The sequence below is a fragment of the Schistocerca serialis genome, chromosome 6, assembly GCF_023864345.2.
Source record: "Schistocerca serialis cubense isolate TAMUIC-IGC-003099 chromosome 6, iqSchSeri2.2, whole genome shotgun sequence".
NCBI lineage: Eukaryota > Metazoa > Arthropoda > Insecta > Orthoptera > Acrididae > Schistocerca > Schistocerca serialis.
In genome coordinates this window covers 124,576,111-124,648,199 of record NC_064643.1, presented here as the reverse complement: position 1 = coordinate 124,648,199, position 72,089 = coordinate 124,576,111, and positions in this window count along the sequence as shown.

The following is a 72,089-nucleotide window of genomic DNA, read 5'->3' as shown; positions in this document are numbered from 1 at the left end:
CGATGTACTTGAGGACAATATTATGGAAATGGAAGTGGATGTAGATGAAGATGAAGTGGGAGATACGATACTGCGAGAAGAGTTTGACAGAGCACTGAAAGACCTGAGTCGAAACAAGGCCCCGGGAGTAGACAACATTCCATTAGAACTACTGACGGCCTTGGGAGAGCCAGTCCTGACAAAACTCTACCATCAGGTGAGCAAGATGTACGAGACAGGCGAAATACCCTCAGACTTCAAGAAGAATACAATAATTCCAATCCCAAAGAAAGCAGGTCTTGACAGATGTGAAAATTACCGAACTATCAGTTTAATAAGTCACAGCTGCAAAATACTAATGCGAATTCTTTACAGACGAATGGAAAAATTGGTAGAAGCCGACCTCGGGGGAGATCAGTTTGGATTCCGTAGAAATGTTGGAACACGTGAGGCAATACTGACGTTACGACTTATCTTAGAAGAAAGATTAAGGAAAGGCAAACCTACGTTTCTAGCATTTGTAGACTTAGAGAAAGCTTTTGACAATGTTGACAAGACTACTCTCTTTCAAATTCTAAAGGTGGCAGGGGTAAAATACAGGGAGCGAAAGGCTATTTACAATTTGTACAGAAACGAGATGGCAGTCATAAGAGTCGAGGGGTATGAGAGGGAAGGGAGTGAGACAGGGTTGTAGCCTCTCCCCGATGTTATTCAATCTGTATATTGAGCAAACAGTAAAGGTAACTAAAAGAAAAATTCGGAGTAGGTATTAAAATCCAGGGAGAAGAAATAAAAACTTTGAGGTTCGCCGATGACATTGTAATTCTGTCAGAGACAGCAAAGGACTTGGAAGAGCAGTTGAACGGAATGGACAGTGTCTTGAAAGGAGTGTATAAGATGAACATCAACAAAAGCAAAACGAGGATAATGGAATGTAGTCGAATTACGTCGGGTGATGATGAGGGAATTAGATTAGGAAATGAGACACTTAAAGTAGTAAATGAGTTTTGCGATTTTGGGAGCAAAATAACTGATGATGATCGAAGTAGAGAGGATATAAAATGTAGACTGGCAATTGCAAGGAAAGCTTTTCTGAAGAAGAGAAATTTGTTCTCATCGAGTATAAATTTAAATGTCAGGAAGTCGTTCCTGAAAGTATTTGTATGGAGTGTAGCCATGTGTGGAAGTGAAACATGGACAATAAATAGTTTGGACAAGAAGAGAGTAGAAGCTTTAGAAATGCGGTGCTACAGAAGAATGTTGAAGATTAGGTGGGTAGATCACGTAACTAATGAGGAGGTATTGAATAGGATTGGGGAGAAGAGAAGTTTGTGGCACAACTTGACTAGAAGAAGGGATCGGTTGGTAGGACATGTCCTGAGGCATCAAGGGATCACAAATTTAGCATTGGAGGGCAGCGTGAAAGGTACAAATCGTAGAGGGAGACCAAGAGATGAATACACTAAGCAGATTCAGAAGGATGTAGGTTGCAGTAGGTACTGGCAGATGAAGGAGCTTGTACAGGATAGATTAACATGGAGAGCTGCATCAAACCAGTCTCAGGACTGAAGACCACAACAACAACATTAAATAAAATCATAATAACTTCTGAACGGTTTGCGTTAGGACGTTCAAACTGCACGGTTGACCGCGGGGAATTATGGGAATTAGTATGTGTATGCCCACGTCCTTTGTTGTTTTCGGTTGTTTGCACGTGAAAATGTCACGGTACAGCGTGCCTGAACGTATAGCGCTTGTGAAGTGCTACTATGCGAGCAGTAACAGCCCAACCGCGGCTCAAATGAAATTTGCGACCAAGTTCAAGGTGAAGGCAACTGGTCAAATACTCTGATTCACTAGTTTAATAAGAGAATGGATATTGTTCGTGATTACAGTGTTGGCAATGTCGGTCGTCCAAAAAGGGTGAAACACCCGGAAACATCGAGAAGACACGCGCTGTATTTCAAACTAGTCCCAGGAAATCGAAAAGACGAACTGCATAACAGGTTTGAATAAACAGGGGGCACTGCGAAAAAATGGTTGTTGAAGACCTGCATCTCTTCCCACACAAAATTCAAACTTATCAGCCAGTAGGCACCAGGTCCATGGGGTGGTTGTGTTTCGCCGACACTATTGTCCGCAGACAAGACTCTGATGTGAATATGCTGTAGTTTAGCAACGAAGCCCACTTTCAATTGGATGGGCTAGTCAGTAAGCAGAAGTGGAGGATTTGAGGGACTGAAAATCCCAATTTCACGATCGGGAGGTTCCTTCACCCTCAACGGTTGACTGAGTGGTGTATAATGTCCAGTCACAGTCACGGAATAATCTGTGCGATATTCCTTGATGGCACGCTGGCTTCCGAACGGTACGTGAACGTTTCAGAAGACGATTTCATCCTCATTATCCAAAGTGGCCTGATTTCGACAAGATGTGGTTCATGCAAGAGGGAGCTCCGCCCCATCGGAGCAGGAGAGTGTTTGATGTCCTGGGGAGCACCACAGGGACAGCATTCTGGCTCTGTGATCCGCAGAGGCCACTGGCATGGGCCTCGATTGGCCGCCATATTCTCCGGTACCCGTGGTCTAGGGGTAGCGTCTTTGATTCATAGTGAAAACGTCTTCGGTCCCGCGTTCGATCCCCGCCATTGCCTAAATTTTGATAAATAATCAGCATTGGCAGCCGAAGACTTCCGGCATAAGAAGTCAGCCTCATTCTGCCAACGGCCTTGTCAAAGAGGGCGGAGGAGCGGATAGAGGTTCAGGGCACTCTCTTGTCCTAGGGGTGGGAAATTGCCCCTAAAGGCGGAAGAATCAGCAATGATCAACGACATGAGGATGCAGAAGGCAATGGAAACCACTGCATTAAAGACACGTAACGTGTATCCACAGGACATGTGGCCTGTATTTGAAGAAGTGTCATGTTGATCTCTCCATTGGCAAAAGATTCCGGAATAGTCCCCCATTTGGATCTCCGGGAGGGGACTGCCAAGGGGGAGGTTACCATGAGAAAAAGATTGAATAATCAACGAAAGGATAACGTTCTACGAGTCGGGGCTTGGAATGTCAGAAGCTTGAACGTGGTAGGGAAACTAGAAAATCTGAAAAGGGAAAAGCAAAGGCTCAATCTAGATATAGTAGGGGTCAGTGAAGTGAAGTGGAAGGAAGACAAGTATTTCTGGTCTGATGAGTATCGGGTAATATCAACAGCAGCAGAAAATGGTATAACAGGTGTAGGATGCGTTATGAATAGGAAGGTAGGGCAGAGGGTGTGTTACTGTGAACAGTTCAGTGACCGGGTTGTTCTAATCAGAATCGACAGCAGACCAACACTGACAACGATAGTTCAGGTATACATGCCGACGTCGCAAGCTGAAGATGAACAGATAAAGAAAGTGTATAAGGATATTGAACGGGTAATGCAGTATGTAAAGGGGGACGAAAATCTAATAGTCATGGGAGACTGGAATGCAGTTGTAGGGGAAGGAGTAGAGGAAAAGGTTACAGGAGAATATGGGCTTGGGACAAGGAATGAAAGAGGAGAAAGACTAATTGAGTTCTGTAACAAGTTTCAGCTAGTAATAGCGAATACCCTGTTCAAGAATCACAAGAGGAGGAGGTATACTTGGAAAAGGCCGGGAGATACGGGAAGGTTTGAATTAGATTACATCATGGTCAGACAGAGATTCCGAAATCAGATACTGGATTGTAAGGCGTACCCAGGAGCAGATATAGACTCAGTTCACAATATAGTAGTAATGAAGAGTAGGCTGAAGTTCAAGACATTAGTCAGGAAGAATCAATACGCAAAGAAGTGGGATACGGAAGTACTAAGGAATAACGAGACACGTTTGAAGTTCTCTAACGCTATAGATACAGCAATAAGGAATAGCGCAGTAGGCAGTACAGTTGAAGAGGAATAGACATCTCTAAAAAGGGCCATCACAGAAGTTGGGAAGGAAAACATAGGTACAAAGAAGGTAGCTGCGAAGAAACCATGGGTAACAGAAGAAATACTTCAGTTGATTGATGAAGGGAGGAAGTTGAACATGTTCCGGGAAAATCAGGAATACAGAAATACAAGTCGCTGAGGAATGAAATAAATAGGAAGTGCAGGGAAGCTAAGACGAAATGGATGCAGGAAAAATGTGAAGACATCGAAAAAGATATGATTGTCGGAAGGACAGACTCAGCATAGAGGAAAGTCAAAACAACCTTTGGTGACATTAAGAGTGCAACGGGAATTCCACTGTTAAATGCAGAGGACAGAGCAGATAGGTGGAAAGAATACATTGAAAGCCTCTATGAGGGTGAAGATTTGTCTGATGTGATAGAAGAAGAAACAGGAGTCGATTTACAAGAGATAGGGGATCCAGTATTAGAATCGGAATTTAAAAGAGCTTTGGAGGACTTACGGTCAAATAAGGCGGAAGGGATAGATAACATTCCATCAGAATTTCTAAAATCATTGGGGGAAGTGGCAACAAGACGACTATTCACGTTGGTGTGTAGAATATATGAGTCTGGCGATATACCATCTGACTTTCGGAAAAGCATCATCCACACAATTCCGAAGACGGCAAGAGCTGTCAAGTGAGAGAATTATCGCACAATCAGCTTAACAGCTCATGCATCGAAGCTGCTCGCAAGAATAATATACAGAAGAATGGAAAAGAAAATTGAGAATGCGCTAGGTGACGATCAGTTTGGCTTTAGGAAAAGTAAAGGGACGAGAGAGGCAATTCTGACGTTACGGCTAATAATGGAAGCAAGGCTAAAGAAAAATCAAGACACTTTCATAGGATTTGTCGACCTGGAAAAAGCGTTCGACAATATAAAATGGTGCAAGCTGTTCGAGATTCTGAAAAAAGTAGGGGTAAGCTATAGGGAGAGACGGGTCATATACAATATGTACAACAACCAAGAGGGAATAATAAGAGTGGAAGATCAAGAACGAAGTGCTCGTATTAAGAAGGGTGTAAGACAAGGCTGTAGCCTTTCGCCCCTACTCTTCAATCTGTACATCGAGGAAGCAATGATGGAAATAAAAGATAGGTTCAGGAGTGGAATTAAAAGACAAGGTGAAAGGATATCAATGATACGATTCGCTGATGACATTGCTATCCTGAGTGAAAGTAAAGAAGAATTAAATGATCTGCTGAACGGACTGAACAGTCTAATGAGTACACAGTATGGTTTGAGAGTAAATCGAAGAAAGACGAAGGTAATGAGTAGTAGGAGAAATGAGAATAGCGAGAAACTTAACATCAGGATTGATGGTCACGAAGTCAATGAAGTTAAGGAATTCTGCTACCTAGGCAGTAAAATAACCAATGACGGACGGAGCAAAGAGGACATCAAAAGCAGACTCGCCATGGTAAAAAAGGAATTTCTGGCCAAGAGAAGTCTACTAATATCAAATACCGGCCTTAATTTGAGGAAGAAATTTCTGAGGATGTACGTCTGGAGTACAGCACTGTGTGGTAGTGAAACATAGACTGTGGGAAAACCGGAACAGAAGAGAATCGAAGCATTTGAGATGTGGTGCTATAGAGGAATGTTGAAAATTAGGTGGACTGATAAGGTAAGGAATGAAGAGGTTCTACGCAGAATCGGAGAGGAAAGGAATATGTGGAAAACACTGATAAGGAGAAGGGACAGGATGATAGGACATCTGCTAAGACATGGGGGAATGACTTCCATGGTACTAGAGGGAACTGTAGAGGGCAAAAACTGTAGAGGAAGACAGAGATTTGAATACGTCAAGCAAACAATTGAGGACGTAGGTTGTAAGTGCTACTCTGAGATGAAGAGGTTAGCACAGGAAAGCAATTTGTGGCGGGCCGCATCAAACCAGTCAGTAGACTGATGACAAAAAAAAAAAAAAAAAAAAAAAAAAAATCTCCGGGTCTCAACACATGGGACTCCTTTTGTGGGACTTTATTAAAGACAAGGTGTACAGAAATAACCCAAAAATCACTGCTGAGCTGAAAACAGCCATTCAGGAGGTCATCGATAGCATCAATGTCCCGACACTTCGGCGGGTCGTGAAGAATTTCGCCATTCGTCTGCGCATCATTGCCAATGATGGCAGGCATATCGAACATCTCATAACCTAAATTAGAATATCTGCAGTGACGTTTACATATTGAATAAAGGGTGTGCAGGCCTTAGTTTGTAACTAATTTATGTTTTTTCATGTTGTTGTTGTGGTCTTTAGTCCAGAAAGTGGTTTGATGCAGCTCTCCGTGCTACTCTATCCTGTGCAAGTTTCTTCCTCTCCCATTACCTACTGCAACCTACATCCTTCTGAATCTGCTTAGTGTATTCATCTCTTGGTCTCCCTCTACGATTTTTACTCTGGCTTCCAATACTACATTGGTGATCCCTTGATGCCTCAGAACATGCCCTAGCAACCGATCCCATCTTCTAGTCAAGGTGTGCCACAAATTTATCTTCTCCCCAATTCTATTCAGTACCTCATAATTAGTTATGTGATCTACCCATCTAATCTTCAGCATTCTTCTGTAACACCATATTTCGAAAGCTTCTGTTCTCTTCTTGTCCAAACTATTTATCGTCCACGTTTCACTTTCATACATGACCACACTCCATACAAATACTTTTAGAAACGACTTCCTGCCACTTAAATCTATACTCGATGTCAACAAATTTCTCTTCTTCAGAAACTCTTTCCTTGCCATTGCCAGTCTACATTTTATATACCCTCTACTTCGACCATCATGAGTTATTTTGCTCCCGAAATAGCAAAACTCATTTACTACTTTAAGCGTCTCATTTCCTAATCTAATTCCCTGAGCATCACCCGATTTAATTCGACTACATTCCATTATCCTCGTTTTGCTTTGTTGATGTTCATCTAATCTCCTCCTTTCAAGACACTGTCCATTCCGTTCAGCTGCTATTCCAGGTCCTTTGCTGTCTCTGACAGAATTACAATGTCATCGGCGAACCTCAAAGTTTTTATTTCTTCTCCATGGATTTTAATTCCTACTCCGAATTTTTCTTTCGTTTCCTTTACAGCTTGCTCAATATACAGATTAAATAACATCGGGGAGAGGCTACAACCCTGTCTCACTCCCTACCCAACCACTCCTTCCCTTTCGTGTCCCTCGACTCTCATAACTGATATCTGGTTTCTGTACAAATTGTAAATAGCCTTTCGCTCCCCGTATTTTACCCCTGCCACCTTCAGAATTTGAAAGAGAGTATGCCAGTCAACATTGTCAAAAGCTTTCTCTAAGTCTACAAATGCTAGAAACGTAGTTTGCGTTTCCTTAATCTATTTTCTAAGATAAGTCGTAAGGTCAGTATTGCCTCACGTGTTCCAACATTTCTACGGAATCCAAACTGATCTTCCCCGAGGTCGGCTTCTACCAGTTTTTCCATTCGTCTGTACAGAATCCGTGTTAGTATTTTGCAGCCCTGGCTTATTATAGTGATAGTTCGGTAATTTTCACACCTGCTTTCTTTGGGATTGGAAACATACAGTGAAGCTGCATACCCTCGGGAAAAATTACGGCTGCAGTTTCCCCTTGCTTTCAGCCATTCGCAGTACCAGCACAGCAAGGCGGTTTTGGTCAGTGTTACAAGGCCAGATCAGTCAATCATCCAGACTGTTGCTCCTGCAACTACTGGAAAAACTGCTTCCCCTCTTCAGGAGCCACAACAGATACCCCGCCGTTGTGGTTGCACCTACGGTACGGCTGTCTGTATCGTGGAGGCACGCAGGCCTCCACACCAACGGCAAGGTCCATGATTGATGGGGGAGGGTTTCTTCATATAGTTAATAATTGTCACACTATAGGTAATGGGATGGGACTCACTTAAACACTCTCTCCTCTCGTTTGTTCGCACAGTAGTCAAACACGCTTTGTAAAGCACGGCGATATTTGCCCTTACTTTTGGTTTGGGAGACGCGCTCGCGACCTTCACTAGGCAGGTAGCCCGCCAGCCCCGTCTCGGCCCGCCCTCTCCTGGACAGCCGCGTCCTGGGAGGTCCTGCCAGCAGCGCTTCGCATCCTCAAAATGTATGGCGCTCTGCCGAGTCAGTACTTAGGGCCCAGCTTCTGATCACAGGCTATTAGCAGACAGGCGTCTGGCTGTGTATCACCACTACTGTGGAGCCCACCAACGACTTCTGTAATCGCCAGAAACGTCTCGCCTCAGTAGCGAGGTACCTCCCCTCCAAACAGCAGCAAAATGTTTATATAAGTCGGAATGGGCTTACGAGACGTCGTTTGAAGCTATACTCGCACGATCCCTTTAACTGGGCGACACCTGCTTTTTCAACTACCTTGGCGCAAACGTGATAGTGTGTGGTCTCTAATGAACTTGTTGCAGACAAAAGTTTGTGCAATAATTTAGGGTTTTTCCATATGTAACAGTGAGAACTATAAAGAAAGGAAAAGAGTTGACTGGGTATGAATATCGAACATTGATAGTTTCGGTAGCTATTCTCAAAGACGATACAGTAGAAAGTGACTTAGTATTTTTTACTCTTTAGTCCAGAATATGCTGCTTTTATTTCTTTATTTTTCATTTAAATTTTTGTTGTCGATCCAATTTTCTGCCTGGTTTGATTTATTCCCTCACGAATTCCTCTGTTGTACCAACCTCTTCATCTTGTAGTAGCTTCTGCAACCTTTTACCTCAATTGTTTTTTGGATATACTTCAATTTCTGCCTTCCCCTACTGTTTTTAGCCTCTGCAGCTCTCTCAACTATCATAAAAGTTATTCCTTGATGTCTTAACAAATGTCCTCTCATCCTGTACCTGTCGACGTTTTCCACATGCTCCTTTCCTCTCCGATTCTGCGGTGAGGCTCCTCATTTCTTATCAGTCAACCTAAGTTTTGACATCCTTCTTTAACACTGTATTCAAAGGCTTCGATTGCATTCTGTTACTATACTCTCTTAAACATGATATTGTGCCTAACACACTGAACCGGCCGCTGTGGCCGAGTGGTTCTAGGCGCTTCAGTCCGGAACCGCGCTACCTCTACAGTCGCAGGTTCGAATCCTGCCTCGGGCATGGATGTGTGTGATGTCCTTAGGTTAGTTAGGTTTAAGTAGTTCTAAGTTCTAGGGGATGATGACCGCAGATGTTAAGTCACATAGTGCTTAGAGCCATTTGAACCATTTTATACACACTGAGGTGAAAAAAGGCATGGGATAGTGATATGCACGTATACAGATGGTGGTAGTATCGTGTACACGAGGTATGAAAGGGCAGTGCACAGGCAGAGCTGTCATTTGACTCAGTTGATTTATACGAAAAGGTTTCCGACGTGATTATGGTTCAAATGGCTCTGAGCACTATGGGACTTAACATCTTAGGTCATCAGTCCCCTAGAACTTAGAACTACTTAAACCTAACTAACCTAAGGACGTCACACACATCCACGCTCGAGGCAGGATTCGAACCTGCGACCGTAGCAGTCCCGCGGTTCCGGACTGCAGCGCCTAGAACCGCAAGACCACCGCGGCCGGCTGACGTGATTATAGCTGCTAGGCAGGAATTAACAGATTTTGAATGCGAAATGGTAGTTGGAGCTTGACGCATGGGACATTCCATTTCGGAAATCGTTAGGCAGATCAATATTCCGAGATCGACAGTGTCAAAAGTGTGTCAAGAATACAGTGTTTCACCACGGACAACGTAGTGGCCGACGACCTTCACTTAACAACCGAGAGGAGCGGCATTTCCATAGAATTATACACGCTGCGTAAAACAATCGCAGAAGTCCATGTGGGACGTACTACAAACGTATCCGTGAGTGCAGTGCAGGAAAATTTGGCGTTAATAAGCTGCGACAGCAGGCGTCCCTCGCGAGTGCCTTTGCTAACAGCATGACGTAGCCTCTAGCGCCTCTCCTGGGCTCCTTACCACGTCTGTTGAGTCCTGGACGATTGGAAAACCGTGGCTTGGTCAGATGAACCCCGGTTTCAGTTGGTAAGAGCTGATGGTAGGCTTCGAGTGTGGCGCAGATGCCAAGGGGCCGTGAACCCAGGTTATCAACAAGACGCTGTGGAGCTGGTGGTGGCTCCATAATGGTAAGGGCTGCGTTTACATGGAATGGACTGGGTCCTCTGGTCCAACAAAACCGATCATTGGCTAGAAATGGTTATGTTCGCTGCAACCAAGCAGCGATGGAACTTTTATGGGTGACAATGCTCCAAGTTACAGGGCCACAATTGTTTGCAACTGGTTTTAAGAACATTGTAGACAGTTCGAGTGAATGATTTGGTCATCGCCACGCGGAATGGCCGCGTGGTTTCAGGCGCCATGTCACGGATTGCGCGGCCACTCCTACCGGAGGTTCGAGTCCCCCACGGGCATGGGTGTATGTGTTGTTCTTAGCATAAGTTATTTTAAGTAGTGTGTGAGTATAGGGACCGATGACCTCAGCAGCTTCGTCCCTTAGGAATTCACTGACTTTTTTTTTGATTTGGTCATCCACACCGCTTGGCATGAATCCCATCCAACATTTATGGGACGTAACGAGAAGACAGAATTCTGCAACGGCCACACTTTCGCGTTTATAGACGGCTACAGAGGCAGCATGGTTCAATATTTCTGCAGGAGACTTGTTGATGGTTCAAATGGCTCTGAGCACTATGGGAATTAACATTTGAGGTCATCAGTCCCCTAGAACTTAGAACTACTTAAACCTAGCTAACCTAAGGACATCACACACATCCATGCCTGAGGCAGGATTCGAACCTGCGACCGTAGCAGTCGCGCGGTTCCGGACTGAAGCGCCTAGAACCGCTCGGCCGCCGTTGCCGGCTCTACTTGTTGAGCCCATGCCACGTCGAGAGGCATGCCCATGCCACGAAGGGAAAAACAGGTCCGACACGATATTAGGAAGTACCCCATGACTTTTATCACCTCAGTGCAAGCCTACCACACTTCACTCTGCAATTATGCTGAAGTTTCAAAGATTTCAGACGTATCACTGCGTCCTGACTAGTTGCCAGATGTCAGTCTTAACGGTGGCTGTTGAAACCATTTTACTGACTCAACAGTAGGAAGATCCCTTTTCTGGACAGAGACTGCACTTAGAATCCCGAGCACTGAAGAAAAGGGAAGTGTGTTCTGAACTGTTAATTCAGTAACTAATAACCAAAACAAAGTGTAAGAAATAAGTATCCAAGGAAAATTGCAACAGACGTATAAATAGCATTAAAGAATTCTAAAGAAAGTATTAAAAATGTACGGTCCTCGTATCGCTCCAGCAACGTTATATCGATATTGAAACTTTCATTTTAATGCTTTTGTGTAAGTACAGTTTCGAGAGACTGAAGAATACGCATTTAACAACATCTGCTATATCTTGTATCAACATATCGTTCAACTTCTGTTCATATTCGTACGAGGTTAATCCCAAAATTAGGGTCTCCTATTTTTTTATAAAAATATTAAGGTTTCTTATTTTTTTATAAGTACATATACCTGTTTATTTCTACAGTGGTTTACATCAGGTTACAGCTTGAACATTTAGCTATTTTTCGCAATAGTCACCATTTCTGTCGATGCGTTTTTGTAGACACTGTGGTAGTTTTTGTATGCCCATGTCATACCAGCTCGCCGCGATGCTGTTCAGAAAGTTATGATCCTCTTCTTTCACCACGTCGTCGGAGCTGAATCGCTTTCCAGCCAAATGTTCTTTTAACCTTGGGAACAGGTGATAGTCACTGGGAGCCAAGTCAGGACTATAAGGTGGTTGGGTGATTATGTTCCACTGAAACTGTTACAGGAGAGCAACGATATGCCGAGCGATGTGTGGGCGAGCGTTGTCATGGAGAATGTGTACGCCCTTGCTCAACATTCCTCTTCTCCGGTTCTGAATTGCCTGTTTGAGTTTTTTCAGAGTCTGACAGTACCTGTCAGCGTTAATTGTGGTCCCAGCGATTCAGCTCCGACAACGGGGTGAAAGAAGAGGTTCATAGCTTTCTGAACAGCATGGCGGCGAGCAGGTATGACATGGGCATACAGAAACTGCCACAGCGTCTACAAAAATGCATCGATAGAAATGGTGACTATGTCGAAAAATAGCTAAATGTTCAAGCTGTAAACTGATGTAAACCATTGTAGAAATAAACAGGTCTATGTGCCTATAAAAAATAGGAGATCTTACTTTTGTGATTACCCTCGTACTTTTGCACTGCCGTAATGCGTGGCACAGGTTACTGGCGACCGAAACACCGCAGCGGAAGACATACGGTAAAAACGAATAGAGTTAGATATACAGGGTGTTACAAAAAGGTACGGCCAAACTTTCAGGAAACATTCCTCACACACAAATAAAGAAAAGATGTTATGTGGACATGTGTCCGTAAACGCTTAACTTCCATGTAAGAGCTCATTTTAGTTTCGTCAGTATGTACTGTACTTCCTCGATTCACCGCCATGATTTCATACGGGATACTCTACCTGTGCTGCTAGAACATGTGCCTTTACAAGTACGACACAATATGTGGTTCATGCACAATGGAGCTCCTGCACATTTCAGTCGAAGTGTTCGTACGCTTCTCAACAACAGATTCGGTGACCGATGGATTGGTAGAGGCGGACCCATTCCATGGCCTCCACGCTCTCCTGACCTCAGCCCTCTTGACTTTCATTTATGGGGGCATTTGAAAGCTCATGCCTATGCAACCCCGGCACCAAATGTAGAGACTCTTCGTGCTCGTATTGTGGACGGCTGTGATACAATACGCCATTCTCCAGGGCTGCATCAGCGCATCAGGGATTCCATGCGACGGAGATTGGATGCATGTATCCTCGCTAACGGAGGACATTTTGAACATTTCCTGTAACAAAGTGTTTGAAGTCATGCTGTTACGTTCTGTTGCTGCGTGTTTCCATTCCATGATTAATCTGATTTGAAGAGAAGTAATAAAATGAGCTCTAACATGGAAAGTAAGCATTTCCGGACACATGTCCACATAACATATTTTCTTTCTTTGTGTTTGAGGAATGTTTCCTGAAAGTTTGGCCGTACCTTTTTGTAACACCCTGTATAAGGAAAGAGAGTACTATTTTTTTTAAATAGCGCTGCAGTGTACAATGTAGTTAGCACATCCTACAAAGGATTATGGCGTTTTTCCGACTTCAGATCAGATGGATAACGTATGGTATCTGTGCTACTATCTTGGTAGTTAAGGGGAGGGGGGGGGGGGGGGGGTAGGACGTCAAACGGGCCGACTTGGAGCAGGAGAGGCACCACAGGACATTTTATTTTCTACTGTCTACACTTTTACAAATAAATTCATAAACCTTTGTCAGCATGACCAGGAAAGATTCAGGATTCACACTCATAGCAATGAAAGTGCAAAAAAGCCGTCCGGAGTGGCCGTGCGGTTCTGGGCGCTACAGTCTGGAGCCGAGCGACCGCTACGGTCGCAGGTTCGAATCCTGCCTCGGGCATGGATGTGTGTGATGTCCTTAGGTTAGTTAGGTTTAATTAGTTCTAAGTTCTAGGCGTCTGATGACCTCAGAAGTTAAGTCGCATAGTGCTCAGAACCATTTGAACCATTTTGAAAGTGCAAAAACACAACAAAATAAATTTTTTTTAGATATGAAATTTCATCATTTTTTCACTTACTGTTGGCTGCATTCGTTGCTATAGGTACATTTTTCTTCACAAGTAAGAGACTCTTTGATTAATTTTGCACAGCATACAAACCATACTTACAGGAGTATGAAACTCTAGAATTTTCCAAATCTATTAAAAAATGTGGTAAAAATTGAGATAATTAACTACAAAATTTGATTTTTTTCTAAACATAAAGTTTAAAATGTAGGAGCTCATTAATTTTTTCGTAAATTAAATAGATTCTAGAGTTTCAGACACCTGTACGTATGGTTTGTATGCTGTGCAAAATTCATCGAACAGTCTCTCTTACTTATGAAGGAAAGTGTACCTATAGCAACAAATGCAGCCAATAGTAAGTGAAAAAATCATGAAATTTCACATGTAAAAAAAAATTATTTTGTTATGTTTTTGAACTTCCGCTGCTACGAGTGTGAACCCTGAATCTTTCCTGGTCATGCCGACAAAGTTTTATGAATTTACTTGTAAAAGTATAGACAGTGGAAATTAAAATGTCCTGTGGAACCTCTCCTGCTTCAACTCGGCCCATTTGACGTCTCACCCCCCTTAATATGTGTTTAGTAAAACATTAAACCCACTTAGAGGGGTTACCCGTATGAGCGTATGTTGTTCAACTACACACACACACACACACACACGCAAACGCACACAGGTAACGATAAAAAAAAAACACATTCTAAGAAATAGGTTGACGTATTGTACGTGGTTCCAGTATCAACACAGAAATCTCAAATCGAACATGACAGAGTGTGTCGTAGGAAGAGCCCAACTATAACTGCATTTACACTGCTGTTAAACCGTGGCTACATTGTGTTAAAGAATGAGATCTCTGTGACGAGATGGTCACTTATAAAGAATGGATAACAAGACTCTGACAGAAAAAAAATGTTCAGCTTCTTTGCCAAAAAACCCAAAATCCAAAATTTCCGGGTTTATACAAGTTAAAGAAAGATCTGTAAGAGTTGAAAATAAACAATGTCATATGAAACAGAGAAAGGCAAGGACACGAAAAGTCAGGCGTTTCAAGAAGAAAGAATCAACAACAGAGAGGAAGTATTGGGAAGCCAAAACAAAAGAAAAAATGTCATAAATCAGCTGTTTCCGTGGTCCTAAGTTGCCCAAATTCGAATTTTTTTATTTTTAAAAAAAGAAGTTGAGTTGGATGAGCTTTAAAATTTGAAGGCAATGACTGCACGAATGACAAAACAAATAAACAGAAGAGTAAAAGTGGCCTCAGCTGAGGAACACAGAAGTCACGAGAAGGAACGTCCCATTTGAAGGTGTGGCTTGTGTGACACTCAAATGCCACGTCTAGATGCTGCGTATGGTATGAGTGTAGACGCTGTACCCGAGAAATCGCTTTGCAGCCAGGAGTGTAAAGAACACGGCAGCGCGAAGCGAAATGACCGACTGTGTTTTGAACGTGGGATGATAATCGGTACAAGATGCATGGGTCATGTCGTATCGTAGATCGCAAAAGAATGCCAGTTTCCTAGGTCGACAGTGTCTAGGACGGAGCTTCAGTATCGCAGGGACAATGTTTCCACACTTTTAGAACTCCGCACAGGCCGACCGCAAGTGTCTTGAACAACTGATATCAGGGCCCTGATGTTTGGTTTGTGTGGCGCTCAGCTACGCAGTCGTCAGTGCCCGTATAAGTCCCAATTTTTTCACAGTCCAATTGAGCCATTGTCACGAATGATGATGATGTATGATGAGGACAACACAAATACCCAGTCCCCGGGCAGAGAAAACCCCCAACCAGACCGGGAATCGAACCCGGGACCCCGTGAGCCAGAGGCAGCAACGCTAGCCTCTAGACCACGATCTGCGAACACTGTGGGCCAAGATAGTCGCCGATTTTAGTGTGGGTCGTCAGGAACCGAATTCTACAAACCAGGTCATAGACTTTTACAACCGATGACAGGTTCGTATCACAGTGCCTTCCCCCAATTTTCAATCACTCAGAGTAGAAATGATTTTCAAAGCAAAACTTTCTATGTGCATGAAAAGGAATGTTAACAGTTGGTGTTTACTGCTATTTTCGATTTATTGCACTGATACAATAAACATCTATGTGAGAACACTCACAGTGATGGTGTATCTTGGGACGTAAAATGAGGGACAGGAAAATAAATGGATCTGGGAATAGACGGGAGTAGAAGTAATTGTGAGTAATGAAATGTAGGTGTGCAGGCTATGTGGCCAGGCGAATATGTGATGTGTGGGCTGAGGAAGTATTCTGCTGCCTTCTCTATGGTGAGAGAGGACGGAGAAAACGAACATTTCAGGTGTGTGGATGACGTTAGAAAACATGCAGAAGGAACATGGCAACTATAGCTGAAGATCTAATGGAAAAGTTTAGTGGAGGCCTTTATTCAACAAAGTATGTCAGATATCTGACGATGATAGTAATGGTGGCATTAGATCATCGATTGAGCAAGACGTCTGCATTAGGATACAGCTCTGAGGCGAGTTACTCGAGCTTCACTACATAAATGACATCGCCCTCCACTCTTCCAAGCGTGAATAGAAAAAAAAATCATCATTGTTTGTCATTTTTTGTCATTTTTTTTACGAAGTGTATCGCTGATTAATTCTCCCTTCCGCCTCATAGTGCTGATCAAAGGCTAACTACTAGGAGCATTGAATAAGTAAGGCAATAATTTTTTTTCTGAAAGCAGCTTGGTGCTATTCAGGATTTCAATACAGCCTATTCTTCCCCACTCTTTTGGCTAATAGCCGTATTTTGCAACATACTCTCCGTTCAGTGAGATGGTCTTACGCCACCTTGGTTGGGAGGGCCTATTTGCCCGCACGGTACCACTCTACTCGTCGGCGTCCGAGACGACGTCCTGTTGCATCGATAACCTCACTGATATGGCCCTTCGTTGCCCTTTATGGTGTTAAGCTGCGAGGGAACCAGTGGGCACACGCATTTGAGTAACCCAGCTGCTAGGGTAGTATGTCAGCACTATCAACAGAGACGTCCAGTTGAGCAGTGAGATGTCTGATTGTGATCCATCGATCGCCTCGAATGAGGCCAGCACGTTTCCGATCTGACGAGTTTGGGCGACATTCTTGAGCTAATGACGGACGCCTCCCCCAACGACTCACCCTGCATTTGTTCACTGCCAGGTCTCCGTAGACATCCTGCAAGCGGTATGAATATCTGTGATGCTGTGGCTTTCTCCCGAAAGAAATTCAGTGACAGCTCTCTGCTTGGAACTCACCTCCGTTAGAGACGCCATTTTGAAGGCTACATATAGCGCCGCCACCTACCGGCACTTCGTGGAACTAAAAGGATTGAAGCGGGAATATCCCACGAAATCCTACAAAAAATTCCACATTTTTTCAATCGGAACTGGTCGAGGAAAAAATGTGTTGCATTACATATTGAACGCCCCACGTAGGTGCAACAAAAGATAACGTTTTCTCGTCCTAAGCTACAGAACTCGTCTCAGTGCGATATACAAGCGAATAATCTGAACGGTAAGGCCGACCGACTGTTACCGTCTCGAGACCGTCCCAGACCAATACTGGCTTAACTCGACAGGTCTTCTTCTTCGTTCTCAAGCCCTAGGTAACGCATCGGGAAGACGACAGTGGTTCATTTCTGCCATTATAGCCGCCGTCAGTCAGCGTGTCGCAGGTGAGTCTAGTTTGCGCAGTTCCCTTGGGGCGCCGGTGTCTGTTGCGCGGAGGCGACGACCAGCAGGTGCAGCGGTGACTCGGCGAGTGCAGGTGGTCCGCAGCGCGCGAGGTGGGGCGCATCTCGGCCGCTGGATGCCCGCATCCCGAGCGAACGTTGGCGCGTGAATTCCGGTTACAATGCGCAGATGTGGCCAGTAATAGTCCGTCAGCTATCAGCTGCTCTCCTCTGCCGACGACCACGCGTGCAGATGGCCGACACCGCCTGGAGAACCTGATATTAATTTTTAGCCTCTCAATGTCGTCCTTGGACTGCTGCCAACAGGTCATTTTTTTCTTCTAATTTTCCGCTAACTTATCTATTGAGAGTACTTATTGGCGCCTTGGGGTAGTAAGTAGTGATTACTGCGCCAATGCGGCGTTTATAGATTCAAATCAACCATAACCAATGGAAAATGAGAAACGTACACGGAGAAGCATAAACCGAACTGTATTCTCACAATTATTATTCAACTGTCTATTTATTTTTAATTTTATTCTATGTATGATGTTCCGTGAGATCATCCGAGCCTTAGCTACTTCTTCACAGACAGAATGAATACACAGTTGACAGAATGCTGATTAGAAAATTTGTGAACAAAATAAAGAATTATTAAAACACGAAAATGATTGTGAAAGAGTGAGTAAAGTTTTCAGCTGCTATTAGAAATTCCTCTGCAGAATACCAGGAGTGTGCCACTAGGAGACGTTTCGACTTAGATTTCAAGATTTGAGGATTATCACACTATTTTTTTCAGTTCTTTTGGAAGGCACCTGAGAAATAAACATGCTGGACCGAAGACACCCTTCTGCACGAGGCTTAAGCAAGTTTAATCGGAGAGCAAATAGTTTCTCATTCTGATTTTCGATTGATGAGTGTTGCAGATTCTTCTGAGTGAGACCATTTTGTCAACTACAAATTTTTTTCTTTTTTGCAGGAGGAGAATGAAATGTTTTGTGAACATACTTGGAACATTTAGCTATATATAGAACCTACTCAATGTAGCTTCTATCAGCTGTGACGCATCTAGTCCAACGTTCTTTCCATGGTATAAATACACTTTGGTAAAATTCTAGGGACTGACTTTTACACCGTCGCTTGACACAGGAAATAAGGTCTTTCTCACTATCAAATGTTTTACCACGCAGGTGGCCCTTCAGACGACCAAAGAGTTAAAAATCAGACGGAGCCAAGTCCGGACTGTAGGGAGGATGAGGAACAATTTTCCAACCCATTTTCCTAATTCTCTCCTGCATCATAGGGTCTGTATGGGGTCTTGCATTGCCATGCTGTAGTCTGATGAGCTGACCCTGAAGCTGTAGTCTGTCGGTTTTGATGCCACGTCACAGCTTGTCCAATGACAAACAGTAACTGTCCCGGTTAACTGTAGAGACAGGTTCCAAAAAGTCTATAAAAATGACACCACACTGATACCAGAAAAAGGAGGCCATCACCTTTCGGTTTGCTGTTCGTGAAAGTCTTCATTTCTTCTTCTGAGGGAAACCCGGATGAAGCCACGCCATGGATTGGGTTTTGCTCTCAGGTTCGGACAAAGACAACCATGTTTCATCATGTGTAATGACGCCGTCAAACACTGATTCCACTCTTCAGCAAAGGTTTTCGTGAGACCCTTCCGCATATCCCTCCTCATCCTTTTCATTTCTTTTGTCAATAATCTAGGCGCCCAATGTGCAGAGATTTTGTGAGCGTGTGGGTGCTATTGTGTCATTCTGGTCAATGGATTAATCTGAGATTTGCCCTTTACCCTGTGGCTCCTGCAAGATGCAATTTCTACCCTCACACTACTACAGAAGTAGACAGACGCTCCTAACATTCTAAAGAGAAATGCCTGAAAAACTTTCAGCAATAAATATCTTCTAGTGTCGTCGCTGTAAGGAAATGACACAAAAATTCACAAAATTTCTTACGTAACTAGTGGGATACTTGGGTACTGGAGTAGTGTTAGTTAGTGTAAGAAAAACATGAAACTGACGAAAATTATTATTTTGCAAAAATTCTGAGAAATCATAATAGCACTTTTAGTTATGAACTGAACAAGTTGTTTCCGGGTTCTTTTCGGAATGTGAAGTTACCTCTTAAGGATAGGATTCGCTGATGAAATTTCTATACAAAGCTTGTTATTGACGTGGCAGAAGGGCTGAGAGCCGCGCCTCCTCAAGTTGAATAATTGTCCGTAAGAATGTTGCTACTCACGGTCGAGGCTGTCGCGTGTGAAATGCAGTGAAGTGTACTGTTGTGGAGGAAATATGGGGCTCACAAGAGCTGTAGCACACAATACCGTAAGCTGCGATGACTGCTGTCTGCGCCGCTCGCTGCTGACAAATAAGATAACTCTCGTTCTATCTGGATTGACCTTCGCCAATCAACCTCTCCCTACGCCTTGATGAAGTCAAAGACTTCTATTTGCCCCTAGTCTACAGGCGTGGTACAGTGGTCAGATAACCAGTCCACCGCAATGCCACTCAAAAATTCGCCCGCAGGCGTTTAACTATAACTCTGTCCGTTCACACCGCACAATAAGTGTGGCCGCCAGCACAGTGAACAACGCTTAATCGCAAGGACTCAATATAGAGTCGCACTTTGATTTGCTCTCGACAGAGGTGCTCTCCCAGTGAAGTACTGAGGAGAGACTTGTTCCTCGCTCTTTGAGTACACGTACAAGCACACACGCTCTCATTACGTGTTCTCACTCCAAGAGCGACAATGGAATGGTCCCTCTCCACGCCAGATGCGAAGGGGTATATCTTTCGGTCTCTTCCATTACTCCTTCAGCTCAAGGCATCAGGAATATCATATGCCAATCAGCATTGCTCTTCTAAAACGGGAGAATGACGTTTCGTTTAAGGCGACCAATCGGGAAATCTGTAGCATCCGCGTTTGGCGTTTGCTGTCTCCCTGTGAAAACCTCTGAAACTGCGTGCTATGTTAGTAAAGAATATGTAGGCTGGGCACTCCCACACAATGTAGCGGAACTTGCTTTTAAGTCGAACACGGGGTTGTTCTTCCTTTCACTCGGGCAAACGCTGTCCGCTCCACGGGCGGCCGAGGTTGACTCATCCTCTGAAGGGACCAGCCCATTGGCGTGCGGTCCGCCTCTCCTGAACTAAAATCTCTTGTGACCATTGTGTCTTTAATGTGTGTGTGTACACCAGCCTCGAGTATATCGGCCCCGGTGCGCACTTATTTGCATATCGTTTACATGAATTCATACAACACTGACTTTATCTCATCGAATTTGGGTTCGAATGAAGCGTCTTGATGTGCGGAATATGATTGTGAGGGCGGAATATGTAAGCAATGAAGGTCAGGAGACCATGATGTCTTGCAATTTTTCTGTACCCTAGTGTCTGTACCAGTGATACCACACTGCCCAATGACAAACGAATTATTTAAGCAAGCTGTCGTGTCATCACACATCCGTCATTTTGGATGATTTGATCAATGGTCTCCTTATTCACATCACTCGCTGCCATCGTTGGTCTACCGAATCATGGATTGGCCAATAGAGAGAAATCACCTTCTTTAACCATCTGAAACCACCGCTGGACTCTGCTGCAATCCACTGTGCCCTCATAAAAAACAGGGAGCAACTTCCTGTGAATCGATGTGGCACAGTCATCGCCGGTCTTGAAGAGGAACTCAATCGTTGTCTCAACCTGACATCTACTTCACGGTCCATTATGGCTCACCTGTAAATAAAAGAAAATACTTTTGTATACCAACTTATACCTAAATGTTCCAAGTATGTCAACAAAAAATTTCATTTTCCTCCTGCAAAAAATAAAAAAGAGACAACTGTGCAAAACTTTTTGAACGCCCTTTGCATATTGTTTAGACTTGGAGCTACAGTACACTGATACATGAGACGATCTTGGGGGTGTCAGACATCATACTGCGGAAAGTGTTCACATTACTACCGCCAACTATCGCAATGGGTTAAATGGTGCTGATGCCAACACGCACAAAATTAGACAGTGTCTTCTCGTGTCTCACACGTACTCAACGGGCGAGCGTCTAATGACTGTACTGTCCTGGGGTGGTGACGATCATCACAGCGCACCCCTCTGAGGTGCTATTAATGGACTGAATTGTGTTTTGTAAGCACCATGCACTGTTCAGTATTTGGTGAACAGCTACTGACCGCCTAAGCTCCTTGAGGCTATAGTTCTTCATGATGTGGTTGTCAGAATGGTGCGGGGGTCCATGCATGACGCAGCACGTTTCCACCGTCTGGTATCTCTACTGGACCACCATCATTGACATAAGGCGGACTTCACGTGTCCAACAATGAGTGGAGCAGTTTCCCGGGTAGACGTATTTATTCCTCCTTATTTCAGCGTTTTTATTTACTAAATAGGATATCTAGAACAACAGTTACAGATACAGGGTGTTTCAAAAATGACCGGTATATCTGAAACGGCAATAAAAACTAAACGAGCAGCGATAGAAATACACCGTTTGTTGCAATATGCTTGGGACAACAGTACATTTTCAGGCGGGCAAACTTTCGAAATTACAGTAGTTACAATTTTCAACAACAGATGGCGCTGCAAGTGATGTGAAAGATATAGAAGACAACGCAGTCTGTGGGTGCGCCATTCTGTACGTCGTCTTTCTGCTGTAAGCGTGTGCTGTTCACAACGTGCAAGTGTGCTGTAGACAACATGGTTTATTCCTTAGAACAGAGGATTTTTCTGGTGTTGGAATTCCACCGCCTAGAACACAGTGTTGTTGCAACAAGACGAAGTTTTCAACGGAGGTTTAATGTAACCAAAGGACCGAAAAGCAATACAATAAAGGATCTGTTTGAAAAATTTCAACGGACTGGGAACGTGACGGATGAACGTGCTGGAAAGGTAGGGCGACCGCGTACGGCAACCACAGAGGGCAACGCGCAGCTAGTGCAGCAGGTGATCCAACAGCGGCCTTGGGTTTCCGTTCGCCGTGTTGCAGCTGCGGTCCAAATGACGCCAACGTCCACGTATCGTCTCATGCGCCAGAGTTTACACCTCTATCCATACAAAATTCAAACGCGGCAACCCCTCAGCGCCGCTACCATTGCTGCACGAGAGACATTCGCTAACGATATAGTGCACAGGATTGATGATGGCGGTATGCATGTGGGCAGCATTTGGTTTACTGACGAAGCTTATTTTTACCTGGACGGCTTCGTCAATAAACAGAACTGGCGCATATGGGGAACCGAAAAGCCCCATGTTGCAGTCCCATCGTCCCTGCATCCTCAAAAAGTACTGGTCTGGGACGCCATTTCTTCCAAAGGAATCATTGGCCCATTTTTCAGATCCGAAACGATTACTGCATCACGCTATCTGGACATTCTTCGTGAATTTGTGGCGGTACAAACTGCCGTAGACGACACTGCGAACACCTCGTGGTTTATGCACGATGGTGCCCGGCCACATAGCACGGCCGACGTCTTTAATTTCCTGAATGAATATTTCGATGATCGTGTGATTGCTTTGGGCTATCCGAAACATACAGGAAGCGGCGTGGATTGGCCTCCCTATTCGCCAGACATGAACCCCTGTGACTTCTTTCTGTGGGGACACTTGAAAGACCAGGTGTACCGCCAGAATCCAGAAACAATTGAACAGCTGAAGCAGTACATCTCATCTGCATGTGAAGCCATTCCGCCAGACACGTTGTCAAAGGTTTCGGGTAATTTCATTCAGAGACTACGCCATATTATTGCTACGCATGGTGGATATGTGGAAAATATCGTACTATAGAGTTTCCCAGACCGTAGCGCCATCTGTTGTTGAAAATTGTAACTACAGTAATTTCGAAAGTTTGTCTGCCTGAAAATGTACTGTTGTCCCAAGCATACTGCAACAAACGGTGTATTTCTATCGCTGCTCGTTTAGTTTTTATTGCCGTTTCAAATATACCGGTCATTTTTGAAACACCCTGTAACTAGGATATGTAGAACCACATTTACAGATGGCTTGGTAGTCTATAGGGTTGTCCATTGATCGTGACCGGGTCAAATATCTCACAAAATAAGCGTCAAACGAAAAACTACAAAGAACGAAACTTGACTTGCTTGAAGGGGGAAACCAACTGGCGCTATGGTTGGCCAGCTAGATGGCGCTGTCATAGGTCAAACGTATATCAAGTGCGTTTTTTCAAATAGGAACTCCCATTTTTTATTACATGTTCGTGTACTACGTAAAGAAATATGAATGTTTTAGTTGGACAACTTTTTTAGCTTTGAGGTAGATGGCGCTGTAATAGTCACAAACATATGGCTCACAATTTTAGAAGAACAGTTGGTAACAGGTACGTTTTTTTAAATTAAAATACAGAACGTAGGTACGTTTGAACATTTTATTTCGGTTGTTCGAATGTGATACATGTACCTTTGTGAACTTATCATTTCTGAGAACGCATGCTGTTACAGCGTGATTACCTGTAACGGCAAGAAAAAAGGAATAAAAGTGCGATAGTGTTAATACTTTCATTCTTCTTTACCTCCTCTGCATTACGACAGATGACGTGTCACTGAACACATTTTTACTGTGGATGCAGTACAGGCCGGCCGGAGTGGCCGACCGTGTCTAGGCGCTACAGTCTGGAACCGCGCGACCGCTACGGTCGCAGGTTCGAATCCTGCCTCGGGCATGGATGTGTGTGACGTCCTTAGGTTAGTTAGGTTTAAGTAGTTCTAAGTTCTAGGGGACTGATGACCGCAGAAGTTGAGTCCCATAGTCCTCAGAGCCATTTGAACCAACCATGCAGTACACGTGAGGTGCCTAGTTGTTTCCACTGCCCTGAGTGGAATACATAAGTTCTTGTACACTTCACTAACCTGCTGCCTTCATGATGATGATGTCCCCAGCGCAGAAAACAGCACGCAGGTCGTGGATTCTTTTTCTTGAGGCTGAAATTAACTTCGCAAGGAACTGCTGCTACGAATAAACTATAACTCATTTGGGATGCCACTCGCGTTTTTATTGATATAGACACGAGAAACTATTCTTGATCACAACGTATTGAACATATCTCTCCACAGTAATTATATCTGGCTAAAATAACATGAAATACATCCTGCCACAAGACACCATGTATGTCTACTGGGGCCGGCCGTAGTGGCCGTGCGGTTCTAGGCGCTACAGTCTGGAGCCGAGCGACCGCTACGGTCGCAGGTTCGAATCCTACCTCGGGCATGGATGTGTGTGATGTCCTTAGGTTAGTTAGATTTAATTAGTTCTAAGTTCTAGGTGACTGATGACCTCAGAAGTTAAGTCGCATAGTGCTCAAAGCCATTTTCTGTCTACTGGAACCGTCAGAACTGGAGAATAAAATTACATGAATCAAATACTACTATTACAGACAACATGTCTGTACGAAGCGACATGTAAATAAAATTGCCTGAAACAAATACTGCTATAACAGACAACATGTATGTCTACTGGAACGGCCAGAACTGGAGAGCCGGACTGCCCGGCACACTTCGCGCGCCAAGTCAGCAAGGCGTGATCCGAACGCCACCGAAGTGCATCGGCGGTAATATCGTCAGTCTTTTGTTTTAGTAAAACTTTGATTTTAATAATTTTGAAACGACTGACTGATAGCTGGCTGTTGAGAGATGTTTATTTAAAAAAATGAAGTAATTTGGATGACCAGTTTAATTAATAATAGCAACTACAGTTTAACGTTTTGGCGCCCTACCGCGGAACACAGCAGCCAATCACAGAGCAGCAGCATCGTGCAGGCGGTCTTTCTCACGGGAATGGTACCGAATCTAACATCTGTCACCGGTACCTCATCCCACATTGCGTCATCTCTATGCTTCTTGCATCTCCACTGCCCTGGGAATAGCTTTCTGGAGCCTAAGATGATGGCTGAATAAGCCAGAAATATTACGCTGTAAATACCACATTAATGCAATAAATGCTCAAAATGATGTCCGTCTACCTCAATGCATTTGGCAATACGTGTAACGACATTCCTCTCAACAGCGAGTAGTTCTCCTTCCGTAATGCTCGCACATGCATTGACAATGCGCTGACGCATGTTGTCAGGCGTTGTCGGTGGATCACTATAGCAAATATCCTTCAACTTTCCCCACAGATAGAAATCCGGGGTCGTCAGATCCGGTGAACGTGCTGGGCACGTTATGGTCCTTTGACGACCAATTCACCTGTCTTACCGCTTCAACCGTACGCGAGCTATGTGCCGGACATCCATCATGTTGGACGTACATCGCCATTCTGTCATGCAGTGAAACATCTTGTAGTAACATCGGTAGATCATTACGTATGAAATCAGCATACACTGCACCATTTAGATTGCCATCGATAAAATGGGGGCCAATTATCCTTCCTCCCATAATGCCGCACCATACATTAACCCGCCAAGGTCGTTGATGTTCCACTTGTCGCAGCCATCGTGGATTTTCCGTTGCCCAATAATAGATATTATGCCGGTTTACGTTACCGCTGTTGGTGTATGACGCTTCGTCGCTAAATAGAACGCGTGCAGAAAATCTCTCATCGTCCCGTAATTTCTCTTTTGCCCAGTGGCAGAACTGTACCCGACATTCAAAGTCGTCGCCATGCAATTCCTGGTGCATAGAAATATGGTACGGGTGCAATCGATGTTGACGTAGCATTCTCAACACCGACGTTTTTGAGATTCCCGATTCTCATGCAATTCGTCTGCTACTGATGTGGGCATTAGCCGCGACAGCAGCTAAAACGCCTACTTGGGCACCATCATTTGTTGCAGGTCGTGGTTGACGTTGCACGTGTGGCTGAACACTTCCTGTTTCCTTAAATAACGTAACTATCCGCAGAACGGGCCGGACACTTGAGTGATGTCGTCCATGATACCGAGCAACACACAGCACACACCCGTTGGGCATTTTGATCACAATAGCCAAACATCAACACGATATCGACCTTTTCCGCAATTGGTAATGTATCAAGAAGCAAATACCGTCCAGACTGGCGGAATGTTACGTGATACCACGTACTTATCCGTTTGTGACTATTACAGCGCCATCTATCACAAAGCGAAAAAAGTGGTCCAACTAAAACATTCACTTTACGTACTACACGAATATATAATAAAAAATGGGGGTTCCTATTTAAAAAAACGCAGTTGATATCCGTTTGACCTATGGCAGCGCCAACTAGCGGGCCAACTATAGCGCCATCTGGTTTCCCCCTTCAAGCTAGACGAGTTTCGTTCTTTGTAGTTTTTTCGTTTGATGCTTATTTCGTGAGATATTTAGCCCGGTCGCTATCAATGGACCACCCTGTATATAAGGAACGCGAACAGCGTCAGATGGTGAGTGTTCGCTGTGAAGGACATGGAAATGCTGCTTGCTGCCGGTTTGAAAAGGATATCCATTTGACCGTAAGTTTGTATCGCGAAATATAGATATTTGCGATGTATGCAGATGTGACAGTGGCCAGATGTTGAAGCACGTGGGTAATTGAGAGTGAGCATACTCGTCTGGCAGACCGCATCTGACAGACCCAATAGAGAATCTCCTTGTAGTGCACCAAACTTACCCTACCTCCTTCACATCTGCGCCTGCCAGCCAAGAACGGTAATGGATTATATTTATTACAGTTGGTGGTGACTTTAACTTCCCCTCATTATGTTAGCGAAAGTACAAGTTTAATTCCGGAGGCACGCATAAAACATCGTCCGAAATTCTGCTAAACGCATTCTCTGAAAATTGTTTCGAGCAGTTAGTTCACAAGCCCACACGAATAGTAAATGATTGTGGAAACACGTTTGACCTCTTAGCAACGAATAATCCTCAGTTAATTACGAGCATCAAAATGGATACAGGTATCAGTGAACACAGTGTTGTCGTAGCGAGATTGAATATTGTAACCCCAAAATCCTCCAAAAATAAACGAAAAATATGCCTACTCGAAAAAGCAGATAAAATTCACTTGACCCCTTATTGAGAGACAATCTCCATCCCTTCCACATTAATATAAGTGTAGACCAGATGTGGCATGAATTCAAAGAAATAGTATCGGCAGCGATTGAGAGATTTGTACCAAATGAATTAACAAACGACGGAGCTGATCCTCGTTGGTACACAAAACGGATCAGAACACTGTTGCAGAAACAACGAAAAATTCGTGCCAAATTTAAACAGATGCAAAATCTCCAAGACTGGCTATCTTTTATAGAAGCTCGAAATTTAGCGTGGACTTCAATGCGAGGTGCTTATAGTAGTTTCCACAACGAAAATTTGTCTCGAAACCTGGCATAAAACCAAAGGGTTTCTGATCGTACGTGAAGTATGTTAGCGGCAAGAAACAATCAATGCCTTCTCTGCGCGATAACAATGGAGATACTATCGACGACAGTGCTGCCAAAGCAGAGTTATTAAACACAACTTTCCGAAATGCCCACAGAAAAGAAGACGAAGTAAATATTCCAGAATTCGAATGAGTAACGTAGAAGTAGATACCTTCGAAATATTGAAACAATAACTTAATAAAAGCAAGTCTTCTGGGCCCGACTGTATATCAATTAGGTTCCTTTCAGAATATGCTGATGCAGTAGCTCCAAGCATAACAACCATGTACAACCGTTCGCTTGACGAAAGATCCGTACCCAAAGCTTGGAAAGCTGCATAGGTCACACCAATATACAAGAAAGGTAATTGGAGTAATCGACTAAATTAAGGGCCATATCATTAACGTCGATATGCAGCAGGATTTTGGAACATGTGTTCGAACATTATGAATTACCTCGAAGAAAACGGTCTATTGACACACAGTCAACATGGATTTAGAAGACATCGTTCTTATGAAACGCAACTAGCTCTTTACTCGCATGAAGAGTTGAGTGCTATTGACAAGAGATTTCAAACTACTTCCGTATTCCTGGATTTCCGGAAGGCTTTTGACACTGTACCACACAAGCGGCTGGTAGTGAAATTGCGCGCTTATGGAATATAGTCTCAGTTATGTGACTGGAAATGCGATTTCCTGTCAAAGAGGTCACAGTTCGTACCACGAACTGTGACCTCAATTACTAATTGACAGAAAGTCTTCGAGTAAGACAGAAGTGATTTATGGCGTTCTCCAAGTTAGTATTATAGGCCCATTGCTGCTTCATATCTATGTAAACGATTTGAGTGGCATTCTGAGCAGCCGTCTTAGGTTGTTTGCAGATGATGTTGTCGTTCATCGACTAATAAGGCCATCAGAAGATTAAAACACATTGCAAAACTATTAACAAAAGATATCTGCATGGTGCGAAAATTGGAAATTGACCCTAAATAACGAAAAGTGTGAGGTCATCCGCATGAGTGCTAAAAGGAATCCGTTAAACTTCGTCTACACGATAAATCTGTCAAATCTAAAAGCCGTAAATTCAACTAAATACCTAAGAATTACAATTACAAACAACTTAAGTTGGAAGGAACAGATAGAAAAATTGTGGGGAAGGCTAACCAAAGACTGCGTTTTATTTGCAGGACACTTAGGAAATGTAACAGATCTACTAACGAGACTGCCTAAACTACGCTTGTCCGTCCTCTTTTAGAATACTGCCACACGGTGTGGGATCCTTACCAGATAGGATTGGCGGAGTACATCGAAAGAGTTGAAAAAAAGGGCAGCACGTTTTGTATTGTCGCGAAATAGTGGAGAGAGTGTTGCTGAAGTGATACAGGGCTTGGGATGGACATCATTAAAACAAAGGCGTTTTTCTTTGCGGAGTAATCTTCCCACGAAATTCCAATGACCAACTTTCTCCTCCAAATGCAAAAATACTTTGTTGACGCCGACCTGCATAAGGAGAAACGATCACCATGATACAATAAGCGAAGTCACAGCTCGTACGGAAAAATATTGGTGTTCGTTCTTCTGTGCGCTATACGAGATTGGAATAATAGAGAATTGTGAAGGTGGTTGGATGAACCGTGTGCCAGACACTTAAATGTGATTTGCAGAGTATCCATGTAGATGTAGATGTTGATGGACTCTGTCTCATCCTGCATTATTGTTCGAAGGCTAGCAGCAGTCGGACCACGGATAACCACGTCAGGTGTAGGCCTCCGTTACACCACAATGTAGACGGTTGCACTTGGTGGCATGAAATCGAAGCATCTACTGCCGATGAATCGCGACACATTGTGCTTAACGATGAATCATGGTTTGGCACTACTTGAGATGACCATCGCTTGCGAGTGCGGTGGTGAACAGGACAGAGATCTCATTCTTCCAATGTCTCAGAGAGGCAGAATGGAGCTGCATCTGGTGTCATGGTGTGGGTAACTATAATGTATGACTTTAGGTACGGCTGTTAGTGACTGATGGAACTCAATGACCCAAGGGTACATCACGGACATCCTGCGTCCTCATGCGATACCTCTCAGGCGATAGTATCGTTGTGCCATTTTTTGAACAGGACACTGCCCGTTCCCACCTGACCCGTGTGTGTACGAACTGACTGCCTGATACTGAGGTACTTGCGTGGCCGGTGAGATAACCAGACCTGTCCCCGATAGAAAAGGTGTGAGACCAGCTCCAACGTCAACTCCGTCCCATTGCCAGTACCCAATAGATTGAGGTGCAACAACCTGGGCTAGATGGCGTCAGGAGATGATACAAGGGTCTCAGGACATCCATCCCAACCGAATCAGTGCACGCTTCCACGCCAAAAAGGCGATAACGTCATACTGATAAGCGCCAAGCTTTTACAATTTTGAGTTGGCTTTGAAATATCATCACACGTCCTCTCAGCACGTGAAGTCTCATTTCGTTCCCTTCTACCATTTTGAGTGCTTCTCTTTTTTAAATGGCAGTACAGTATCTGATGATAAATATGCAGACAGTCCTAAATAATGCGGAACTGACTTCTAGATGTCATGAGGGGTGGAACCACCATTACAAAACGAGTTGGAGAGTACTGTGCTGTCAATAGAGAGTCAGTAACAACGGAATGGGTCAGTGAGGAGAGGTCAGTGACTTTGAACATGGACGAAGCACTGAACGCCATCTGAATAACAAAGCCATCAGAGACTTTTCAACTTTTCTAAGGCTGCCCGAGTCGGCTGTTGGTGATGTAACTGTGAAGTCGAAAAGCGAAAGAACAACGACAGCTAAACCGAGGCCAGCCAGACCTCATGTGCTGAAGGTGAGGGACCGTCAACCACTGAGATCGGTAGCAGGAAAAAAAAGCATGAAATCAGTCGAAAGATTCACTCGTGATCTCCAATGTGCAACAAGCAGTTCAGCTAGCGTTGTGCATAGGTTGCTGAAAAGAATGGCGTATAACGGCCGAACAGCCCCTTATAAATCACGAATATCTGCTAAGGAAGGTGGTCTAAAAGGTGATGACACGGGACAGTGGATGACTGGAAACGAGTAATTGGAGTGATACATTACTTTATACCGTGGGGCAATCCGATGGAAGCGTTAGGATGGCACATTGATGGAGAATGTTACCTGGCATCATGTGTAGCGTGAATGGGATGTTTTTCGTGGTCAGAGTATGGTCTCCGTACTGCGCTTAAGAAAGGGCTAAATTCGAAAGGCTTTGAACATATTTTATAGAAGTATGTACAGTGTACAGTAAAGAAACAGTTTAGATACGATAAAAGTTTTTATCAGCATGACAATGCAGCCCCTCATAAAGCACCATATGTAAGGCCATGGCTCACGGGCAGTAACGTTCCTGAAATGGACTGTCTGCCCTGAATTCCGACCTGAAACTGTTAGGGATGAGTTAGAACGTCGACTTCACTTCAGACCCCAGCCTCCGATGTGACTAACTCTTCTCGTTTCGGCCGTTGAGGCATAATGGGCTGCCATTCCTCCATTCAGATACCTCATTGAAACGGTCTCAAGCCGAGTTAAAGCCATCATAGAGACGAAGGGGGACATACACCACAATAATATCCACTAGTAGTCGTCCGGATTCTTTTGGTCTGGTAATGTGTGCTGCTTGGCCAAAAGTCAAGGGAACTTTGTTCCATTCGAAGATATGCCGTGGGTGACGTACGAGTATTGCGGCAACATGCCGCATATGGAGCGTGTGTAGATGCGATATCTGAGCAGGTTGTTACAGACAGGTGTGAAATGAACATGACAGCACGTCGCGAGATAGCCGGCTTCCGAAGTGGGATAATAATCGGTACAAGAAGAACGGGTTGCAGCGTATCGGGGATTACACAAGATTGTAGACAAGGGGGCATGCAATTTTGTTGTACTCGTACGTTTTATCCTCTTAGTGACTGTATCAGTCGAAATGTTGAAGAAATTGTGTCTTTTTCAAATGAGAAAATTTGGTTTATATCGACATTCGAAAGCTTCTGAAAAGACCAATACAGTCATAGAACGCTTGATAACGTTGATGTTGAAACTTTTCGCAGAAGTATGCGAGAAGTTTTATGAGCATGTGAGGCAGCTGGAATCGGGTTTTGCGGTCTGCATTCCTCCGAGAGGTCTCTAACGCCAGGCTCTGTGCCCGTATCAAGACTTTCGACTGTATACATTTTTCACAAAGGCTGTTCACTTTAATATGCCGACATACAGACATTTGAAATAATTTTCATAAGTCCCTTCTGATCTGCCTGCAGTTTGCGTATAATTCCATCTACAGCAATCGTTGCTGGCTCCCTATCTATAACTTGTGCCAGGAGGAAAGACTAATATTAAGAATTTGAGAACACCACTCTCGTGAAGTAAAAACCTCGTATTGGTGTACGGCCTTTTCGGAATGGTTTCCGAGATAGAACACATTTGTAAGGACTACGAGTGAACCCAAAATTGAAAGCTATCAGACTCCCTTTGTGGTTTTTCTACAGCGCGGTTAGTTGACCACCAGTACCGTCAGACTTAACGCCGTGAGCTTTTTGTTTATGGGGTAGGATGAAAACTCTGAGGTGTACACACGAAAGGTGGAACGCAAGATGAACTCCTTGGTTGCATCATAGACGCTGCTGCCCTCCTTAGCGAACGAGCAGAGGTACTCAGACAAGCAACACAACATGTTCTCCCAAAATCGCAAAAATGCAGTCAAGTTGGCGGCGGGATATTCGAATATTTACTGTAATGTAACGTGTACGATAATGCTCGTAAGTGAATGTGTTAAAAATACGTATTTATCAAATGGTACTTTATAAAACGCATGTTTTAATGTATACCAACTGTTACAAATGGATATATTTGTAAACCTGCCCATATTTTGAATAATACAGAATTAAATTGCAAATATTAAAGGAGTTCTTTCTCTGAAACCATTAGGTATAGAGCATATGTCGATATGAAGTGTGCCGCGCGGGATTAGCGGAGCGGTCTCAGGCGCTGCAGTCATGCACTGTGCTGCTGGTCCCGGCGGAGGTTCGAATCATCCCTCGGGCATGGGTGTGTGTGTTTGTCCTTAGGATAATTTAGGTTAAGTAGTGTGTAAGCTTAGGGACTGATGACCGTAGCAGTTAAGTCTCATAAGATTTCACTCACATTTGAACATTTGATATGAAGTGTTTTGCATCAAATGATCGTTCCTGGCGTAACCTTGTATATTGACCATTCCTCCTGGGACACCCCATATGTGCCGCGTGAAGTAAGACCAAGAGAACATCTTTTAGCATTCTTGCATATAACGATGGAGCCTTGTATGATAGCACCATTTGAGGGTGTTAATACTGCAATCGGCGGACCTGGGTGCCTTGTCTCTCAGTGTTAGCACATTTCTCGGATGCTTTTGCCAAAAGTTTCAACGCCAACATTGACAAGCGCTATATCACTCAACGTGTTATTCAAAGAGCTTTAGAATGCCATTAAAGAAAGTACATCGTTCCATAAAAGGAAATATGCTTGTTTCATTATCTCGACTGATACAAGGCTAACGCACAGCCTGTTGCGTACAACCATTTACTGAAACCTTCGCTCCCTCAACGAAATGAGAGGGATGTTAATTATGCAAACAGAGGAGGGGCACGAGCTTGGCGAGTACAATGGTGAGGAAGGAAATCGGCAAGACACTTTTGCGGTTAAATCCTACGTATTTTGAATTAATTGACAAATGGTTCAAATGGCTCTGAACATTATGGGACTTAACATCTGAGGTCATCAGTCCCCTAGAACTTAGAACTACTTAAACCTAACTAACCTAAGAACATCACAAACAACCATGCCCGAGGCAGGATTCGAACCTGCGACCGTAGAATTCATTGACAGTAAACACAGGTAAACGTACAGAAATGCGCGATTGTAATTCCTTATGTAAACTTTACTACGTGCTACTATTATTAGGCAAACAGATATACCATTGTCTCTACATGTTGAAACGTCCCTGCAGTGTAAACCTGCAATGCGAATGAAGTAGCTATCTCCGGAGTCTATCTCTTATTGAAATATCTAACAAGTGTTTCTCTTGGGCTTTGGTCTGAAGTGGCACAAGACCGCGTGAACCATGGAATAATCATGCGACGCAATTGCAGCCCATCAGAATTTTCGAGTCCTACAAAGGTTTTTGAGAGCATCGTTCGGAAAACCAATTCTTGTAGATCACACACAGTCCGGCGGAATTAATAAGCATCAGTCTTACTAAATTATTGTTGCCCCTGAGACACATAATTCTGGTGGGCAGACGATTTGGAGGCGTTCTAAAGCTTGCTCCAGGAACGAGAATTTGGCACTGAAGATATTCCTCGACGAAATGGGCCACATGAATGCATCGATTATGTTCTGCTACCTCATTCTAGAGTTAATGAGTGGCATACGTAGCAAGAAGCCAACACATCGTGAACATTAAACAGATTTGGAGAAAGAAATGTTAGAGGAGGCTGAGAGAGGCATGTATATCGTAATGATGGATGATATCGAACAGTGGAAAATCAAGCATAGAATATGACAATATTATGCAATTCACCATATCGTGGATACACTGTATTGGGGATAGGCACAACAAAAAGACAGTCAGAATGTAAGCTACCGTCCAACAAAGCCCTCATCGAAAGTAAACAACATACACACACACACACTCATGAAAACACAACTCACACTCATATGATGGCAGTCTCTGACTGCAAGCAGTTGTGTGGTGAGGGTAGGGAGGAGGCTGAGGTGGGGAGGGGGAGGGATAGCAGGGTAGGGGTGGGGCGCTGTGACCAGTGCGACCTACGTGAATGACGTCCTGCGACCTGTAGCCATACCTTTCAGCACAACACCCCAGACGCCACATGTTGCTGCACCAACACGTGCCTTCTTGGTGTCACAGGATGTCAGCCTTTTGCCGTGGCCCACCCGACCACCAGAGTTATCGCCAATCGAAAGTGTGTGGGATATGGGGAAACAGTGGGTGTAGCGCTGTGACCCAATGCCAACCACCACAAATGAAACCAGGTGAAAGCATCAAGGGTAGCTATGCTGCAGGGCGACATTCGCGCCTTGATGCCATCATGCATGGAACAAGTTATCATGCCGGACCTTGTGCCAACTGGGCAACCAGACACTTGCTGAACCAAAGTGACTGAGATGCTAATGATTTCTGCAGAACTTACTAATGTGCATGTCCTGTGAATATGAACGTCCTATCTCTGGTCATCGTAGTTGTTCTGTTTTTCCTGAACTTGATTTTACTTTTCGGGGTATGCAACGGGTGCAGCGTCAGGCGTGAGGTAGGGGCAGAGGGTACACTATCTCGTCAAGTAAGCTTCGTCCCTCTCTGCACACAACGAATCATGGAACCTCCGCCTTAAATGGCCCACAGTCGATCAATATTTGTTGCGTAATATTGACCGAGATCGGTTTTGACGGTTTGCGCAATATGTAGAAGACAACAGAGCTTAACAAATATTGACTGTCGTCCTGTACACTATCAGATGAAAAGCATCCGGACACCTGTTAGTGGACATTACTATAGGATGTGTCCATTCCTCGTCTTTACGTCTGCTTCATTTAAATCAGGTGTCTGAATGTCGGTGGAGGAATGGCAGCCGATTCTTCCTCAAGAGCCGGAACCAGAGAAGGAAGTGATGTTGGGCACTGGGATCTGCAACGAAACCGACCTTCCAACTCATCCCAAATGGGTTCCACTATGTTCATGTCGGAACCCAAGCGAGGCCAGTTCATTTCAGGAATGTTGCTGTCCACACGCCATTGCTTCACATATGCTGCTTTATGACAGGGTCCTTTCTTGTGCTAACATAAACAATCATTGTCTCCGAACTGTTCCCCTACTGTATACAGTACATAAGGCTGTAAAATGTGTTTATATCTTTGCACGCTAGGTGTGCTCTTAACCGCAATAAGGGGATCACACCTTCTTTTAGTTTCTTTTTGTTGCTTTTTTTGTTCTTTGTCCCACATTGCCGCAGGGTTATTTAACGTAGTTGGCATGTTTAGTTTTATGGGGTGTCCAGATGCATTTCCTGTTGCCTCCCCGTTGCCCCCAAGACGGAATATGTGTACTCTAACTGGCTGCGTGCAGTGTTACTCATATGGAAGTGAGCCAAAGTATTCTGAATGTTTCCGAATCTTGTAACCGAGGCGGGACTTGAGTAAGAGCCAGTTTTTCACTTTGTGGGATGAGGGAAACCTCCTAAAAAGCACATCCAGGTTTCTCGGCACACCGACCCTCGCCGTTAATCCACCGTGAAAGGTGGATACTGGGCAGTTCCTGCTGATCTACATCTACATCCACATCCATACTCCGCAAGCCACCTGACGGCGTGTAGCGGAGGCTATCGACAAAAATTCAGTTCCCCCCGAATAAATTTTTGGAAAAAGCAAATGACTGAAGATCAGGAAGTGTGCCGTAAGATGAACACTGAAGCGACAAAGAAACTGGTATAGGCATGCGTATTCAAATACAGAGACATGTAAACACATAGAAGAAGGCGCTGCGGTCGGCAACGCCTATATCAGACAACAAGTGTGTGGCGCAGTTGTTAGATCTATTACTGCTGCTGCAATGGCAGGTTATCAAGATTTAAGTTAGTTTGAGCGTGGTGTTATAGTCGGCGCACGGACGATGGAACACAGCATCTCCGAGGTAGCGATGAAGTGGGGATTTTCCCGTACGACTGTTTCACGTGTGTGCCGTGAATGTCAGGAATCCGGCAAAACATACAATCTTCGACATCACTGCGGTCGAAGAAAGGTCCTTCAATAAAGGGACCAACCAAGACTGAAGAGAATCGTTCAATGTGAGAGAAGTTCAGCCCCGCAAATTGCTGCAGTTCTCAATGCTGGGCCATCAACAAATGTCAACGTGCGAGCTACTCAACGAAACATCATCGAGATGAGCATTAGGAGCCGAAGGGCAACTCGTGTACCCTTGATGACTGCACGACATAAAGCTTTAGTCCTCACCTGGGCCCGTCAACATCTACATTGGACTGTTGACTGGAAACATGGTGCCTGGTCTTACGAGTCTCGTTTCAAATTGTGTCTAGCGAATGGACGTGTATGGGTATGGAGACAACCTCATGAACCCATGGGCCCTGCATGTCACCAGGGGACTGTTCAAGATGGTGGAGGCACTGTAACAGTGTCGGTTACGTGCAGTTGGGGTGACAGGTGACACGTATCTAAGCATTCTGTCTGATTACCTGCAACCATTCATGTCCATTGTGCATTCCGACGGACTTGGGTAATTCCAGCAGGACAATGTTACACCCCAAACGTCCAGAGTTGCTACGGAGTGGCTCCGGCAGCACTCTTCTGAGTTTAAACACTTCCGCTGGCCACCAAACGCCACAGACATGAACATTATTGAACGTATGTGGGATACCTTGCAAAGTGCTACTCAGAAGAGATCTCCATCCCCTCTTACTCTTACGGATTTATGGACAGCCGTGCAGGATTCATGGTGTAAATTCCCTCCAGCACTAATTCAGACATTAGTCGAGGCCATCCCACGTCCTGTTGCGGCACTTCCGCGTGCCCGCGTTGGCCCTACCCGATATTAGGCAGGTGTACCAGTTTCTCTCAGTGTATATGAAAATACTATGTGGTACTTTGAGAAATGAAATTCGTGTTTGATCATGAAGCTCCAGATATCTCCTCGTCCACAATATGAGGGGAAACTGAAGACCATGGTATCATGGCAGTAAGCAGAAATGTTAAGCTTACGTGTTGCAGTTCTCAGAATTGCCAAATAAGATCAGGTGAGGCGTCCAGTGAGCGCCCATATTAATTTAACGTTCTTGCGGCAATTGTCACAAGATAGACATAAGGTCATGTAAGATGGTGGTGGTGGTTAGTGTTTAACGTCCCGTCGACAACGAGGTCATTAGAGACGGAGCGCAAGCTCGGGTTAGGGAAGGAAATCGGCCGTGCCCTTTCAAAGGAACCATCCCGGCATTTGCCTGAAACGATTTAGGGAAATCACGGAAAACCTAAATCAGGATGGCCGGAGACGGGATTGAACCGTCGTCCTCCCGAATGCGAGTCCAGTGTGCTAACCACTGCGCCACCTCACTCGGTGGTCATGTAAGATTTCGATGAGTAATCACTAAATAATTTATTTGAGAGGTGTCTGTTCTTCCGGACATGTCCGAAAGAATAGACACCATTTTTGATTCCTCAGCCTTACATACGCGTAACTATGAAATAAATTCTGACATCGGCCACAATTGGACATTCAGCAAGTGAAAACCTGTGCTGGATCGACACTCGAACCCGAATTTCGTTTGTTCCATTTCGTTTGCAACAGTTGTCACAGTAGATGAATCCATAGAAAAAGCACGTGTACACGATAAATTACACAGTTCACTTCTTTAACCCTTTTGCGGACGGCAGCCGTAAGATATTGTGGCGCCAACCTACGACCGTGTGGGTCGTTGCCGCTTTTCTGTGTTGTGTTTCAGCCACCCTGTCAGTATGATTGCTCCCTTCTGTGACTTAATGGTTGCGAACATTTCCATCTACTTGTGTTTCCTGGAGGCCCTATGTACAGTCGATCTACGGAACTAAATTAGATGCTTGCAGTTGTGTTTTCGTGCTTGGTGAGTATGACGTGTTCGAAAAATTTGGGTGACGATGGAGTTAGTGAAATATTGCTAAATGAGAACTTAGTGGCGGTATCTGGTAGTAATTTCGAAGATCACGGCGACTGCAAGGTATTACTAAGACGAAGTGAAGACTCATCGAGCGACGATGAAATTATTCACGAACCGAGTCCTTCACAGGTGAGAAAGAGGGAAAAAGTCAGAAACAGTGAGTACAGATGGCTGTTAAATGGAGTGCTTGAACCCCAGAATCACGCTTTTTCCATCGATATTTCTGGAGTGAATCCTCATTGTGGACTAAGTCAGGAGCCTAGTGAAACTAAATGTTTTGAGCTTATATTGGACAGGCTATTTATTGATGGGATACATTTGCAGTGCACTAACAGCTTTTACAAAGTGGTGAATGAACGATGTCAAGGATTTTACAGGAGAATACAGTGGACAGATACAAATGCAGAGGAGATGTATAGGTTTTTAGCAATCTGCATGCTGATGGCTCACGTAAAAAAGACTAGAATAAAGGACTGTTGGTCTACAGACCCATTGACTGAAACATCTTTCTTTTCGAAAGTAATGTCTAGGTACAGATTTCTGACAGTTCTTCGAATGCCCCGTTTTAGTGATGCACGCGTTTCCGGAGACGCTGAGAGGACGAATAAGTCTCATTAAATAAAGTACATTGTGAATTTTTTGACAGTACAATTCGTGTATTGACGAGTATCGAATTCTGTGGAAAGGTGGACATGTTTACATAAAGTGTAATGTGCTGCGAATACATAGAAAGATAGATCCCTTATCATTTAGCTACAAAATAGCAGGTCAGCAACTGGAAGCAGTTAATTCCATAAATTATCTAGGAGTAGGCATTAGCAGTGATTTAAAATGGAATGATCATATAAAGTCGATCCTCGGTAAAGCAGATGCCAGACTGAGATTCATTGGAAGAATCCTAAGGAAATGCAATCCGAAAACAGAGATAGTAGGTTACAGTACGCTTGTTCGCCCACTGCTTGAATACTGCTCAGCAGTGTGGGATCCCTACCAGATAGGGTTGATAGAAGAGATATAGAAGATCCAACGGAGAGCAGCGCGCTTCGTTACAGGATCATTTAGTTATCGCGAAAGCGTTACGGAGATGATAGATAAACTCCAGTGGAAGACTCTGCAGGAGAAACGCTCAGTAGCTCGGTACGGGCTTTTGTTAAAGTTTCGAGAACATACCTTCACCGACGAGTCAAGCAGTATATTGCTCCCTCCTACGTATATCTCGCGAAGAGACCGTGAGGATAAAATCAGAGAGATTAGAGCCCACGCAGAAGCATACCGACAATCCTTCTTTCCACGAACAATACGAGACTGGAATAGAAGGGAGAACCGATAGAGGTACTCAGGGTACCCTCCACCACACACCGTCAGGTGGCTTGCGGAGTATGGATGTAGATGTAGATGTAGAAGTAAATGCCAAGCAAAAGACAAAGATCTGGAATAAAGCTGTTTGTCTTGTACGATCTTGAAACCAGATTTATTTTATATAATTACACAGGAAGAGGAATATAAATTGGAGATACTTTTGGCCTTCGTGTTTCTGGAGCTGTTTAATTACTCAGTTGAAACCTTACCTCAACAAAAATTTTACGCTTCCATGCAACACTTTTCATGAACCTAAATACAATGAAATGAGTTAATGAAAAAATAGGAGGCCAATTATTTCAAAAACCTATGTAATTCAAAAGTCACAAAGTAGCTCAGTCCGGCAAAGCAGACAAGCGTATAGGAACTTAGTCTTCAAAGGGTTAATATGTAATTGTTGTAGTGGATAGGGAATCTGTGTTGTCGTGAAATGTTCACTGGAAGATTTTCTGACTTATTGCGCCTGTTCTGCGTAATTTCTGCTTCTATTTCCCAAGGCGAGCAACTCTGTCGCAACACGTGTTTTACACCGTCGAGCGCCGCAGTATTATTGCGTTAATAACACTGGCAAGTGAGGGCTGCTTTACTAGTACACCATTATAGTTACTGTAATTCAGCAAAACGATTCTTCACGATGTTAGTTGAGTTACGGTAGGAAAAATATCCCACTCTTCCTCCAGAAATATAATGACTGTAATCGTAAGCTCGTTACCAACAGACTTTCAAATAAAATACGCTATCAAGACACACACTCACAAAAAAATTAATTTTATGCGAGTTAATTACACGGGATTGTGAAGTTGTCAATTACCGCAACTCGCCACTGCAAACATATTTTAAACGCGCGCGGCAGCCAAGCGGTTAATAACAGTTCACAGCAAACAGGCCGACCGTTGCAGAGCACCCCGCTTGTGCGACCTGGAAAAGACTACGCAGTGAGTTTTTTGCTGTCCAGTCACAAATGGAGACACAAAACAAAACAGTTCTCATTCGATACAATCAGCGTTCGAATCGGGACCGGTTTGCAGAATTACTTTAGGATTTTTCTGACACTGGTCTCCACCGGTACATTACCTCCTCGTAAAAAAGGAGTACAAACAGGGTACGGAACCCTACATCACGTTACCTCATTATAGAGGAATCCTGTAGAATTTAATGAAAAGAAGAAAATAAGGAACACCAGTGAAAGTACTGAAATATTCTCACACAGAATAGTAAGACCTGTATTAGATATAAACAAAATATTTAAAGTCCTAAAAGCTCACATTCTGACAAGGAGGTGGAAGTCATCTACAAAAAGTCACAGAAACTGAACGACCGACAATATAACACATTATAAGTTTATACTGGTGGCTTCGGTGCAAAAGTAGGGCAAAAAGTAAAGAACTTGGGGAACAGTGGGGAAACTTCGGGTATTATACCGAACATGTGAGAGGTCATTTGTCAGTAGAACAACATATTACGTTGTTTTTCCAGAAGAATCCAGATAGGAAATGGACAAGGCGAGGACCAAATGGAATTAAGAATTAAATTGACTGTATTTTATATGTAGTAAGTGTACAGGGTTTAACGATCTCAAAACAAGACTGAAATTACTGACGATGGTGGGGTTCGTAATATAGAGAATAAAATAGCTACAAAGCAAGAAAAAATCAGGCTCATAATTATAGAAATAAGAAATAATGGTTATGCGAATTTCTTTAACAACACGCATACATCCTAAATTAAACAAGTACACCATGTTGACAAATTAATATTCTACACACATACACGAAAGGGTTATTTGCTTAGCAAAATTATTTGTACAAACAATGACATGCATGGGCAAATAAAGAGGAAGAAAATAAAGTCTCAAACAGAATAAGGCAACTACGAAAGATACAAAAAGTTTCACGCGTTCGATAATATGGATTTGATTAAAAAAAAACTGTGTACGGAAATTTTCAGAGATAATGTCGAAAGATTCACTGAAAACGCGAAATTTTGACTGAGAACAACAAACAAATGAATAAGGCAGAAAAGAAACGTACATAGAGTACGTAACAAACTTCATCGTTCAATAGGAGACATTAAACACGATTGGAGAAAAACTATGCTAGCATTCGAAAGTTTCTTGAAATGACTGTGTAGACGAAACAGGGAAACGGAAATTTAATTATAGTAAAACAGTATATTGCTACCTCCTACGTTTGTCTCGGGGAAAGACAATTAAGCTGAACCTAGAATTCACACAAAGACTTCCTACCAATCGTTCTGACCGTGACTAGAAAAGGGGGAAATAACAATGGTACACCAAGTCCCCTCCACCACACACTGTAACTGCGAAGAATAGATGTAGATGCTGATGTAGACAAGAAAGGAAAAGGGCCTGGAGATGATGGCGTTTCAACGGAAATGGTTCAAATGTCTCTGTGCACTACGCGACTTAACTTCTGAGGTCATCAGTCCCCTAGAACTTAGAACTATCCTAAGGACATCACACACATCCATGCCCGAGGCAGGATTCGAACCTGTGACCGTAGCGGTCGCGCGGTTCCAGACTGTAGTGCCTAGAACCGCTCGGCCACTCCGGCCGGCTCAACAGAAATGGTTAAGGAGAAAAGAAAAGTAATTAACACAAAGGGAACTTGCAAAATTATTTACAGAGTGTTAGCGTAGTAAAACAATTCCCCAAGATTAGATAATTTCTGTAATTCTTTTACTTCACAAGAAAGGAAACTACCGACCTACGGCCATCTCTACATAATGCACGAGATGTTCACTAACATTATCAAAGTATCAACTAATACAGGGTGTTTATAAATGAATATTGGGTTTGTAACGCTTTATAATATTTATTACGTTAAACTTACGGTTATGAATGATATATCAAATAAAAGAGCAACTCAAACAGTTTTACCAAGAACCTTATAAATGTTCAATGTGAGCACCATTTGTCACACGGCACACATCAAGTCTATAGCCGAGTTCTCCCCAAACACTTGCTTTGCGTGGCCTCCACGTTCACCCGACCTAACGCCATGCGATTTTTTCGTTTGGGGTTTCATCAAGGATCGTGTGTACGTGCCTCCCTGAATTAAGAAACCGGGTTGAAGCAGCTGTTGCTACAATCACTGAAGACACACTTATCAACGTTGGGAAAGAGCTCGGCTATAGACTTGATGTGTGCCCTGTGACAAATGGTGCTCACATTGAACATTCATAGGGTTCTTGGTAAAACTGTTTGAGTTGCTCTTTCATTTGACATATCATTTATAACTGTAAGTTTAATATAATAAATATTATAAAGCGTTAAAACCTCGATATTCATTTATGAATATCCTGTATTATTCGATTGCTCTCCATTACTCTTGTTTTACTTTCCAATTCCTTTACCATCTATGGTAGATTTAGAATGTAATCTGCAAATCTCAAAGTTTTTAAGGGGGCTTGTTAAAAAGTAAAGTCTCCGGATTTTTATGTGAGAACTCTTAAAGTTTCTTTAAAATCAAACAAACGTTATTAACACTCTACATCTTTATTCTTCATGACTACTTATTTGCAGCTCTCTGTTGCTAGAGGGCTTCGACTTGTAGCGTGTAACATGGCGGTGTGTAACGTAACTACGTAGTGCGTGCGAAACAGCGTGCTGTAATCGGGCTTCGAATTCGAAGAGTTCATTCACACATGGAGCGTCCTCTTCTTCAACATGACAGTCCCATACCACACACGAGCGCTGCGACACCTGCAACGATCCGATACCTTGTGTTCACTGTCATCGATCATCCTCCATACAATCCCGAGTTGGACCCTTCCGATTTTAATCTGTTTGCTAAACTTAGAGAACACCTTCACTTTGATAATTACGAAGCGGAGCAAGTACAAGTGAGGTTGTGGTCCCGTCAACAAAATCAAAAATTCTATAGTGACGATTTGAACGAACATCTCTCCCGTTGGGAGAAATGTGTCCGTCGCTAGGCTGATTATGTTGAGACATAAATATGTCAACAGTAGGAATAAAGATATAGAAGTTTAGTAACCCTCATTTTATTTAAAAAGTTGTAAATTTTTCACTTATGAATTTCAGAGGTATTGCTTTCTAGCAAGACATCTTGTTCCTCATCCCTGGACGTTAATTTCCTTTCAAAATTTCCTTGGTTTCCTTTACTGCTTGCTCAGTGTTCAGAAGGAATAATATCAGCGATAGGCTACAACCTATCTCACTCCCTTCTCAACTGTGGCTTCTCTTGCATGCCTTTCGACTCTTATCACTGCAGTCGATTCCCTGTACAAATTACATAGGTTGTAAGTTGTATAAATTGTAAAAGTTTCCATCCGAAGGCCGCACAGTCCAGAATCGGTGTGCCAATCAGGAAAATAGCCATGAGCACTGAGGTAACCGTCCCACCAACGCGCCAGGTCGAAGATAACTGTTTGATAAAACACCGTGTCGTGTTGCTTGAAGAAATCCGTAACTGTTACTTATAATCCGTCTTGATTGCAAAATATTTATTCATATGACCTGTTTCGGTTCCTCTAGAACCATCTTCAGATTTGCAAATTTCGGTTTCAGGAGTAACCCGTTCACACTCAGCATGTGAAGGTTGCTAAGTGTGAACAGGTTACTCCTGCAACCGAAATTTGCAAATCTGAAGATGGTTCTAGAGGAACCGAAACAGGTCATATGAATAAATATTTTGCAATCAAGACGGATTATATGTAACATTGCATAAAGAAGTGATTGCGTTATCCCTGTAGACATTATGTCTGTTTTTGCAAAATCCGTAACTGCCTGCTGCATATCCTCCGACGTGAATCGTCGACCATCTAAGGCCTCTTTTAAGGGACGGAAGGCGTGATAATCAAATGGGGAGAGATCAGGACTGTAAGATGGGTTCTCCTGTGTCTCGCATTAGAGTTGGCGTAACTGGTTCAAATGGTTCAAATGGCTCTGAGCACTATGGGACTTAACATCTGTGGTCATCAGTCCCCTAGAACTTAGAACTACTTAAACCTAACTAACCTAAGGACATCACACACATCCATGCCCGAGGCAGGATTCGAACCTACGACCGTAGCGGTCACGCGGTTCCAGACTGAAGCGCCTAGAAACGCACGGCCACACCGGCCGGCTTGGCGTAACTTCTGCCTCACGATATTTACCATATAGGAATGTGAGTTATCAGGAAGCAACAGCGTCTCCTGAGGCTACTGTTGACAGACATACTTCTGCATACACATTCTTCATTCTCCGATGGATGTCTGCCGGTGTTTGTCCTTCGGCAGCCAACAATAATAAGTTACTACCTGCCTTCCGCGTGGAACACGCCTATGTCACTACTGGCTACTAGTGTTTGACACATACGGTTGCTGTCAACATGATGGTGTAACAGCATCGAAACTAGTCGTCATTTTTTAATATATAGAATAACAGCACGTTGGTCCTATTTGGACGCATTTGGTAATAACGTCGCCATACTTCACGTTTTCGCATTTACCTCACGTATCTACATCTACATCTATACTCCGCAAGCCACCTGACGGTGTGTGGCGGAGGGTACCTTGAGTACCTCTATGGGTTCCCCCTTCTATTCCAGTCTCGTATTGTTCGTCGAAAAAAAGATTGTCGGTATGCCCCTGTGTAGGCTCTAATCTGTCTAATTTTATCTTCATCGTCTCTTCGCGAGATATACGTAGGAGGGAGCAATATACTGGAGGGAGCAATATACTGCTTGACTCCTCGGTGAAGGTATGTTCTCGAAACTTCAACAAAAGCCCGTACCGAACTACTGAGCGTCTCTCCTGCAGAGTCTTCTCCGTAACGCTTCCGCGATTATTAAATGATCCTGTAACGAAGCGCGCTACTCTCCGTTGGATCTTCTCTAACTCTTCTATAAACCCTGTCTGGTACGGATCCCACACCAGTGAGCAGTATTCAAGCAGTGGGCGAACATGTGTGCTGTGACCTACTTCCTTTGTTATCGGACTGCATTTCCTTAGGATTCTTCCAGTGAATCTCAGTCTGGCATTTGCTTTACCGACGATTAATTTTATATGGTCATTCCATTTTAGATCACTCCTAATGCCTACTCCTAGATAATTTATGGAATTAACTGCTTCCAGTTGCTGACCTGCTATATTGTAGCTAAATGATAAAGGACCTTTCTTTCTATGTATTCGCAGCACATTACACTTGTCTATAGTGAGACTCAATTGCCAATCTCTGCGCCATGCGTGAATTCGTTGCAGATTCTCTTGCATTCCAGTAGAATTTTCTATTCTTACAGCCTCTCGATATACTACAGCATCATCCGCAAAAAGCCTCAGTGAACTTCCGATGTCATCCACGAGGTCATTTATGTATATTGTGAATAGCAACGGTTCTACGACACTCCTCTGCGGCACACCTGAAATCACTCTCACTTCGGAAGACTTCTCTCCATTGAGAATGACACGCTGCTTTCTGTTATCTAGGAACTCTTCAATCCAATCACACAATTGGTCTGATAGTCCATATGCTCTTACTTTATTCAGAAAAGCCCGTACAGGACCTGCAACATGCGGTCGTGCATTATCCTGCTGAAATGTAGGATTTCGCAGAGCCACGGGTCGTAACACATCTGAAATGTAACGTCCACTGTTCAAAGTGGCGAGAATGCGAACAAGAGGTGACCGAGACGTGTAACCAATGGCACCCCATACCATCATGCCGGGTGATACGCCAATATGGCTATGACGAATACACGCTTCCAATGTGCGTTCACCGCGATGTCGCCAAATGCGGATGCGACCATCCTGATGCTGTAAACGGAACCTGGATTCATCCGAAAAAATGACGTTTTGCCATTCGTGCAACCAGGTTCGTCGTTGAGTACACCATCGCAGGCACTCCTGTCTGTGATGCAGCGTCAAGGGTAACCGCAGCCATGGTCTCCGAGCTCATAGTCCATGCTGCTGCAAACGTTGTTGAACTGTTCGTGCAGATGGTTGTTGTCTTGCAAACGTCCCCATCTGTTGACTCAGGGATCGAGACGTGGCTGCACGACCCGTTACAGCCAAGCAGATAAGATGCCTGTCATCTCGACTGCTAGTGATACGAGGCCGTTGGGATCCAGCACGGCGTTCCGTGTTAGCCTCCTGAACCCACCGATCCCATTGGATCTGGACCAACGCGAGCAGCAATGTCGCGATACGATAAACCGCAATCGCGATAGGCTACAATCCGACCTTTATCAAAGTCGGAAACGTGATGGTACGCATTTCTCCTCCTTACACGAGGCACCACAACAACGTTTCACCAGGCAACGCCGGTCTACTGCTATTTGTGTATGAGAATCGGTTGGAAACTTTCCTCATGTCAGCACATTGTAGGTGTCGCCACCGGCGCCAACCTTGTGTGAGTGCTCTGAAAAGCTAATCATACTTTAATCGCCAGTAGTGTAGCGAAAACCTTGTCGGTACATGATTTTGTGCACGACCTTTGCTCTGGATTATGTCCCATAAATGTTCGATTGGATGCATGTCGGGTGATGTAGTTGGCCAAACCACTCGCTCGAATTGTAAAGGCTGTTCTTCATTCCAATCGCGTAGAATTTTCCATAAAAAATTCATCATTGTTTGGGAACATACGGTCCATGAATGACGGCAAATGTTGTCCATGTAGCTTGTCACCCAGAACACCCAGTCCATTCGATGCAAACTCAGCCCAAGACTTTATGGAGCCACCACCAGCTTGCAAAATGCTTTGTTGACAACTTGGTACCACGGCTTGGTGGAGTCTGCGCAACACTCGAACAGTACCATCTTCTCTTACCAACTGAAATCGGGACACACCTGACAGGCCACAGTTTCCCAGTCGTCTAGGGTGCAACCGATATAGTCACGAGGCCAGGAGAGGCACTGCAGGGGATGTCATACTGTTAGCAAAGCTTCTCGCGTCGTTCGTCTGGTGACATAGCCCATTAAAGCGAAATTCTGCCATGCTATCCTAACAGATACGTTCTTCTTCAGTGCACATTGATTTTTGAGGTTATTTCATGTAATGTTGCTTGTCTATTAGCACTGACAACTCTAGGCAAACGCCGCTGCTCTCGGTTGGTAACTGAATGCCGTCGGCAACTGCGTTGCCCGTATGCGTGAAATTTGGTGTTCTCGGTACACTCCTGACACCGTAGATCTCGGAATATTGAATTCCCTACCTATTTCCGAAAAGGCATATCCGAGGTGTCTAGCTCCAACAACGATTCCGCATTCAAAGCCTGTTCATTCCCGTTGTGCGGCCCCAATTACGTCGGAAACCTTTTCTCGTGAATCACACGAGAACAAGTGACAGCTCCGCCAACGCACTGCCATTTTATACCTTGTATACGAGATAGTACTGCCATCTGAATACAGCAATCCTCTAAGGCGCTGCAGTCACGGACAGTGCGGCTTGTCCCGGCGGAGGTTCGAGTCCTCCCTCGGGCATGGGTGTGTGTGTTTGTCCTTAGGATAATTTAGCTTAAGTAGTGTGTAAGCTTAGGGACTGATGACCTAAGCAGTTAAGTCCCATAAGATCTCACACTCATCTGAAAAATTTTTACAGCGATCCCATGACCTTTGTCACCTCAGTGTAAGACCATTAACAGGATACGTAAAGATCTCACAAATGCGGAAACTGGAGAATCTGAAATACGAAATGAGAACAAATTGAATGAATGTAATGTGAATCTCTAAAACGAGATAGGAACAGAATGGAAAAATTATAAGTGACGATTTCGGAGTATTTTATTCTTGAGAAACATGTAAGGAAATTCTTTGTCTTGACATTATATTACGATTAAAAGTCTAGGCTAAATGCCTTGTTTTGACGTCGATGCTTATACTCTGAGATTACAGAAGTCACGGGTCACCTTGTAATATCTAGTCGGACCTCCGTTTGCCCGGATTTTGTACACCAACTGACCTCTCGATTATGTCTCATAAATGTTCGATGGGATTCATGCTGGGCTATCTGAATGGGGCAATCATTCGCTCGAACTGTCTGAATGTTCTTCAAACCAATCGCGAACCATAGTGGCCCAGTGACATGACGCTTTGTCATTCATAAAATTTCCATCGTTGTTTGGGAAAAGTCCATTCGTTTAGACTCCAACCGATATGGTCACGAGTCTAGGAGAGGCGCTGCATGCAATGTCTTGCTGTTAGCAAAGCCATTCACTTCCATTTTCTGCTGCTAAAAACGCCAGATTTAGCCATACTGTCCTAACGGATACGTTCGTCGTACGTTCCACAGTGATTTGTGCCATTATTTCACTTAGCGTTACTGGGCTCTTAGCACTGACAACTCTACGCTAACACCGCTGTTCTCGGTCGTTAAACAAAGGTGGTCGGCCGCTGCATTGTTGTTGGTGAAAGGTACTGCCTGAAACTTGATATTCTCGGCACGCTCTTGACACTGTGGGTCTCGGAATACTGAACTGCCCAACGATTTCCGACATGGAATGTCCAATGCGTCTAGCTCCAGCTATCATTCAGCTTTGAAAGTCTGTTAATTCCTGTCCTGCGGCCATAATCAAGTCGGAAACCTTTACGCGTGAATCACCTGCGTACAAATGACCGCTCCGCCAATTCTCTGCTGTTTTATAACTTGTGTTCGCGATACTACCGACGTCTGTAAATGTGCATATCGCTATCTGATGACTTTTTGTTACCTCAGTTACCCGCATCGGAGTCGCGCTACGCTGCATACACGTTGCAACAACCCTGCACAAGCGGAAGCTTTTCGATCCTCCGTTACAGATAACCTTTCGCTGTCTGTGTTTTATCGTTATAATAAATATTTGGACACCAAACTCTTGAGAATATGTACTCAATGTTTCTCTAACTCACACACATCTTCGGTCAAGAGAGTAAGGCGACAATGCGTCAGGACTGAGCAGCGCTCGAGCAAGCCTTTGCAGAGCGTCATTGTCTTGTACTGTGCGTCCGCGCACACACAGCAGCAGGAGCAGCTGCAGACCTTACACACTTGGCGACGGCGATCATAGCCAGCTAGAGACACGCGACCCATGCGGGCTCAATTCAGTCGGCCCTGCACCTGGAGCAACCGCCGCCGCCAGACCAAGTGGCCGTCTCCTTTACCTAACGTTCTCCTCTCCTCCAGAATGGCGGCACACCTTGAAGGGTTGCCACATGTCCTGGTTTTCCGGGACAATCCCAGTATCTGTAAAAGTTTGCCCCGGGTTTCGGATTTCCGAGAAATATGCTCATATGGTCTGTTTTTCCCCCAAATTGCTGCGTGGTTCTATATTTCAAATCCAGATGTTAAGTTAAATAACGAGTCCGCAGCTCATGGCCCAGTGGCGAGCGTTGCTGCCTCTGGATCACGGGGACCCGGGTTAGATTCCCGGCCGGGTTGGGATTTGCTCTGCCCGGGGACTGGGTGTTTGTGGTGTCATCATTTCATCATCATCATCATCATCATCATCATTCGTGACAGCGGCTAGATTGGACTGGGTAAAAAAATTGGACTGTGTAAACATTGTGACTTTGTTTGGGCGCTGATGACCGCGCAGTTGAGCGTCCCACAGACCAAACATCATCATCATCAAATTAAATAACGGAAGTTTTTGCTGTCGCATCTGAGTATTATTGCGTGGGAACACTGCCGAGTTTCCATTATTGTCATTTTAGTTCAATGTAACCCTCAAACGAAATTGTGACTTCTTTGTATCAAGGATGGTGTTTTGGGGTCCAAAAGGATACCACTTTGTTCCATCCGTGAAAAGTAGTTTGTTCTGTCTTCATCACAAATATTTACTCGTAAGTTTATCTGCCTATATTAGAACACAAAAACACAAAAAATGAAAATAAATCACGAAAGGAAAACAAGTTTATGTAAGCCTGCATTAAAGCAAAATGAAGTGAAACATGAACATTCAAAGTCTTGTATTGTGTTAGAAATACCATGATACAGTAACAGATTGCGTGTAGGATGTCAATAGTCGGCAGTTTGTAATAAACTTCGAGTATGAATTGATACACAGTTTTTCACAAACGTGCAATATTCATCCAAGTTCTCCCCACAGTCTCTATAATCACTAATGATAGGTTTGCAAAGTGGTCGACTGATGGCCTTTTTCTTGTTGGCACAAAGGCACAGTGCAATTTCATGTTCGCTATTGTAAGAAGAATCATTTTCATCTTCGAGATCACTTGCATCACTAACTTCGTCTTCTTTTAACTCTTTCCACACAAAATGTGGAAAGTATGAACCAGGTGCTGAAATACGTGAATGGGAGGTCGACGCCATAATAGCAATCAAAGTAAACGGAAACGCCGATTAATCCTAAGAGTAAAATGATATTTTGTTGATAAGTAAATTCTGACCATATAGAAAATAGAAAACATTAAAGTGTGGTCAGGTCAATAACGGCACCACTCAAACTTTACAGCTGTGCACCGAGAAAGCGGACGACTCGATTATGTTGCTAGTTTGTCTGCAGGTTGGCTATGAACAGCTGACAAGCTATGTGGAACCGCCAACAACAGAAAGACCAACAGAGAAAGTGGCTGGGGTGTATAGTTGCACTGGTATCGAAAAGGGCCCCACAACTGTGCATTTGAGAGTTAAGCTTTGCAACAGCGTGGTTCCCTGTTTAACAAAAAAAAAGAAAAAAAATGGTTCAAATGGCTCTAAGCACTATGGGACTTAACTTCTGAGATCATCAGTCCCATAGAACTTAGAACTACTTAAACCTAACTAACCTAAGGACATCACACACATCCATCCCCGAGGCAGGATTCGAACCTGCGGCGGTAGCGGTCGCGCGGTTCCAGACTCTAGCGCCTAGAACCGCTCGACCACTCCGGCCGGCTTCCCTTTTTCTCTGAGTCTTATTACAGTTGTTATTAAAGTGTTTGATTGTTTCAGTTGAACTCAAAACGCCCTAGAGGAATGTTCATTCCAAGAAACGTATTCAGAAGAACGGTTGTTCGTAAAATGTGGGAGAAATGACCATGAAGTAGCATATGTAATTTGTTAGCTCCACTCCACATGCCCGGAAGTGCAGATATCAAGGATCATTTAGCCATCGTAAACAATCAATCAAACGATTACTCTGCAAGCACTTAAAAAGTTGCCAGACTCCATTGCCTGTGCTTCTGCAGATATTCTCTGTCCAGTTCGAAGTGTAAGCAGTCTGCGGTGTCGATAAGATTTCGTCTCTTCTGGCACTGCCTTTAAGGTCGCGAAGAATTTCGTATACCTCGTCTACGGATCGCTTTGTTTGGCGCCCCGTGTCTTGAAATTCAGTCATCTTAACTAGCAAACGAAAATAGTAGCTCTACCTGACGAAATTCGCTGCTCTCTCTAACACGTACACTTTCATACAGTGAAATTATAGACTAAGCGAATGCTGGATAGTTGATAGAAAAGTTGCAAAGCCATGCCAACAGCAGCATGAATGAAGTAGTTCCGAGTGCAGTTGACCAGCAAAACAATAAAAGTGCTAAGGTATCATTGTGTTATATCTTTTATTCAGCTACATCCTATACCGTCTTGTGGCAGTCATGTATTGCCTCCGTAACTTCCTTGTCCTCCCCTTCCTACTTTTGAATACGCACAACAGCGGATGCTTCTTCCTTCTCGAACATAGTGTGACTCGTTGATTGGAGGGCAGCCGCTAGTTGCGGTGCCTAGACAGAGGACCTGCTTGTGTGAGCCACTTCTCTCCTGCCGTGAGCGGCTCGCTGCAACGGTTCACCATCTACGGACTAAAAGGAGGAACTTGGTCGCATCTTCCATTTCTTTTAAGCTTAAGAGAAGTGTTCGGGTTTGTCCCGGTTTCTGCTTCGCAAATTACGTGCAGTTTTATTCGGTCACACGGTGTGCTCTTTAGTTCTAATGCCATAACAGGGCAAGTGCCTTTCAAAGATTCTTTTTATACAGCACTATCCAAAACCACTTCGCCTACTGTACAAGATATACCAGATGTGGGAAAAATCCTGAATCTTTAAGAAGACTGTAATAATTCCAGTTAAATAGATGTAAGATGCTGACATGTGTGTATACTAGCAAGCCACCAGTTTTGTTGCAAAATAATGGCACAAATTACTTACAGAAGATTGGGAAAACTGGTAGTGGCCTGCCTCGAGGAAGGTGAGTTTGGGTACAGTAGGAACGCAGGAACACGCGAGGCATCTCTGCTTGATCCTACAACTTATTTTAGAAGACAGACTGAAGAAAAATAAATTTATGTTTATTGCATATGTATATTTGGTGAAAGGTTTTGGCAAGGAAGATTAGACTTTAACGTCCAGTTACTCTCTAGGTCATCAGGGACGGAGCACAAGCTAGAAATGTTTCAATAACGTGGTAGAAAACCTACCGTGCTCTTGCAAAGGAAACAGCCAAGCATTTGCCCCGAGCGCTTTAGAGAAAGCACGGAAAATCTAAGTCTGCATGGCCGGACGTAGACTTGAGCCCTCTGGAGTGCGAGCCCAATGTTCTAACCACTGCACCATACCGCTCGGTGACATGAAAGGGAAACAGCGTTTGAGAAGTGAATGAAACAGAGTTGTAGCCCATCCCCCATGTTATTCAATGTGTACACTGGACAAGCAGTGAAGGAAACCAAAGAAAAATTCGGAATTGTAATCGCGTTCAAGGAAGAAGAATTAAAGAGCCTTGAGGTTTACCGATGATACTGGTATTCTGCAAGAGACGGCAGAGTACTGAGGACATCAACTAAACGGAATGGATAGCCTCTTGAAAACAGGTAACCAGATAAACATCAACATAATTAAAATAAGTCTAACGGTACCCGGTCGATTTAAAGAAAGTGATGTTGAGGGAATTGTCGAATATACATTTTAATCGAGTGAAACAACACCTTTACTGTTACCAGTCACTGTTTATTTATATCCACAACGCGTTTCGAAGGTTTAAATCTGCACCCCAGGTGGACTTCCATGTGTTAGTAGGACACTTGTGTGTGTTTTGTTACGACTTTCGGGTAACCCGTGGCACTGAATACTAGAGAAACAAAAACTCTATTTCAGAACATGGTTTTTGGAAAGGGTTTCGACTACAAAGTAAACATATATGTAAATGTGGAAATAAAACAAAATACCTTCAATTTTCGCAGGCTCTTTTCTCTGTCGTAATGCATCACATCTAAACTGTTGTACTTTCTAAACAAATCCGGTGTTTGGAAGCTAATAGGTGCAGAGAACATATACTAAAACAGAAACATCATACTGAAGTACAAAGAGTAATAGCAAAACACTATTATTTCTGAATAAGGTTTAAAGGAGTGTTTAGATTTTTTTGTGTTTATGAATGCATGCATTGGAATAAATCTTTCAAATGGAATACAAATAATATTCTGTCGTGATGGTACAGCTTAAATTTCATACTTGTTTACATAATCAGGTGACACGTTGCAAGCCTTAAGTACAATAATTACGTTGCCAGCAGTGGCAAAATTATCGATAAATAACAATTTTGGCTGGGATTGAGAGACAGAGAGTGAAGGGACTGTGAAAGAGCTCTGTTTTGGATGTGATAGAGTTGTTGGTTTGTTAAAATTACATTTGTTAAGTGTTATAACCAAGAAAATGCCGAAGTAACAAATTTGCACCGAATTAAACATTTGCAGATGAATATACTCTTAATAATATACACAGATATATGTAACATCGCGCTGAGATGAGGTTTAAAATGTTGGTGCTATTTCGGTGAATCTAGTGATATACAAGTATCTTTGAGTAGACAACGAGCTGTCAAAAGTAATATTCTACAACTGTCAAGTAATAAAAACCGTACTATAATAAAAGTGCAACAGAAAATTATCGATAAACTTTGAAACGTTGCTGAAAAAATATTATATTCAGCAACTACAGACAGCAATAATGGTTTACTCAAAGCTAACATATCTGCATCTACAACGTCAGGACATGTAGTGATGAAGATAATAAAGACTAAATAAGCTTTTATGCTAAAACAAAAAACTTATGAATGTTAGGTCCAGGTTATCAAGTAGAGGGAAGAATTAAGTGAGGCGTAAGAAATAAAAGTATAAAATAATTTTTCCTAACCCCATACAGATAGACCTGAAAAACTGCGGTTGGGAATTTTTAATAGCTAGAGAAGTATCTATAAGGGATTAGGAATTTTTATGAGGCTTATAGAAATTATTCTACGTTTCCTCTTGTCCAATTTAGAAAGGTATTATATTAAGAATTTGGTTTTTATCTAACTATTTATGTAATGATCTTTAATCTTGTCTGTGCGAACTTTTCCAGTTGATTTCTAACATTCTGAAGAGATTATAACGGAAAAATATGGTAACTTTCACGTTTAATTCAGTTTCTTTTCATCTGAGTCAGCCAACATATTACTTTGTCCTATGTACAGCACATCTCACGAAAAGACCGCGATAGTTGAAGTTAGAGAGATTCGAGGTCACAAGTAGGCTTGCTAGGAAGCGTACTTCCCGCGAACCATTCGCGACTGGGACAGGAAAAATGGGGAAAATGGCAGTGGTACCGCCCGCCACACGCCAGACAAGAAAGCGAGTTAATATTGCTTTGTCACCCTGTAAAGTAAGTAAAGTCGTATTTCACGAATTGCAGGGAAACCCCGTAGACCAGGTTCAGCTGTCTAATCGGGAAGATTTTCCCGATCCTCCGCTCCCGCACTCAGCTTTACTTTTCAAAGTATGAGAGTTGTGTGCGTAAGTTCAAATGGCTCTGAGCACTATGGGACTTAACAGCTGTGGTCATCAGTCCCCTAGAACTTAGAACTACTTAAACCTAACTAACCTAAGGACATCACACACATCCATGCCCGAGGCAGGATTCGAACCTGCGACCGTAGCAGTCGCACGGTTCCGGACTGCGCGCCTAGAACCGCGAGATCACCGCGGCCGGCTGTGCGTAAGTGTAGGCGAATGTAATGGCGTGCGCGCTGTGTAGTGTCGCGTTCGTGCTGAAGACGACGAGAGAAGGGAGACGGGGAAACCGGGTGCCGTCACACAGCCTGCTCCTCTCCGGGAGCACCAAGGGGGCCGTCGAGCTTAATGTCTCCATCCGAGGGACGTATCACCGTCAAGAATGTCACTTGACCTCACTTCATTACACAGTACGGAGAGGTTTGCAACTGAATCCAGGACATTGGCAAAAAGACCGGTAACTAGGTACTGCACGCCACTACCCCGCCTGTCCCCTCTGCCATAAAGACAAAGGAGGAAGCGTCAATAGCATGCTGCGTACACGGACGGTCACCCATCCAAATACTGGCCACGCTCGACGGTACTTAACTTCCGTGATTTGTCGGAAACCGGTAATGAGACGTGAGCTGTGTTGAAGTTTCAAGTCTCTAGTTCATAGGTAAGTCAGTTCAAAATCTTTAGCAAAATTTGTACCGAACAGACAGACATGGAAGCGACATAATAAATACGTGTTAAAATGTGAATTGCATGAATGCGAGGTGCCTGTTTTTTCGGACATGTGCGGCACCATGCATACATATAAATGATTCGCCTAGCTGGGCCATGGATCCACCTTCTTCAGTGCGGATGCAAAATAAATACGTCCCGTGGGAATATCACAGTAACGAACATGGAGGACATGGACAGGGACTGCGGGCAGGTGGCGCTCTGTGGGAGTGTGGGTCGGGCGTGAGGCGTGCCGAGGTAGTCCGAGCAGCTGCGAATGGCGCTGTGGTTAACGCACATGCCGAGTAAGCGTTCGAGGCTCAGTGTAACGTACGGCGCAGCATCTCATCGAAGACAGAGTGACCTGAACTGCAAGCACTGACAAAGGAAAGCGATTAGGTGATTGCATGAACGCAGCACTCATTGAAGCATTAGCAATGCAGCAGCAGTTTGTTGTAGATATTTTAGACGGCATTGATGCTAGTGGCAGAGGACAAGAAAACTCCATTTGTACCATTTGCACCATTTCTTGAAGAAAGATTCTTTTCGCTGAAGTAGCGCAAGAAATATACAAATCTACTGTACTTTATATTTAGAATCACGTTTTTATTGTAACATTTTGTTTAATAACATTTTTATTCCTACATATTTACTAATTATAATCATGTAATACCGTGAAATCAATCAATAAATAAATAAAAATAAAAACAAATTCATTATAGTCCCGTGGAAACTATTCCTTGGGAGAATATTTGGGAATAGTTGGGAGTAATGCCTGAGGGGGACAGATCGTTTCTTTTTTAAGGTAGAGATAAAGAGGCGGTGTCAAGTAGGGGTACATTTGATTTTTGTCTCCTTTAATTTAGCTAGATGAGAAGATAGATCCACAAAAAAAGTAAGCAGGAGATCCCGAGTTCGAATCCCGATACACATTTCACCTTGTCGCGATGAACCTGACAGCAGTGATACCCTCCCTTTCCTTTCCTTTCTTCCCTTCTCCACCTTCAATTTACATAAAATGTGAATTGATGCACAGGGACATTCAATAGCGAGGGTGGCTGATATTTACCAGATGTTTATAAGGAACCTCGCGTCAATACCCAAAATAAATGTGATTATTGCACCACTGTAGAACTTGTCCAGATATGTTTGACTACTTTCTTGTATTTTACTGTACTGTTCATCATCAAACACCAGATCAATCCCGTTAATTGCCTAACTGAATCTTCTTCACTGTGGCGCAGTAAACTTCTTCTTCAGACTATTTTCTTTTGTTTAGCACCATTGAAGCAAATATTGTATCAATTCGTAAAGGAATTTTGTAAGAATTGGCTAACTCATGAACCTGGCAAGTGAAAACTACTACCCTAATAACATGTCATAGCAGGCGATACTCGAAATAACTGATATCAAACGCTGACTCAAGTTTCTTACTGAGGCACACTCAGAACAAGATTTCTTCATAGAAAGGCTACAGCTAACACCAAAATAAAGTTCTCCTCGACTGCCTAGTCACCAATCACCCTATCTTCGACAAATCCGTCTATCATTTCCCAAGTGAACAAAATAAAGTTTATAATTATTGGACAAACGGGACTAAAGCAGGAAGTAGTGAAATATAACAACAAAACTGCAATCAGTCTAGGTATTCATGTGAATCAGAGAGAACAAAAAATACTAAATAATTTAATATCACGACAGTAGAACAAAGGGCCGGCCGGAGTGGCCAAGCGGTTCTAGGTGCTACAGTCTGGAACCGTGCGACCGCTACGGGCGCAGGTTCAAATCTTGCCTCGGGCATTGATGTGTGTGATGTCCTTAGGTTGGCTGGTTTTAAGTAGTTCTAAGTTCTAGGGGACTGATGACCTCAGATGTTAAGTCCCATAGTGCTCAGAGCCATTTGAACCAGCCAGTAGAACAAAGGTGTCAAACCACAAATGCTTTATGTATTACAAACTACGATAATACATGGCAGATCACATAACAGAAATCGATAGGCAAGAAAAGAAAGTTATCAGGGGAATATTAGGACTAAGAAAGGAACTAGAATTTCAGTAAAATATAAATCACAAGATATTTAGCCAGTCGCAAATACTGTCGGAAAACAAGGACTACAGTTTTATGGTAACACTTACAGACTGGAGCATGGTGCAGTCGGGGTTCCCCGGAGTCAGTGCTGGGATCGCAACTGTTTCTTACGTACAAATAAATGAGAAAGCTTCTAGTATGACAGCTGCTTAGTAGTGAAGGATGTTGAGTGGAACATAGCTGCTTATCAAATATTGCAGTTCAAAACATTACTTCATGGGATGTACAAAACAAATTCATACCAAATCATAGTAAGACCTAGTTTTTACAAATTCTAACATTTTGATTACACAAAATGGGCATACGATTGGTGCATCTGAACATTGAAAATTCCCGGGTGTTCATGTAGATGGTAAGCTGTCATGGAAAGCCCATGTTCAGAATCTTGTTCAAAAACGGAATGCTGCTATATTTAGTACTACAATACCAAATGCAATAAGCGGTAGTCCAACACAAAAATTCGTGTGCTTTGATTGTGTTCGTTCGGATATTATATATGGCAATGTATTCTCGGGTAGCTCTTCCCTTTCACAAAGGGTATTTTTGGCTGAAAAACGGGCAGTTCGAGCATTTTATTGTGTAAGTTCGCGTACCTCTTGTCGAACACTTTAAGAGTCTGGAAAGTCTGCCAGTAGTCTCTCACCTCTCAACTCGGGGATGGCGACTGCATCTTTCAACACGATCGGCATCTGTTCATAATGTACGGCCTGTGGCAGAGTGCTTACACGACAATCACATCCTTGTAATGGGCTGGCCTGCACAGAGTCCTGACTTGAATCCTGTAGAACACCTTTTGCATGTTCAGGAAGGCCGACTTCGTGCCAGGCCTCACCGACCAACATCGATACCTATCCTCAGTGCAGCACTCTGTGAAGAACGGGCTGCCATTCCCCGATGAAACCATCCAGCACCTGATTGAACGCATGCCTGCGAGAGTGGAAGCTGTCATCGAGGCTAAGGGTGGGACAACACCATATTGAACTCCAGCATTACCGATGGAGGGCGCCACGAACTTGTAAGTCATTGTCCGGATGCTTTTGATCACATAGTGTATATTTTCTTTAACGTTGTTTGCTGTTTACAATATGACCTTATTCCTACGAATTAGCAAATTTCACTTAGTTAATAGTGGTCAGAAATCCAGTCTGCGTTTGGATCGCCCGTCCTTGACTCTTGTACAGATACGAATGCAGCATTCTGTTGCTACCACATCAAATAAAGAAAAGGATCCTAGCAGTAATTTATGCATTTTGAAGTAGAAACTGAAGATTTCCTCATGTTTTGCTCCCTTCAGAAGTTTTGCCTTCATGTTTCCACCCCTTGACAGGGTCATTTCTTGTGCCGCTATCTGTTCTCTCCCATATAATATTATTCCCTTTCCCGGCGGCGCTTTCTTGCAGCGCTGCCTAATATGACACATTTCGATGAAAATTTCGCAAATCAGGTGATTGTTGTCATAAGTTCGAAGCTTTTGGCAGCAGGAATGTGCATTTTGAAAATAATCACGTCGCAGTTGATTTATTTTGACAGTCTCATGCAGGGTCAAGCGCATACACATTTTTTCCGAAAATAGATGTTCCAAGAATTTCTTTCACTGAGTAATGCATTACAAAATCTGGTTTATGAATTACGCCTTTTAGGTATAAAATGGCTGACAAAAGATAGAAATCTCAATCGTTGATTGTTTCCTACCTGTGCACATGAGGTCGCTGTTTCAGTGTAGCCACATGTGAACTTACAAAGTCTTCAGCATTTTTGTTCTTCTCATTAATTATTATTTCTAATAGCCTATCGTCAAAAATGAATGTGATTATACCAAGTGGACCCTTGCGACTGGTGTAAAGCTCTAAATACACCTTGCAGAGCCCTCCGAATGTTGTCAGCTGCCAGCCCGAGCCCAGTTCCTCGAGCAGACTGGGCATCGCCATCAAGCAGCGCTGACTAACAAGGAACCTGTTGAATGTGGGGTCGCAAAAGGCCAATTATGTTTACGGCACTCGACACCTATCACATAGCCTAACACGCAACCACGGGGTTGGCGGTATCCAGTCGTGAGCACAGCACGAGGCTACGGAGCGCAGCTGAACTGCTTACTGGACAAGTAAATCACAACAGTGCTACGGTGCTAGTGACGCTGATACAGAGCAGAGCAATGGCAAAGGTAAAAAAGTAAACACCACATTCTGTCTACACTAACAGGTGCCGAAGTTGACATTTTCTCAGAAAGGAAGACAAAACTGAGGAACTGGCCCGACAATTTATAGATGAGATAAAAAAAAAATCATCCCACCATTCAGTAAGGAATTTGTGTTCAACTCCAGCCGGTCGGGATTTGAACAGGAAATGTATATGAAAGAGATCCTGAAAATTAGAGGTACCAAGAGATTTGCGTCAAGACCGACTAACATCAGTGCCTCAACACGTTCGTATACAATTATGCCGACTATTAATCTGGCTAGTAACTTGGCTGGAAAGTTATTAATGTGCAGCGAGAGGTTGCAGATACTATGCCCCCTACGGTTCTTTTTCGTCTGCGTGATCTTACACGGGCAGCAGGGAATACTTCCGTCACAGCAAGCAAAACTGGGAAAATGGGCGTAATCGAAGTGAAACGGTGATATGAACACTGCTTTCGGCCAATAGCTCGTCAAAATAACCTGCTTATGCTTGAGTCATGGTCTGCGTTTGAAAATTATACAGAACAACCTACCCCTCCGGAAAAGTGTGTGACATGTCAGTTCATACCACCTGGAACCACTGGACAAATTCACCCTCTGGATGTTTGTCTTTTTTTCGTGTCTAAAAAACATATCATCACACTATCTGCAGCTACCTCTTAAACGATAGCTGGTTTCACAATAAGCTCCGGGACACACTGTTTCGCATTCCGTTGTATGCCGTTCCATTCCATCAGTTCTCATCTTCCCGTTACACCAACACTATTCTATTTGCGTTGTTTAAGAGCAGATACCTAGCTGAACTCTCAACTTCGATCTTGATTGTACGAACTTTTGTGATCACTGTGGCATGACGTTTTTCATTCGGTGTTGGTTCAAATGGCTCTGAGCACTACGGGACTTAACATCTGAGGTCATCAGTTCCCTAGAAATTAGAACTACTTAAACCTAACTAACCTAAGAACAACACACACATCCATGCCCAAGGCAGGATTCGAACCTACGACAGCAGCAGTCGCTCATTCGGTGTTCATAGTGCAAGATAGTAGTTGTTTTGCACCTTCCAGATACTTATTTTCTGTCGCCCGATCTTATGCCCATGATGAGTCATTAGCAGATAATATTTTTCCTGTTATAATTGTTAACACGACACTTTCAAATGAACCTTACTGAAGACTGAACATACGACCTCACACTCAACGGGTCCTTGTCAGTTCGTTCAGCACGGTCGAGGGGTTAAGACACGCCGTTCCATGTTTTCTCCTCTTCTTCTAGTAACTGTTTTCCGCAAAATATAGCAATGTCATCAGCGAAATCTTTCAGTTTGAATTTTAATACCACTTCCGAACATTTATTTTGTTTTCTCCATCGCTTCTTCGACGCACAGCAGGAATGCGAGAAAACACTGTGTGTCTGATTCACGCCTCTTTTAATATGATCGCTTCTTCTTGGCATTCCTCTGTTTTACTCAGCTGTTATTTACATTCCCCACAAGCAGTTTGTGGGGGGTGGGGGTGGGGGAGGGGGCTCTCGGGGAAATGACACTGGCAGCAGTCACGTTGCCGTTCATCAGCCTTCGATTAAAATTATCAATAAATACATAAAATTAAACTGAAATGAGTAAGACCTCTTATCCTAAGTTCATGAAGTACTGATGCACGTGCAGGGGAACTGAAAGAATGCCGTTACTGTGGACGTGTGGTAACAGTTTCTGTGTGAGGGATTTGGTTGCAGATTGGACTGCAACGGAATTGGTATGAGAAAGTGGTGAGTATTTGGGATCATGTAAAAGGTGGACTGTGAAATGGTCGGAGTGGAGTAGAGCTGTAGTTACGGAGGTAGAGGGGAGGATGGAACCTTCATATAGAAACGGAAGAGAAACGATACGTGACAGTTGATAGTAGGGATTGACCACGGGAATAATTTCGTTGTTTGCTAGGGAAAGGTGGTTGAATGTACCTTGGGAAAGCACATGGATTGTCTGGAGATGTGATGTGCGCTGGTGGCAGAATGGCGGATGCAGACATGGATTCTTAAGGCGACTGGGCACGAGTAGTAATGGGAACAATCGATCCCGTTGTTTAGTGAAAAACAATCGACACATTCGCTTGTGATTTTACGTATCGATTGAATTACTCATACATTCCTACAGCCCGGAGCATTCAGTTCTGAGTGAAAACTTTCTATCGTTTTGCCACTGTTAAATCGTTATTGCCGACGCACTCTTTATCGCCTGACGTCACTGTTATTGCCGTTCCGATATTTGCTTTTCATTCAATGCCTATAACTAGCTTCTAGTTCAGTTTTCCGTCCTTGTTTATGAACAGACACTTTCTTAATAGTGACTGGATCAAAATACCGAAAAGCTCAGCGGTGCGAGAGTGGGAGAAATTATATCACTGGATAAAAAGTGGTACTGAAGATAAATTGAATGTAATACACAGGGTTTGCAAGGATTGATGTTCAATCAGTAACTATGTAGTGCATAACTTGCCGTACTAAAGTAATGGAAGTTATAAGAGGTGCCGGAAATGATTCCTTTGAACTTGAAGACACAGTTGCACACGTTTATGCGTATTCTTGAGACGTTGCGCAGAACATCGGGAGTGATGATCCGAATGTGACGTGTTAGTGCAGCTTGGAGTTCCTGTATGGCGTGCGGATTGCCTTTATAGACTTTTCGCTTCAACGTACACCATAGACAATAAACCGGTGGAGCCAAGTCGGGTGAACGTGACGGCCAGAGTCCTCCAGAGATGATGCGGTCACCAAAGATGTCCTTTAAAAAGTTCATCGCCTTGTGGGAGATGTGTGCAGTCGCCCTACCCTGTTGGAACCTAGCTTTCTCCATTTAGTTCTCATTCAGTTCACCTAGGAGGGGCTGCAGAAAGTAAGTGCAGTAACGTTCTGCATTTCTGGTGTCCTGAAAGAAGATCTGCCAATGATGCGTTTTCGAGTCAACGCGCACCAAACACCAACCTTTTGATCATGCATTGGGGACACCTTACATTCATGCGGGTTCTCCGTAGTTCAAACACGACTATTCCGACTATTCACGTAACCGGAGAGGTGAAACCATACCTCATCCGTGAAAAACCCTCACCATCGTCCTGCAGGAATGACAGAAACCAGTTGCAAAAGTTCAAACGCGCTGGGCGATCTGTGTCTCTCAGTTCATGCAAGACCGACATTTTGTACGGATACTTGGATGGTGACTTCCGGAGAATCTTGTGAGTAGAACCCACGGACACGTGGTCCCGCTGAGACAGTCATCTAAACGATTTCTTTGGACCTTGCAGCATCATTTCTTGCTCCTCCGCCACCTTCTCTTCGAATATGGACGTAGATGGCGAGCCTGATTTTGGAGAATTACTCGTATGAACGCTTCCGGTCTTTCGAAACCTGGTGATGAGGTTCCGTACAGCATTGCGGTTACGCATCTTCACTCCTGAGAATTTTTCTACAAATGCAGGTTCTACTGCTCAGGTAAACTTGGCTCCATTGCGTAACACATGCTCCACAAGAAACACGCTTTTCAATCGTCAGCATGATGATCTGGATCACAATGGTGTCACACAAGACGTTGGTCTTCAATCAAACTGTACTTGCAAGCAAATACAAATACCTGGTCAAAGATGGTTCAAATATGTTAAACACTGGAAAACGTGGTATTAGTAATTGACAATCATATCAGTCATTACTTAGCACACCACAACATGGCTCTGCATACTTACTATCTGAACACCCGTTATTATGAAACTATTAATTTAATAAATTAAAAGAAAATTACGGTGACAAATATTTTTCGCAAAAAAATACTACTGACACTTCACACTATATATTCGAAAATCCAGCTAAACGCGAGTAGGACTCACTCAACGAAGTTTCCGTGCATTATGTACGTAGAGACTTGATCCATACCAGGACCACGACGATTTTCGCCTGTTGTCGAAGTGATACTGGCAAGATATCGGTCCCAGAACTCCAAGATTTTAAACAATGACAACAAATAATTATTTTCGTATGATGTAATTAAAAATTTATGACTTTCGGATATTTTTTCACTACTTGCACATTGAAACCTCGCTTCTTGACAAAATTCATGCCCCTAGGTCAACGGGTTTTGAAGAGTGAGCTACAACTATCAAAATTTGTGACATAATTAGCCAAAGCTTTTGATTGGATTGACATCGCCAAGGGACCGTAAAACCTAGTGGTGATATTAATTTTAAGTTCATACCTCCGCCTGTTGGTGAGAAAAACGGGTCTTAACAGTCGGATAGGCTGACGGACAGACAGATAGAATGACAACAAAAAGTGATACTTTGAGTGTTCCATTTCTACCGATTGTAGTACGGAACACTGAAAAGCAAATGATGAAGTCAGTAAAAAATTATAAGAATTATATCTAATATGATATCTGTTTACATCACCTCTGCATATACCGAAATAAAATTATCGGTGAAGGATACAAACGAACGGGTAGGGAGGGACAGAGCTTCAGTAAATTTAAATAAAAAAATAATTGTCCCTTTAATAATTTTTTTCGTTCAAAGGTTGAATACGTATGTACATACAGTAAATTCACTAAAACCCCGAGAATGAGTGCAAACATTCATATAATTGCCGCAACTGTCAGACACTAGTATCATTCAACTGTTTTGTTTCCTGAAAAAAAAAAAAACGACTAAACGAAAGAGTAATCTACTGCGCCACCGGTTGTTGAAACCAGTCGGTTGTCCCACCATTAGGTACTTTGAGGTGCTGAGATTCGATTTTACGGGTGACACAGGGCTGTTCCAGGTATTTTACCATATCTCGGTAGTTTATAATCTGGTGCAAAACAGAATGGGGGAGTGTAGACGGATATGGAAAGCAAGGCTGAGTGAATGGCTCTCAGGGATTTGGAGGAAGAGATAAAACTTGGGAGCAGGGGCACCCACACGATAGTCTGTACGGGGGGTGGGGGGGGGGGGGGGGAGGTGTTGGGGGGGGGGGAGGGGGACAAACTGGGAGATGCCGACTTGCAAGTAGCCATAAAAAAGTTTCAGTTTCCACACTGTTAAAAACCTGCGTTAATATAAACTTTTAAATCTTTTCTTGAAAAAAAAAAAAAAAAAAAAACGCCTGACTGCACTACATTTTTTCCTTTCAGTGAAAGTCCTTCCTTCCACCCTCCCCTCCCCCCTCCCTCGTTGCTCCCGGGTAAGGGCTCCCTTGCTTCGGAAGATGGGGACCTAAGTACCATTCCCATAGGTAATTGTGGTGGATAAGGGTCAACTGTTACAGGTGTGTAAGGAAGTCAAGCGATTCAGCTTCGTGTTCAGCTGGTTAGCAATTCAGGCTTTCAGGATACTTTTCGATGGAGTGTTAGTCGAGGGTGTATTAGTGTTTTAATCAGGTGAGCAGGACTGTTGTGGATTGTGAGGTAGTGGTAAAGAGGACGGTAAGCTCGGCTGCTTTTCCATAATTATTGGCTGTATTTTGCAAGACTGGTGGTTACAATAGGAGACGAAATAACTGAGATGGCGCTAGAGGACCCTTTGGGAAAATAAGGGTGGGATGGACAGCAACGAAAACAATGGCGTCAGGATATAAGAAGTTGGTACATGAGGGGGAATGATTTATCAAAGTCAGCTGTGTGCAGGAGATAAAAGACATTAGGAATGTTGGGGCAAGCCTGCTGTTGCCTGAGAAATGAGGGAGTGGGTTTTATATATTGTAACGTAGGATGGACGGTTTGTACGAAGCGAAGTAATTAGGTGGATGAAAGAAAATTCTGGAAGCGTTTACTAGTGAATTTTAATAGGAGACCAGAGTCCCTTATACGATTATTGTCTTTTTCAGTGTCTAGCGATAAGAAGTGGGAAGTTCAGTGTTTGACTTTCTGTTGGTATAGGAGACGGATTAGGTGTTGAAACTGTAAAGTTGGGATGGAAGGCAGACGCGCTAAGCGTAAAACGTGGTGTTGTTTGAAGTTTTTGTGGATACGTTTGGAGAGGATGAATTCGAGGACCTTGCTGAAGCTGATACATCGACAGGAGGAGGTTTCACTAGGTTCATTCACATATTGTAAACTGAGTGTCCAAAAGTCGAGAGAAGGGTTTCCAAAGCAGAAGGAGCCGTGTATGGCGGCCAAATGTTGCAGCTACAAGCGGTGTATAGTGCGAGTGCAGACACGAAATACATCTAAACAGTCGGTTACAAAATGGTGTGCTGTGAAAGCGGCAGCAAGTCGCAAGGTAATCGACTTTAAACGTGGGATGACAATTCGTAGAAGACGCATGTGTGATAGCATATCGTAGATAACACGAGAATTCGCTCTCTGAGTCAGCAGTGTCTGGAATAAATCTTCAGAATCTGCAGAAACGATTTTTCCACTCGCGTTAACCGCGGGACCACCGCAAGCATTTGAGAAACGGACGTCACGTCGCCTCTGCAGAAGCCATTTCTTCCAGTACTGTACGCAGACAATTTTTGCAGTCGTTGACCAACTAGCGTCCCATTTCTTCATAAAAATTTATTCATCACCTTCAAAAAATAAGTTAACGGAACTAATTTTTGACTTGGTTGGAGGTACATGTCTGTTGTCGTGGTACACATTGAAATCTCTGCTCAAACGGTACCGTAGTTCGCCACTTTTTTGTCACTAGTTTTCTGACTGGTTTGATGCAGTTCAGCATGAATTCCTATCCTGCGCTCACCACATCTCAGAGTGCCACTTTCACCCTACGTCCTCAACTCTTTGTTGGATGTATTCAAATTTCTGTCTTCCCCTAGAGTTTTTACCCTCTACAGCTCACTCTTGTATTGTGGAGACTGTTCTTTGATATCGTAACACGTATCCTAGCATCCTGTCCCTTCTCCTTGTCATTGTGCCACACATTCCTTTCTTCACCGATTCCGTGGAGAATCTCCTCATTCTTTATTTTATCAGTCCACCTAATTCTCAACATTCTTTGATAGCATCAAATCTCAAACGTTTCGATTCTCTTCTATTCCAGTTTACCCAATGTCCATGACACACTGTCATACAAAGCTGAGTTCCAAACGTATATCCTGAGAAATTTCTTCCTCAAATTAAGACATGTGTTTATTAGTAGTAGACTTCCCTTTGCCTGTGCTAGTCTCCTTTTTATGTGTTCTTTGCTTCGATAGTCATGGATTATCATTGATATCGTTTTACCCTGAATTTTTATCGCACTGTTGAAACTTTCTTTTGTTTCAGTCATTGCTTCTTCGATGTAGAGATTGAACAGTAGTGGCGAAAGACTGCATTCCTGTCTTACGTCCTTTTTAGTCCCAGCACTTCGTTCTTGGTCTCCCAATCTTAGTGATCCCTTTTTTTCCTTGCCTTTCCCTACAGCTGACTTCTATTTTTCTCAGAATTTCGAGCATCTTGGATCATTTTACACTGTCGAACGCTTTTTTTTAATCAACGAATGCTATGTGCGTTTTTGACTTTTCGTCGGCCTTGCTGCCACTATCAAGCGCAACGTCAGAACTGCCTTTCTGGTGCATTTGCCTTTCCTAAAGACGAACTGACCGTCGTCAAACAGATTTCAATTTTCTTTTCCATTCTTCCGTACATTATTCTTGTTAGCAGCTTACATGCATGAGCTGTTAAGCTGACTGTGCAATACTTTACGCATTTATTTGCCCCCATGAATTGTGTGGATGATATTTTTTACGTAAGTATGATGGTACGTCACCAGCCTCATACACTGTACACACCAACTTGAATAGCTATTTGGTTGCCAGTTCCCTTAATTAATTCAGAAATTCGGATGGAATTGCCTCATTTGATCTCGAGCCTCCCAGAAGTCAGAGTTCGCCGGTAGACAGATCAAAAGAAACTGGACCAGTTCTTTGATAAAGTGGATTATCACGCGGTAATTGGTTTTCAGCATTTGAAGACGAACAACGCTGAAACAATCGATGTCGAGTTAATGAAAGTATATGGCAACAATGTACAGTCATATGACAGTGGTTAGGTGTGCATACACTACCAGTGTAGTCGGAGCAGTCTGAATTCCCTCTGTGGAAGAACAAAAATGGCAACAGAGGTGGAAGCTCTGATGGTCGAATACCGGCGTGTATCAATCGAGATACATTGGCAAAAATGAAAATCCACCGTGAATCAATTTTTAAATGTTGTTTGACAAGTCGAACGCTACGAAGGTTCCGCTCACACCTGTTCAAAAAGCCTACCTAACAGAGACAGCAGAAGAAATGTTACGGCTGTTTCTGGCAAACCCAGACCACCACTTTAACCGCCTAATCATGACGGAGGCGTATTGGGCCTATTTCTGTGACCCCGAAACAATGGAGCAAAGCAAGGAGTGGAAAGATATAGATTCACCATGGCGGAAAAATACAAGGACTCTACCATCATAGGGCAAACTGACAGGTGGTGATGAGTGTTTGTTGCGACTGCCGTGGTACGTGGCTGACGTGACGACGGGGGGCGTCACAGAAAGCTGGCACATCCACGCATGCTGCTTCTTCATGTTGCCAAAATTTCGTCTCACCCGCATTATTCTCCGGGCTTTGCACACAGTGACTTCTACCTGTTTCCTCGGTGAAGAAACCATTGCGTGGCGGGCATTTGCAGAATAACAGGAAGGTTATTTTTGAGGCGGAACACTTCCCGATCAACCAAATTGCGATCTTCTGCAACTAGGGTGCCTGCCTAGTCACCCACACCTACGGAAGATGTGTCTCACAGAAGGGTGAATGTGTAGAAACCGAACAACAACATTCCAAGTTCGCGGTGACAGCCAGGCTTTTTTAGATGTCGTGGCTACCGCTCGTATACTACCAGTATTTTGCTATAGCTGAGAAATATTGGGAGGAAACGTAAGGATAAGGTGATACGGAAGTTCCAACGATCTGCTAGGTGAGCACGGCAAGTAAAACAGAAACCATTATTTAAATCAAAACTTTTTAGTATAACGCCTTTTTAAAACGAGGTAAAACGTATAAAATAATTTCTCCTAGCTTCATAGAGATTCCTAACCCGATACAGATAATTCTGAAAACTTGTGCTTGTGAATTTTTATTGGCAATGAAAAACACCGTGCGTCCCAGAAGTCTTTCCGTGGTTACAAATCTTTATAAGGCATAAAATATGATACATGGCCAAATAGTTTTACGTGGAACTGCATGTGATACGTTGAAGTTTTTGTATACATACATGCTTACTGTCACTTTCCAGAATGAGATATTCACTCTGCAGCGGGGTGTGCGCCTTTATGAAACTTCCTGGCATATTAAAACTGTGTGTCAGACCGAGACTCGAACGCGGAAACTTTGCCTTTCGCGAGGAAGTGCTCTACCGTCTGAGCTACCCAAGCACGACTCACGCCCCGTCCTCACAGCTTCACTTCCTCTAGTACCTCTTTCTTACTGTTAACATGTTTGTTACAGGACCCAGTGACGTGAGAACAGCGGAACCGGACACCACTTGCAAACAACATGTACTCAGACCAGGGGAAAGTGCAGTGTGTTCTCTGGTGTCACGAGACACGGGGGCCAAAAAGAGTCGACAGAAAATTCCAAAAGGCATACCGGACTCAGCCACAAAATGTTAAAAGCATCGTGACGTGGTAAGCGAAGTTTAAAGAAATAAGCAGCGCGTGCGATCTCCCTAGAACAGGCAGGCCTCAACCTAGTGCGCAGATAATTCAAGCAGAGAGAGAGACACCTTCGTGTGAAGTCCCGAGAAGTCAGTCCATAGAGCCTCAAATGAGCTGCATATTTCGAAGACATCAATGTACCGCATCCTACATAAGCAACTCATTTTCCGTGCATACGAAATCCAGATCGTGCAGTCCCTCCAACGAACGAATTACAGAACTCGACTTTACTGTTGCCACGCTGACTGAGATTGAAGATGATGAGCGTCTGAAATTTATCGTGAATTTCTTCCTGTAGGGTTATATCAAGTGACAGGTTCAGCAAACACCAGTGAACCACACTGCAGCATTACGGCGCAGAATTACTGAGGGCAGTGTTGTCCAGCCCTCACAAAATGTTGACCAACACGTGCCTGGGATCGTAATATCGCCTGGATTTCCTTCGTGAAGATATTAATCGTTTGCGTGCGTGTGTGTGTGTGTGTGTGTGTGTGTGTGTGTGTGTGTGTGTGTGTGTGTACACAAAAACTTGAATATGTTACCTGCACTTCAACAGAAAATGTGTGTGTGTGATTGTTATCAGGGAAGGACTTCTGGGACACACCGTACTTATAGAATTTAAAACGAAAAACGTGAGTGCACGCAACAGAGAATAGTAAGTAGGTGAAATATTCACACAACAGTTATGTGTTGCATGCGCTCCACGTTTTACGTTTTGAATTCTACAAGTATTTTTATGCTATTGAAAAATTCACAGTCACAGATATCCTGGACTGTCTGTATGGGGTTACGAATCTGTATGGGGCTGGGAGAGATTATTTTAGACTTTCTAGTTCGTTTTAAAAACGCGTTATATTAACAAGTTTTTCATTTAAATAATCGTTTTCTGATTTTTAGTCTTGTGTGTGTCAAATTTATCAGTCGATTACAAACATTTTGATGAGATTGCAACATAGGCGCGTGGTGAATTTCAGGATTATTTCAGTATCTCTTCGCCGGCCGAAGTGGCCGTGCGGTTAAAGGCGCTGCAGTCTGGAACCGCAAGACCGCTACGGTCGCGGGTTCGAATCCTGCCTCGGGCATGGATGTTTGTGATGTCCTTAGGTTAGTTAGGTTTAACTAGTTCTAAGTTCTAGGGGACTAATAACCTCAGCAGTTGAGTCCCATAGTGCTCAGAGCCATTTGAACCATTTCAGTATCTCTTCACTTGAGTCAACGAATACATTACTTCCTTTTTCGACTGTCTCGTGAAATGACCTTGAAGGTAAAAATTAGAGGCAATCGAGCTAACACGGGGACTGACCAGCAACCGTTCTTACCACGAGTAGAACAGGAAAACTGAAAAACAGCAGTGGTCAATAAAATACTCTTCTCAACACACCAGACACGAAAGCGGATTGATATTGCATTGTCATCGAGATCTGAGCTATGTCGAAAATTCGAAATCTCTAGCTCATAGGGAATGACGGTGCTAAACAACGTACCCTCCGCCACGTATCAGACAAGAAGGCGAATTTATATTGCTGTACGGAGCTGTGCTGACAGTTTGAAGTCTCTAGCTCACCGGTAAATGATTTTGTAAACAAAGTACCCTCCGGCACCAACCAGAAAAAAATGGTTCAAATGGCTCTGAGCATTATGCGACTTAACTTCTGAGGTCATCAGTTGCCTAGAACTTAGAACTAATTAAACCTAACTAACCTAAGGACATCACACACATCCATGTCCGAGGCAGGATTCGAACCTGCGACCATAGTGATCGTTCGGCTCCAGACTGTAGCGCCTAGAACTGCAAGGCCACTCCGGCCGGCACCTATCAGAGTAGACAGCGAGTTAAAAATGTGTTGTCGGCCAGTTCCGAGCTATGGTAAAAGTTCGAAGCCTCTAGCTCACTGAGAAATAATGTGGTACACAAAGTATCCTCCGCAACACACAAGACAAGGAAGTGTATAAATATGACTTTTTCGTCTAGTTATGAGCTAAGTCGAAAGTTTCAGGTCTCTGACTCACCGAAAAATGATACTGGTAAACTAAGTACCTCCCATGACACACCAGACAGGAGTGAGAAAGTCATCC